Below are 71,516 nucleotides of genomic sequence, written 5' to 3' on the forward strand. Positions count from 1 at the left end.
TTCACAGTTATGAATCTTCTGGTTGAAGTCATACACTCCTAGGGAGTGTAGCTCCGTGACCCTAGGCTGAACTCTCCTCGCTGGAGGGTCCTTAAAGGGCTATAGTCACTTCATAGGGGTGACGAAGAAAGGAGGGATACCTTGCAGATTGCGGAGAGTGGCAACTCTCTGGTTTGATCCGAGGCTCAGTCTCCTATCCAACAATGAGGAAGAAGAGATGGCCATTATGGCCGCCAGGAAGCTGGGACAACTAAAGAAAGAAATGTGCTGGAGCGGTGTTTGAACAGTGGACTAGAGCTGGGTGAGATGATTTTTAACTTTTTAATTAGGGATTAAACCCCAAAGAAAAGAAACTCCGAAAAGACTAACCTCCAAACTGTTTAAAGCAGCTAAAAATCACATAGAGGAAAACTACAGACCTGGAAGAAAATGAAACCTAAGAGAGGATATCATTTCTAAAATACAGAATAACTGGATTTGAATATTATATTGGCAATATTTTGAAGAGACATTTTAAAATGTTGGAAATATTGGAGTGAATTTTTTTGGGGGGGGATCTATTTGAAGGAATTGGAACCCTGTTAAAATTAGATGCCACATTGAAATTGTAGGCAATGATGCCGTCTACTAGTGAAAGAAAGGAAATACATGTTCTGTCATAAGGCTAAAGGAGGCTTTGGAACAATCTCAAATTTTGAGTAGAGGTAAACACACCTGGAAGGCTCTGTTTTTTGTTGCACACTGTTGGATATCTATTTGTTTCACAACTAAGGAGGGAAAATCTCTGACGCTTTTGAAGATTAATAAGTAGAGTGGTTCTCAAACACTTGGAACTATTATTTAAATTAAAGAGCTGGATAGGTAGCTAAAGAAGAAAAAGGAAAATCTGGAAGGAGTAAACTGACTGGTGGAGAACTATAAAGAATTAAAAAATATTGTGTATCTCGAGTAACTCTGGAACTGAGTGGAAAGCTTTAAAGTTGGTTTTTTGATGCCACAAACAATTTAGAGTATGGATTTTTGAGGGATTTGTGAGTAATCTTTGGACCTATTAAAACAAGAAAAATGTTTCAACAGCAAATAACAAGCATATTTCAAAAAGAAACCGATGTTTCAAAGTATTTATGAAATTATAATAAAGAACCACAAGGAGATGGTGGAGTTGATGGATCATATAGATGTGAGACTAGAAAGTGTTCAGCAAATAATAATGAAAAATGAACAGGAAACCCAGAAAATAGAGGAGAGAATAGAAAACAGAAAGACCTTCTTGAAGTGAGGACAGAGACACTTATAGATATGGTGAAGACTTGGCAGTGAGGGGCCAAGATAGAAGAGAGACTACTTGGTCCAAGAAAAATTGACACAGGGAGACATAAGACTTCAAAGGAGGAATATGGAAAGCATGCTAAAAAATCAATAAGAATTGGTATACTAAAATGAATGAGAGATGATGGGTCTAGTCTATTCCTCTAGACTAGGAATAGACTACGCACCAATATAAAATATGTGTAATTAAAATTTAGAATAGAGGTAGGAATTAGAAAGAGGAAAAATATTGTTATGTATACTTCTATATGTTTTAAAATTAATATGTAAAGGGAAAGATCAGAAGCTGAAAAATGTATTGTATACCCTCAAATAATATTATTAAGGTTATTTTGGCTATTAGCATTGAGTAAGATAAAATAATATTGAATAACCAAATGATGAGGGATTATGCACAAGGTGGAGTAAATATTATAACGTCAACAACTTTAATTGTATACTTATAATGTCACAATGGCAGAAATTAGATAGGGGGAAATTTTACGATGAATGTTGTTATCTGCCATGTTAAAATCAGCAGGTACATAAAAGGAGAAGAAGTTGAAAGATGACTGTATTCTGTATAATATGATTAGAAAGATGGGAGTATGATTAATGTAGGTTATCACAATTGTTAATTTTATTATTATTGTTGGGTATCAGAACCAATACCCAGAAGCCATACTGCTCATGTATTTAATATCCATGCACATTTAAAAAAAAAAAAAAAAACCTTAATTAAAAAAGAGTTCACAATTACACCAATGATGGAAAAGCAACCAAGCCTCACATTTACGGCCTTTAAGGGTCGGTAAAGCAAAGGAAAGCTGAAGAACATAAACACAATAGTGGTTTCACTTGGAAACCACTTTGCTTAATGATTGACAATTCCAAGTGTGGCTGCCAAAGAAAGACTCTCGGTATAACTACATTGCTATTAAACCTCTGAGTCTAACTCAGTAAGTATAGTTTTAGTAGGTGCTCTTTATGTTGCTGTCTATGGGGTCTATAAACTCATCAAGCAAAATGTTTGAACTTTATCTTTATTTAGCAAATTTCTCTCTTGCTCAGAAGATTCACCCTGCACCATTATACTACAAGGGGAAAAGCTATCCAAATATTTTGACACCAAAGCAAAGCACCAAGTTGTATCTGTGATACAAGCCTCATATCCTAGGACCAAAGCTTTAGAAAATCTTACTGGAAGCCTTGAGTATCAGTTTTTGTCTTCTTCCAATCCCCCGTCTGCTTCCATCCGCTTTATTGTACTACAGGGTGGGGTGGCACTAGTTAAGATATAGGTTATTACCTCTATCCCTATTCAAGCACATTGAGGAATCAACATAAATCATCCTCTCGGAAAGTGTCATCCACAGAGATCCTCCACAGAGGATCTTTTAGACAACATAAGTGCATCCCAGAAGTGGTCTTGAATCTCTCTGCCTTTTGTAATTTAAATCTGGGAAAGCTGAGCTGAAAGAGAATAATAAGTCTGGCTCAGGGTGAAATCCTCCCGGTTCAGACCAGATCGCCTGATCCTGTAGCGATGGCAGGTGGTTCAGGGAACCGGTAACAAAAATCCCTGCCCTCCCTCCATTGCCCAGCTGAGCCGCGCAATCATCAGAGGCTTTTTTTTTTATTTTTAAAAGCATTTTTTCTACAACCTCTTCGGCCGAAAATAATGCTTTTAAAAGTTTTTTAAAAAGCCTCTGCTGATCACGTGGCTCAGCTGGGATCGTCAGAGGCTTTTAAAAGCATTTTTTCTACAACCTTTTCAGCCGAAGAGGTTGAAGAAAAAATGATTTTAAAAGTTAAAAAAAAAATTGGTCATGCCCACCCAGTCACATCCCCCCCACCAACCAAGCCATCCCCACAGAACCGGTAGTAACAAATTTTACATTTCACCACTGGTCTGGCTCCAATGGTTTATTTGTCCAAAGAAAAGGGGCAGGACTCCAGTTGAATTAGGAATAGAACAAAACAGCCCAGCACAGAACAACAGAACAGAATAGAATTTTTTATTGGCCAAGTGTGATTGGACACACAAGGAATTTGTCTCTGGTGCATAAGCTCTCATTGTACATACACACAAGAAGTGATAAATCATGATCATAATCATAAAATACGTTCATCATAAATCATAAGATACTTATGATTCTAAGTATCCTATACTTATAGGATACTAAATAAGCAATCAACACAAATCAAACTAGGATACTAAATAAAACAATGTAATTAATATAATTAATTTAAGATACAATATATGAGATAAAATAATGATAAAAAATTGTGGATGGCTGCTGCTATGGAACTCTTCAAAAACTCTGTGCCAGGCATAAGGCTGCAATCAGTTGCAGAAGCGGGTGGAGCAGTCGCCATAAGACACCTGTATGCGTAGATGGGATGTCCTGCTGTGACCCTTCAGTAAGTTTGTGCAAGGCGCATGGGGCGCATCATTCGGCCTCCTGCTGTTTTTGTGGCTGCAATCATCTGCAGAAGGAGCCACGCTTGCTGGAGGCAGCGGCCGGAGCAGCCTCACGGAGGTAGCTGTATGCATGGATGGGATGGCTTGCTGCGACCATTCGGTAAGCCGCTTCAGAGGATATGGGACAGATCACCCTCACCTCATACTGGTACATGGGGAAAAAAATTAAGACATGCCCTGAAAATAAGGCCTAGCACTTCTTTCGGAGCGCAAAAGAAAATATGACCGGGTTTTATTTTTGGGAAAACATGCTATGTTGTCTAGTATGAGGTGGTAGAATAGGAGGGCTTCTCTTAAAATTTAGTATCATTTCTACAAGTTTGAGTGTATTCGGTTCAAGATTGTTCGGGCTGCACCACAAGGCTAGTTGTTCAACTTCCCATCTGTATGCAGATTCATCAAAGAAAGGAAGTAAGAGTGAGATCAGTTCAACTGAGCTAGATTATATGCAGGATACTGCCTATCAATTGAAACCTCAAAAACTGTGCAAATGTACATTTTGTACACCTGTAAAATCATTGCAGGAGTCAAAATTTTCACCATGTAATTATGGACAAGGAAGCAATGAATCTTCTCTGCATTCCAATTGAGTCTCTTGGAGCATATACAGTACCAGGGATGGGCAACTCTGGCACCTTTAGGAACTGCAGACTTCAACTCCAAGAATACCTGAATCAGCCCTGCAGGCTCAGGAGTCAAAATCCACAGGTAGCAAAGGGATCATAGTTGCCCACAACTTAAATATACCCTCCCTAAAAGTATGAATGGCTTTGATTTTGAAAGTGGATGTTTACACAACTGTAAACCCTTCAAGGATACAGCTAATGAATGTGTTTAAAGCTTCCCATGTTGGAGATGGGATGATAGTAAAATAAAAAAAATAAAAAATAGCAATTTGCATGGAATCTATGTTTTCATCAGCTTAAGTGCCCTAACAATATGGAATATTTTAGTTATATGCAAACTTCTTCTGTTTTGAGATCACAGTGATTGTGCAACTACTATTACAGGTAGTTCTCAATTTACAACTGGTCATTTAGTAACCATTCAAATTCACAACAGACTTGAAAAAAAGTCACAGGTAGCAGCCTCCCCATGGTCATGGGATCAAAACTGAAGATGCTTGGCAACCAGCATGTATGTATGTATGACAGCATGCTACGGTGGGGGATTATTATTTATGACCTTCCCAGTTGGCTTTTTAAAAGTCAATGTGGGAAACCAGATTCATTTAAGGACCACATGAGTCACTGAACAACCAGAACAATTCACTTAACAACAATGGCAAAAAAGGCCATAAATAAGGCACAATTACCTTAAGTGCCTCGCTTAGCAATGGATCTTCTGGTCCAAATTGCAGTCGTAAGTCAAGAACTACCTGTATTGTATCAATTACATGTTTTAATTTTAGTAGCTGTTTTTCTTCACAGTCATTATGAAATCACTATTACAGGTAGTTCTCAACTTACAACTGGTTATTTAACCATTCAAAGTTACAACAGACTTTTAAAAAATGGTCATGGGATTGCTTCTCCTGAAACCTCTGTTGCCAACCATTTTCAGATTTTCTTCCTTGTGTTCTTGTTTTACTGAGATTTGGTAACCATGTTATCGTAAGTCGGTGGTGAAGGAGGATGATTTGGTTCATCTGTGACTTCTTCACCTCCGATGACTTGGTAAGGCACAAGAAGCACCGTTGGCTGTAACAGAAAAGAATAATTAATACAAAAAAATACGCAGGGACACATCTGTTACTCTAGGTGGGAGGAATAGATTCTCCAGTTGTGTGTTTTTAACTGTGATGCTGGCAGTCTCACCAACAGGCTGAAATCCTTGATAGCTCAAAGTCCTGATAGAAAATTCTTTAAAACTATAAATTAACAGGCAAATGGTGGGCATTTAAGTAACTTTGGCTGATCAAATCTGCCAGCTTTATGCCAACATTCAGAGAATGTCTGCTCAGGATCTCCCACCTACCAATCAACAGGTCTGACAGGAAAACAAACCCCTCCACCCCACCCCAGTGAGTGTTCTCTGTATGGAATAGATGACCTTCTGAAATAAAGATGGTACCAACTGAGATGGTCCTCTGGAAAATGGTGAGTGGTAAGAGAAGTCAACTGGCTTCTTCTGAGGACCTCTGAGGACTGGTTTTATTTTGTACTTTAGTTTTTATTGCAGTTTTATATTGCTTATATTTTATGTTTCTGTATTCATATTGTTGCAAATCTAGGGTCTAGTTTAATTGAGGACCAAATAAATAAATAAACAAACAAACTTACGATTTATTCACAAATGCTCTCCGATTATTAACTTATTTTAACAATTTCAAGGCCCGAAGAAGATGCATTTCCCTCCAGAGGAGGTTATTTTTTTTGGTTTCTATAATGGATTCAATCGGCAGTGCTATGAACTGATACAGGTAACGATAAAGAAAAATTTTTGGAGCTCAGGGCTGAAATAAGGGGACCTTGATTGAAATAAGGGGATCCTGAGCTTGGTTGTTTTTTCGCAGATGTTTTATTACCCAACTAATAAAACTGGTGATGTTACCTAGTTTGAGTAATGAAACATCTGCGAGAAAAGAACCAAGCTAGAGAGCACCATGGACCCCAAGACAGGCATCTCTGTATGCTGGTTTAGCTGCTTGCAATATTTTTAGAGTTCTTCTGTTTTGTCAGGTCCAATCATATTTACCCCCTTCAGTCTTTGTTCTGTCCCATTTTCTCCCTCTCAAATTAATCGAAAGCCGTGATGATGAACCTGTGGCATGCATGCCAGAGGTGGCGCACAGAGCCCTGGTGAGCGGCCAGCTAGTCTTTGCGAGTGCTGGAGCACCGGAAACCCAAAGACCAGTTGGTTGGTGCACATGCATGCGTCAGCCACCTGGTCTTTGGGTTTCCGACACGCACATGAGTGCTGGCCAGCTGGTCTTCATGCGTGCCGGAGCCAGCTGGTCTTCAGGGCTCTGGAACTGTGGCGCACACGCGTGCCTGCACGCACACACAAGCACATTCTGGTTTGGGCACTCAGCGCAGAAAAGGTTTGCCATCCCTGATCTAAAGCATTTCTGAAAGGTTGAGAGTATGTTTCTCATTGGTACAAAAGGAAGCCAATTGTCATTTCTGCCGAACAAGGGACGGGCATGGCTTTCCCATCCATCACCGAACTTGCCAATTCAGAATGTAGGTACGTGGTTGGTAATTCAATTGTTTCCAACTGATTTTTTTTCAAAGGCCTTTATAATAGTGCTGTTAGAATCTCTTTATTATCACATCTATATTTGGAGACCTAAGGCAGCATATGGTAGTCATGTATTCAGCTGTTGTCTGAGGTTTAAAAATAATGTTATTTTTTAAAAAATGGTAGCATTGTGGGAAAATGTGATCAAGTGACAGATACTTTAAATTAATGTAGTTACACACTAAAGTAACAATATTTAGAATTGAGTTCTCGAAAATGGAGACATCAACTTCTGCATCACTGAATTATAAAGAGACCACACAAACTGTGTTATATTCATGACATTCACTCTCTAGCAAAACAGAAGCTGGGAAAAATTTCCATCTTATTAATTAATTATTTATTTATTTATTTATTTATTTATTTATTTATTTATTTATTTGTTAAATTTATTTATTAAATTTATTTATTTATTTATTTATTTATTTATTTATTTATTTATTTATTTATTTATTTATTTATTTATTTATTTATTTATTGGTTTGATTTATATGCTGCCCTTTTCCGGAGACTCAAGGCGGCTTACAATGCATTAAGCAATAGCCTTCATACTTTTGTATATACCTGCTTAGTAGGGCTTTCGCCCCCCCACCGCCCCAAGCGGTGTTCTTTTTTACACAAAGTCAGCTTATTGCCCCCACAAACCGGGTCCTCATTTTACCTACCTCGAAAGGATGGAAGGCTGAGTCAACCTTGAGCCTGGTGAGATTTGAACTTGCAGTAATTGCAGACAGTGCATTAGTCTGCTGTGCCACCAAGGCTCTTATTATTCATATGCAGAAGCAAATCACAGGGTGTTGGATCAGAATTCAAACCTCTCCTAGTTATAAAGCTTATTGGGTACCCTGAGTAGCCAATCTCACCTACTGTTCAGGGTAATAGCAAAGAAACAAGCAAAAGGTCAGGTTAGGTGAAGTGCAAATATAAAGAAGAAAAGTGGACAATCTTCTTTACATTCTTTAACAATGAGAACTGCTAAAGCTATTATCAAAGTATCAAATAGTTACCTGGTCATCCCTACAGCAAGTTGCCTGGCAGCCGAAATGAGCCAGTGAAACAGCGATGCAAAATTCCAGCAGGCTGAACAAGAGCAATACACTGGAGAGGCCATAACCGACACTCTGTAGACATGTGGAAAGATAGCTTTAATCTGCTGGGAAATTAATGTAATGGTATGTATTTTATTTTATTTTATTGAATGTGCTAAACCATTAAAAGGGACTCTCAGCTGCTTCCTTGAGAAACACTGGGAGGAACAATTGTATTGGGAAAAACAAAGACACTGTACAGGTAATCCTCGATCTAGAACTACAATTGGGACCAGATTTTCCACTGCTAAAGAAAGTGATTGTTAACTGAGTCATGAGTAATTCTACCTTTTCTGCCACTGTTGATAAGCAAATCGGTGCAGTTAAGAGACTCATACGGTTGTTAAGTGAATCCACCTTCCCCACCCCGGCTGCCTTTGCTGATCAGAAGCTGGCTGGGAAAATCGCAAAGGGGATGCTGCAACTGTCCTAAATAAATTGCTAGTAGCCAACTCCCCCAATTTTGATCATGTGACTCTGGGGATGCTGCAATGGTCGTAAATGCAAGGAGCGGTCATAATTTTTTTTGAGTGCCATTAAAACATTGGTCAGTAAATATATAATTGTAAATTGAATAATTGTAAATTAATTGTAAAGACTACCTGTACAGCCTTTGTGATCTGAGAAAAATGCATCAGGGAACATTAGCATCTCTTATGTTTTGCAATATTCTAAAGGGAAGTATTCTCACTGTTGAAATAAATAGATGTAATTTGCTTGCCGTCCATTTCCCAATAGGAAACATAGAGGGCCTGTTTTCCTGCTGCCTGGAGAGAAGTAATGGAGGAGAGAGTCTAGGGAGATTCTCAGTCATCCAGGTCATGGGTGTCCCAAAGGTGCTTTTCAAGAGACAACTGGACTTTCTTGTTTTCCTGTTGAGACATTTCGCTTCTCATCTAAGATGTGGAGAAGTTTCACCTCTTTTCCAAGAAGCTTCTTCAGCTCTGACTGGATGGTGGGGAATGGAAGGATTTATACTCCTTGCAGACAGCTGGTCATTTGAATCCTTTTAGACGGTTGTTGAGGCCACCATCTAGTCAGAGCACTCTCCTTTGTTTTTCACTACCTAAGCCCTATTGTAAAACAACCAATTTTTTACACTGTACAGAGACATTGTCAAATGATATGTATAAAACACATTTGACATATTTTTTTAAAAAAAAAACCCTCCTCACCAAATAAATAAACTGGAAAAGAAAGAAGAAATCTACAAAGTCCTACTCACTTTGTACCTCAATGACCAGAAGATTGATTCCCCTGATTGAACAAATATATTTTAAAAAGCATTCAAATGAAATAGCACTCGTGTTTTTGTGACTTAGACCTATTGAAGAAAAGATTTTCAAACAAAGCTCAAAGGATTTGGGGTATATTTCCTGTATATATATTCTCCTTTAGAATTCTGCACATGAAGCCAAAATTTAAGACCAGATTGTTTTACTTACAAGTAAACTATCATTGTCATATCGACGGTAATTTCTCATAACAGCACGATTGAAGATCAGCTCACATAGGTACAGGATGATACCAGTTAATGCCATTACAGCACTTGTGATGTTCAGTCCTACACTAGATTTCACCTGAAACAGCAATACACCAGAAAGAGAGAAATTACAGTTACAGTGTCACTATGTTACAGCATAGGTTTATGCAAAGCATTAAAACAATTAGCTCAAACTATGGTAAAAACAGTGACAAAATTTAATCTATGTGGGTGCTTAATGCCACATAACCAGTGGTGGGATTCTGCCGGTTCTAGGGGGTTCGGCCGAACCCTTTGTTAAATTGCTGGCTCGCCCCGCCCCTTGCCCCGCCCCTCTGCACTACTATTTATTGCCAGCAATTTAACAAACAGTTCGGTGTTTTTTTGCAATTTATTGGCCCCGCAGCACACCGGACCGTTTTTTAAATTGCTGGCTCGCCCACCCCTCACCCCGCCCCACCACTATTTATTGGCCAGGCAGCACACCGAACCGTTTCTTAAATTGCTGGCCCGCCCGGCGCCCACCCCTCACCCCGCTCCACCACTATTTATTAGCCTCCCTCGCTGTGTTGCAAAGCTTGCCTTTGTGACACACCGAGGCATAGCTTTTTTTCGTCTTTGGCTCCTCTCAACCACATGGCCCAGCCTGCTTTCCTACCTTTGCCCGCGGCGGCCTCTCACTCTGTTCCCGAACACCCACCTCGGACTGCCCTGACCGCTCCAGCAGCAGAACAGGCAAGTACAGCCGAGTGCTGCCCTCAGGGAAGTGGGGCTGGGAAAGGTGGTTGACCTGCGGCCGCCCGGCTACCGGCCACAGCCTACCCTTTTTAAAAATGTAAGAGCAGAATCTTGGTGAACTGGACAGGATAATAAAATTATATTTTGGCTTTTTTTTGATTCGTGATCTCCATGGTGGGGGTAACCAGCGAGGCGCTTGGGTGGAGGTAGCCCCACCCAAGCCTCGTTGGCCAGGCCGGCTACCCCCACCGTCTACCCAAGCGCGTCGCCGGCTACCCCCACCCAAGTGCCTCGCCGTTTACCTCCAAGCAAGCGCCTCGCTGTTTACCTCCACCCAAGCGCCTCGCCGGCTTCCTCCACCCAAGCGCCTCGCCGGCTACCCCCACCCAAGCACCTCACCGTTTACCTCCAAGCAAGTGCCTCGCTGTTTACCTTCACCCAAGTGCCGTGCCGCCTACCCCCACCCAAGCACCTTGCCGTTTACCTCCAAGCAAGAGCCTCGCCAGCTACCCCCACCCAAGCACCTTGCCATTTACCTCCAAGCAAGCGCCTCGCCGTTTACCTTCACCCAAGCACCTCGCCAGCTACGTCCACTCAAGCGCCTCACCGTTTACCTCCACCCAAGCGTGTCACTGGCTACCCCCATCCAAGCGCCTCGCTGTTTAGCTCCAAGCAAGAGCCTCGCCGGCTACCCCCACCCAAGCACCTTGCCGTTTACCTCCAAGCAAGCGCCTCGCCGTTTACCTTCACCCAAGCACCTCGCCAGCTACGTCCACTCAAGCGCCTCACCGTTTACCTCCACCCAAGCGCCTCGCTGGCTACGTCTACCCAAGCACCTCGCCGTTTACCTCCACCCAAGCGCCGTGCTGTTTACCTCCACCCAAGCGTGTTGCCGCCTACCCCCACCCAAGCACCTTGCCGTTTACCTCCAAGCAAGAGCCTCGCCGGCTACCCCCACCCAAGCGCCTTGCCGTTTACCTCCAAGCAAGCGCCTCGCCGTTTACCTTCACCCAAGCACCTCGCCAGCTACGTCCACTCAAGTGCCTCACCGTTTACCTCCACCCAAGCGTGTCGCCGGCTACCCCCATCCAAGCACCTCGCTGTTTAGCTCCAAGCAAGCGCCTCGCTGGCTACCCCCACCCAAGTGCCTCGCCGTTTACCTCCAAGCAAGCGCCTCGCCGTTTACCTCCACCCAAGCGCCTCGCTGGCTACGTCCACCCAAGGGCCTCACTGTTTACCTCCACCCAAGGTAAACGGGTGGACGGTGGGGGTAGCTGGCGAGGCGTTTGGGTGGACAGTGGGGGTAGCCGGCGAGGTGCTTGGTTGGAGGAAGCCGGCAAGGCGCTTGGGTGGGGGTAGCCAGTGAGGTGCTTGGGTGGGGGTAGCCGGTGAGGCGCTTGGGTGGAGGAAGCCGGCGAGGCACTTGGGTGGACGGTGGGGGTAGCTGGCAAGGCGCTTGGGTGGGGGTAGCCGGCGAGGTGCTTGGGTGGACGGTGGGTGTAGCCGGCGAGGCGCTTGGGTGGACGGTGGAGGAAGCCTGCGAGGCGTTTGGTTGGAGGCTTCCTCCACCCAAGTGCCTCGCTGGCTTCCTCCACCCAAGCCTCATTGGCCATGCGGCCGCTGGCTACCCTACCCCATCCAGTCGTGGAGGGGCCGATCGAACGCTTCTCCTGGGTCTTCTCAGCAAATTCTAATGCCGCCGAGAGCAGCTCCCGAAAAAACTTACTGGCCGGTCCTGATTGGACGGCACGTGACGTTGAGGCTAAGCTCCGGGTATGGGTCAAAGTGAAGTCGTGCAGGTGCGTGTCTTGCTGTGGTCGTGGGGAGGTTGCCAGTGCCAAGCACCAAACTCCCGGACCCCCTCGGGAAAGGAAGGGTCGTCGGCAGAAGCAGAGACTTGGCAAGGCAGAACGGGCGGTGGTGGCAACTTGTTGCACGCTCTTAACACTGTTATGGTAATGTTGGCATTATATAGTTGTATATTGAGAACTGATCATAGCTAGATTGAAGAAAAAAAGACATAACACTATTCCCTGTTTTGTCAGACACTAAAAGGCGTTTTCTACCTGTTGCCCATTTTGTTACCTAAAATATTGCCAGATACGTTCTAAAGAAGCTATTTGTAAGCTCCAGAGTTTTCTGTGAAAGCAAGGTTACCATGTTACCTATTCTTCTGAACAAATATTTTTCAAGGATAAACTTGGTAGGAATACATTCCACAGACAATATGCTTTTAAAAGCAAGACTGAGCTTGCGATGAATGTGTGGTTGATTTCCATTGCTTTAAATTATTCTAATTTTAGAGTATGTGGCAGTATTCTAAAAAATGGTGGATCTACCCCTTTTTTTCTGCAGTTTATTTAAACCAAATTTACTGTCATCATAAGAGCTGCACTGTAGAACAGCTTCAATGCATTCCAGAACCTCTGGTTGCAGAGCTGTTCCATTGGAACAGCTGAATAGGGCAGATATACTGTATGGATTAAGTTAAAAGGCGGGATGAGTTTTTTGTTACTTTGAAAAGGGGCTACCAGATGTCTACTGTTAAAAAGGACATTTTGAACAATAAGTAACTATTTACAAATTGTTTTTAACTTTACTCACATAAGAACTTGAAGCATTTTGCAAATCCTCACAGATACTCTATAGAGATGGTGCTTCAGGCACAAACAACACAAGAGCTTATTTTCTTTCAATACAGAATACACCATAAAAGTAAGCAAGGAAAGGTGAATATACAGGCAATCCTTGATTTACAACCAGCATTGGGACCATAATGTCTATGACTAAGCATTGTGGTTGTTAAGTTTGTTGCACCTGATTTTATGACTTTTTTTGCAGAAGTTGTTAATGACCATGGTCATTAAGCAAATCTGGCTTCTCCTATTGACTTTGCTTGCCAGAGGTCTCCTGGGAAGGTTGTAAGTGAATTCACTTACATTGCATTCTGCAATATGCCATCATAACTTTAAATGGTCATTAAATGAATGGTCATAAGTTGAGTACTTGAATAAGGTGCATAAGAAAACTGCATGGGGCAGCCATGTAAAAATGTATCTGCCTAATGTGGACATCATAATTATCCAAACTTCATTTTGTGAAAAAACCCTTTAGATCTTCAATAATGGACTGTAATAAAAAGATAATTTTTCATTGGCCTTGGGGGAAAATATGGAAAATCGGAGATAAAAATCAGCTACAGTAAAACTGGTTTTTTTGGAGTAGGAATTAGCTTACTGCTATGATATCAGAAAATCTAATGTAAAAGTCACAGAGCTGACAATAGCTACATTTCCTCTTAAACAGTTTTCCATTACTATTCTGCTATTGCTGAGTAAGTAGCGGCTTGCTGGAACAAGGCCTTATCTGCCAGGGACAACATTTATGCTTCACACCCTGCCCTTTGAGCCATTCCTGTTGCAATGACAACTATGTTCAAACTCGTGACTAGAATAGATACTGTTTGGGCCAATTTTCCCTCTAGGTTGAGTGTTTAAAGTTGCAGACCCCTGACCTACCCCACCCCATTGCTTCACCTTGCAGCCAGCCCTGCAGGCCTGCACCCACCTCCCACCTGGGCAGCAACAGCCTACCTATCCTGGTTATATCACCTTGTCCTGCAGCCGGCCCAAACGCCCACCTCGGACTGCCTCCAACTGCTCCAGCAGCAGAAAAGGTAAACACAGCCAGGTGCCCCCTTGTTTAATTTTAAATTTATTTATTTATTTTATAAAACTTGTGTAGCTATGTATAGTTTTTATTCATATTGTAAAACTTGTATAGTTTTGAATAAATAGTTTTTATTCATATTGTAAAACTTGTATGGTTTGTATAGTTTTTCATTCATATTGTAAAACTCGTAACAAAATCTAGTTCTGTGTACTTCTTATTCTTAAGTATTAAATACTTATGAATAAACAACCTTTTGGTATATCTTTTTTATATTTAAAACAGTAATTGGGGAAAAGAAATGATGTCGAGTTGGCCACGCCCACCCAGTCACATGGTCACTTAGCCACACCCACCCAGTCACATGGTCACTTAGCCACGCCCACTTAGCCACGCCCACAGAACCTGTTGTTAAATTATTTGAATCCTACCACTGCACATAACCAGTCTGTGGTGAAACCAGACAACATCCACAGAGATCATAGGAATCAAACAGCAGCAATAACAGGGTTTTCCACAATGGAAAGGCAACTGCCACAATTCATTTGAGGGCTTTTCTGTCAAATCCCTTCTTTCTCTTTCTCTTTCTAGATGTCAGCCTCCATCGAAGGCCAGGTGGGTAACAGTGACAGGAAAACTGGTAAGGATTATTCATCCTTAACATTTTGGTTAAAGAAATCCCACAGTTTATTCCAGGACATGACAAACTCTAAGCATTAAATGTTAACCTATGCAACATTACAGAGAGGCAACAAGAGAGGTGGGAATAGAGAAACCCTTGGAGCCAGTAGTGAGTGTACTAAAAATTAAAAAATTCCTCTCTTTTCAGTTCATTCCTTTCAGGAATGTAGTGTTTTTCCATTAAGATGGATGTTTTTCTTCTCTTGAATTCACAGAGTGTTCCTTTACAAGACAAAAACATTTCTATGTTGCTATGAATACACTTTAAACCAAAGAGAGACAGAGGAAAAGAATGCAATGCAGGAGGGCTACCATCAGCTCTCTCTTTGATTCCCAGAGGGATTCCCACACATGTTCCATACTTTTACTCCTAATACACTGGCTTCTTTCTAATGTTGCTTTCAGGTAGGAACAATTCCGAAACTGGAACTTCTGTCAAGATGGAGGAGGAGGAGGAGGAGGAGAAGGAGGTGGCGGCATGTGGGAGGTTTGGTTCAAGACTAGAGAACTCAAGAAGACACTTTTGCTCAGGACTAGCACCATTACTATTATTTATATTACTACTAATTACTATTACTAGTAGTAACTAGGAAAGCTCTGGCAGAACAAACACCCACATCATGGTTATTGACTCTCTCTGGCTTCTCTCGTTTTTGCAATGGTACTAATAGGACCTGCAGTGTTGCAGGTTGCACATCAGGAAGGGAACTTGGCAAGAAGCCCATCACAAAATGGGGACCAGGGGAGGCTCTAATTCTGGATGGTTCAACATTCTCTACTGTTGGGGTAGGCAAAGCTTGGAAGCAAAAGTTGATCAAAGAAGGAAGTAGGTGGGGCTTTTGAGTTTGCTTCTATTCTCAAATGTTGATTTAAGACTGAGCAGTATCTGAAGACAATAGAAAATATAAAGAGTGCTAATGAGTGATTATGAAGAAACAGCATAAAAGAAATTAAAATGCTATACAGCTTTCTCACCAAAGCACGATTTGGACGGTTCGTAGCTGATACACACAGTGATCCAGAAGAAATGAACTATGAAAAAAGAAACAGAAAAATATTTTTGTCTACTGGAAATATCAACGAAAAAAAATATCAGAAAAATCTGGCACCCATGAGAAGCCAGGAAGACTCCCATGCAAACAGGACTTTTATATGTATGCCGTAATCATTAATACCATGGTGCATGGCTGAATAGGAATTTGCATATACTTACAACTATTCCTCCCCAAAAGGGGTAACCTACAAATCCAGAAAAGGCAATATACTTAGCAGAAAGGAGACAAAATGAGATAGCCCCAAAGCCAATGTGGATCAGCCCAATCATGATCTGAATGGCCTAAGGAAGGAAAACACACAAAATAAGATGAATTGATTATCTTAATTTGAGCAAGAGAAACATTCTAATTTGTTAGCACCCCAGGAAAAGCATCACTTTCTATCCATCTTTGAAAGGTCCTTCAAAGGAGTTGGGAGTTTCTAAGCTTGCAGTGCAGGTGTTGACCCAAGGCCTGGTTTCCTATGGTGACAAATCCAAATGGGGAGAAGGGAAAGATTGAGACACTATTGTCACTATGGACTGGACATTTACTCCAGATTATGATCTAGTTTGACCCTCAGTGGGACTGCTTTTGTCAGGAAGGAGGTATGTAAGAATATCATGATGGGCCTTTAAGAGAAAACTGACCCTCTTACTACAGACTCCTCTGCAGGAGGAAGTTGATCACAGTCATAAGCACAAAGTGACTTCAACAAGCTTGGGCTGGAGCCAATCCGTGACCAGGTTCTTCTGGAGAAATGCCCAACAGTTGCACTTCTCAGAGGGAAGGGAGAAAAAGAGATCTGGCTGAAACCATCTGGCTGAGCTCCACTTTCTCAGTTAAAGAGCAAAGCAAAAGAATGCATATATTTTGTAGAAACACAAATGAATCTACCAGGAAGAACAGAGGTTTCTGGAGTATATTCCAGAACCAAACAAACAAGCAAAGTTCCAGGACTTCAACATGGGGCTCTCAGGTCTCTACATAGCTCTAAAACCTTAATGGATTCAAACAGGCACATAGGAATGCATGCGTACCCCAAGCACTTTGGGCTCAGCCTTGAGGAATCTCTCCAAAGGACCCTTTTGTGGGACTTGTTGAGGAGCACTGGTGGGAATTCCAAGTTGCTGAGTTCCATACTGAGGATATGGAATTGCTCCAGATGCCTGAGGAGCAATACTGGGCAATCCAGGGGTTGTTTGGATCATGTTTGCTCCATTAGAGGGGATTAAAAGTGTGGTTTCACTGGCCATTCTTGCTGGAAGTGTTGCCACAACTAAATTACCTAAAAACAAACAAGTGAGGAAAAGTTAATGTCTTAACATCAAGGAGGAAAATTCTGGTCCTTAATCTCACTTTGTGAGATAACATTTGCCTGCTGTAAAACTGAAGAAGATTGCCAGAAGGCCTCAGGGAGCACAGTAGTAAAAACATACAACTTTCTCAGGGATAGAAATCCTTCCTTTCCCCACCATTCAGCCACAACCAAAGAATCTTCTTGGTTGAGAAGCAAAACATTTTCAAGGAAAAACCCCCAAATACTCCAGTTGCCTTTTGGGACAACCATTATCCTAGAGCAGGGGTAGGCAACTCTGGCCCTTTTACCACCTGTGGACTTCAACTCCCAGAATTGCCCACCCCTGCCCTAGGCCTAGAGGCTTGAGAATCTCCATAGATATCAGCGAGAAAAGGTTAATCAGAACATGGAGAACATGCTTATATTAGCTTTTTCAACGCAAAAGGTCTCTTTCTCATCTTAGTATCACCTCAGATCCACCAAGCCAAATGTCATTTCTCATTTGGGCATGGTGTTATTGTACTTGCTGGATGATCATGCTGATTGACACCTTCCAGCAAGTACATTCTGATTTGGAGATAAGTTACTGGGAAGGACACAAGAGTAGGGATCTGTATCCCACCTTTGCTTCATTGATGTGGGGAGGTTTCTTATCAGAACACAACTGGACCACCAGCCTGAGTTTTCTAACAAAATTCCCGACAACATCAGAAAGCAGTGAAGCGATTCAGTAAAGTCCTAACTGCCATCGACCTCTAATAGCCCTCCGGATTTTTAAAACTCTGACCAAAGGGCCCGAATCAATCCCACCAGTTAGGGTTTATTCAGATGTTAAAGGGGAGCTACTTCCTTCTTGAACTGTATTAATTGGAAGTCAACGTTAAGCGAAAACTGACCCATCCACCCTCCTCTTTAAACGGTGAACTTCAAATATTGAATCATTGTAAGTTTACACGGCGCCTTTGCGCGTATTGGGCACTTCCATCACGGCAAGATTGACGGCAAACTTTCCTGTCCGCTAATTCTCCCCTGAGATCCTCCCGTCTAGAAGACTTGCGGTGGCTGAGAAGACCGCGATGGATGGCTGCAGGGGACAACCGGCAGGCACGGGATGGTCCACATATTAATTCCATATTAATTTTTAAAAAATTAACGAGAAACTACTCACGACAACCGCTCAAGACGAAGTACACGGAAGCCTCAGGAAAAACGAAAGTAAGATAACAGGGAAAAGTGGTGGGCGGAGTTCCGCTGTCTACTAAAAGGAGGGATTTACTCAGAGCTTAATCGAGGACTCGAGGAAAAAAAACTTCTTTCTTACCCTTTTAATTGTTGCAATAAATAACAGTTTGGGGCCAGAAACTTTCTGCTTGTTCAGAGATGAGAGGAAAACTGTCCAAGTTTATAAAGTCCTGTTATTCCCAGGCTAAAACGAATGACTGAACTCAACCTCATCCCTCGGCGTCTCTTTCGCTTCCCTCTTTCTCCCAAAGTACGCAAGTCCCGCGCTTGGAGGGGCTCATTTTCAACCCCTCGGAGGCTTCCACAATCTTTGCAGGAATCGCCAGAAATAAAAAGAAGGGGACGCGCATTGCGATCACAGCCTCCCCATCCCCCCCACCCCACCCCCAGCTCTTTAAGTAGCCCTCGTCCAGCGGAGGATTCTTTTCCCCTCCTTTCCCTCCACCGGCGCTCTCTGTAGCTTTCGGGTTGCTCTTTTTAGCGCTTGAAGAGGCAAAGCCGCAGCGGCCTGAAGGGGAGTTTGGAGGGACTCGATCCCAGCCTCCGATTGCGCTCCTTGCGAAACTCTCCCTGGAAACCACAGAGGCCGCAGAAACATCTGGACCGCATCGTTTAGCCAATAAATAGATGCCAAATCAAATCCTCTCTGTGTAGTGGCAAAGTTAGGATGGGTAAATCTATTCTGTTTCCTTTTGCACTTATTTAAACTGAACATTTGCTTTTTGGGGTTGACGCCTCCCTACTATACATTTCTGCTCTATTGGAGAGTCCCCCCACTTCTTTCACTATGTATGTTACACGGGAGCGCCCTCTGGAGGCTTGAGCCTCCTATTGCTATTTTGTATTGGCCTGTTCTACGTACGTCTAGAGGGGTATGGAGGGCAGGTCGCTTCAATACTTTAATAAGTGTTTTAGAGGGGGAGACAGCTTGTGACCTCCCTTCCCCTCCATGAGCTACGCTATTCCCAGATGTCATCTTTTTAAAAAGCAGCTTGCCGTTATCTGCCGTTAAATTAGACAGGTGTTTCAATCTATGGGATAATAATCAGCTGCAAATGTGGCAGGTCCAGTTAGCTGACACACTATAGCAATAGCACTTAGACTTATATACCGCTTTACAGTGCTTTCCAGCTCTCTCTAAGCGGTTTACAGAGTCAGCATATTGCCCCCAACAATCTGGGTCCTCATTTTACCCACCCCAGAAGGATGGAAGGCGGAGTCAACCTTGAGCCTGGTGAGATTTGAACTGCCAAATTGCAGGCAGCTGGCAGTCAGCATAAGTAGTTTGCAGTACTGGTCACCAACCAGTACTGGCACACCCAGGTGAAGGAGCTGCTCCGGGATGACCAATGGGCCACTCCTGTGACTAGAGCTCTGAAATATGGGACCGGCCAGGCAGCTCATGGTGGGTCTGGAAATCTCCACCATAGAGGGAGGAATGTGCAACTTGCAACTTTGTAGGAGGTGCAATGTGCAAGGATTAGCGCAGCCCCTGCTGGCCATAACAAGGTAATGGTGCTGTTGCAGCAAGGGGGAGTTTGCAGCGCAGGTGGACCAAAGCATCCAGTGTCGGCAATCCAAAGCTCTTTTGTCCCCCTGCTGTGGCTTCCTGTCAGCTGAACCAACCACTTGCTAGTCCCACGCCTCACCCTCCCCTCCCACTCACTCCTCACCTGCTCTGAGAAGGGAAGGGCGGGGAATGGAGATTTGCTCCATATTCCAGAGTGGGAGTGAAGCTTCATCTCTTATTGGATCTTGCGGGTGTTTCTTCCAGCCCTTGTTGGTGCTGCACAACTGGGAGATGCACGACTTTCTCTCCACTCCAAGACACTGGTTGGCCCGTGAGATGAGAGAGAGAGAGAAAGAGAGAGAGAGAGAGAGAGAGAGGAGAAAGAGAGATTCAGAGAGATATGAGAGTTATAGAGAGAGAGTTACAGAGAGAGGAGAGAGGAGAGAGAGGAGAGAATGAGAGATGAGAGAAAGAGGAGAGAGAGAGGAGAGAGTGATACAGATGGATACAGAGAGATGAGAGATACTGAGAGAGAGATGTCTCTCCTCTCTGTAACTTTTTCTCTTTCTCATCTCTCTTTCTCTCTCTCTCATCTCTCTCAGTATCTCTCTCTCTTTCCCTCTCATCTCTTTCTCCTCCCTCTCTCACCTCTCTTTCTCTCTCTTTCTCTTTCTCTCTCTCATCTCACGGGCCAGCCAGTGTCTTGGGGCAGAGAGGAAGTTGCACGTCTCCCAGTCGCGCAGCACCAACAAGCGTCAGAAGAAACGCCTGCGAGATCCAGCAAGAGATGAAGCTTCACTCCCGCTCTGGAATATGGCGCGAATCTCCATCCCCCACCCTTCCCTTATCAGGCCAGGTGAGGAGTGAGTGGGAGGGGAGGGCAATTGGCGGGACTAGCCAGTGGTGGGTTCAGCCAACAGGAAGCCACAGCAGGTGGATGAAAGAGCCAAAAATTGCTGACACCCATTGCTTTGGCCCGCCTGCACCGCAGCACCTCCTGTAAAGTTGCAAGTTGCACGGTGGAGTTGCACTCCCTCTACGGTGGAGTTTTCCAGCTCCACCATGAGCTGCCTGGCTGGTCCCATATTTCAGAACTCTAGTCACAGGACTGGCCCATTGGTCATCCTGGAAGAGCTCCTTCACCTGGGTGTGCCACGGATCACCAAAATTTCCTTGCAGACCACCAGTTGGTGACCTCTGTTCCGGAGCTCTAGTCATAGGACTGGCTATTGATCATGCCAGAGCAGCTCGGATGTGCTGCAGACCACCAAAATTTTCTTGTGGACCACTGGTTGGTGATCTCTGTCTTAGAAGAATCATTAGAATCAGGCCCGAGACTCATAGAGAAATTAGAGGAATATGGAGAGGTTGCTGGATTAAAAATAAATAAGGAAAAACCAAAATGATAGTTAAAAATCTTCCAAACAGAGGGATGAATTAATAAAGAAAATAAAAATCCAGATAGTGAAAAAAGTGAAATAGGAATATATCTAACAGCAAGATGTACAACAATTAAAGAGGACAGTTATACAAAATTAATGCATCAAATTAAGCTGGATATGGAGAGATGGAAAAGCTTGCAACTTTCTATGATGGGTAAAATAGCCACAATAAAGATGAACATACTGCCGAAGATACTTTTTTTATTCCAAATAATAGCAACAAAACTAGAGAAAAAAATATTTTGATGAGTTAAATAAAATAATGTTGAAATTCATTTAGGAAGGAAAAAACCGAGAATAAAACTGAAACTACTGCAAGACTGGGAATTGTATTACCAAGGAGCTGCACTCACGTGGGTGAAAGAGTGGATAACTTTGAGGCACAGAAGACTATTATTATTGGAGGGTCATGACCTTCAACTAGGGTGGCATGTGTTTCTCTGGTATGGGAGAAATACGGCACATTGATATTTCTAAAGACGTTATGTAAGAAATACACTGTTATCAGTGTGGGACAAAATTAAACAACAAAACTATAGGGAAATACCAGTATGGGTCTTTACCTTAGAAGCAAATCTTATAAATATGAAAAAAAATGTTTCTTATAAAGATATATTAAATGAGAATGGTGAATTGAAAACCAGATTAGAACTAAAAAACCAAGGGGTGGAATTAGAGTGCTGGTCGTACCTGCAGATACAATCGTGTTATGTGAAAGATGTGAAAACATGGGGTTTTTATAGAGAATTAACAACATCGGACAAGATATTAGTGGGAACTGATGACGAATTGGTCAGGATATTAGACAATTATCTATTAAATTATAAAATGGAAGAAGAACAAGTTAAAGAAACGATGATAGTATGGGCCAAAAACTTTGGATATAATATAGATTTGGATAAAAGGCAGAAGCTTTGGGATAGAAACCGGAAACTGACATTGGCTACATCATATAAGGAAAACCTCTATAAAATGTCCTATAGGTGGCATCTGCCCCTGGCAAGATTGGCTAAAATCTTTAACAATATGTCCCCAAACTGTTGGAAATGTAAACAAATACCTGGCACATATTACCACGTGATGGACTTGCATAAAGGCAAGGAAATTTTGGACACAAATCCATACATGGCTAGAAAAAATGATCAGACAACGTATAGATTTTAAGCCAGAATTGTTTCTGTTAGGCATTATATCAGATGGTTATGACAAAGGGACAATATATCTAATATTACATCTCTTGACCGCAGCAAGAATTGTATATGTGCAGCAGTGGAAGAACGAAAACACCCCTTCAGAGGATGAGACGATAAGGAAGATATTACACTGTGTGGAAATGGATAGACTAACACTAAAAATAAAAGATAAAGGAGATACAGAATACTATTCAACATGGAATAGATTCTATTAATGGTTAGAAACACGAGGTAAAAGTTGGAATGCGAAAGTATCAGGTTAGGTGGACATGGAAAGAGATATTATTTTTAATATCGATATAGGAATGTATTAGAATGATAGATAAGTTGACATACTAGAATATGATGGTCAGAAACTATTGTACAACACTAGCACTGTTGTTCTGTTTTTTACTTTTGTTTTATGGTAAGTGAAATGCCAGAACAATTACACTGTAGTCAATATATTCATATGTAAATAATAAAAATATATCTAAAAAAAAAAAAGAATTGGCTAGTCTAGAGAAATGAAGATGAAATTCAAATATTTTGGCCACCTAATGAAAAGGACGGACTCACTGGAGAAGAGCCTAATGCTGGGAACGATTGAGGGCAAAAGAAGGGGACGGCAGAGAATGAGGTGGCTGGATGGAGTCACTGAAGCAGTCGGCATGAGCTTAAATGGACTCAGGGCGGATGGTAGAGGACAGGAAGGCCTGGAGGAGCGTTGTCCATGGGGTTGCGATGGGCTGGACATGACTTCATGATTAAAAACAAGTTTAGAGAAAAGAAGGACTAGGGTGACATAATAGCAGAATTCCAGTATTTGAGAGGTTGCCCCAAAAAGGATGGGGTCAATTTATTTTCCAAAGCACCAAAAGGGAAGGCAAGAAACAATGGGTGGAGAGAAGCAACCTGGAATTAAGGAGAAACTTCCTAGCAGTGAGGGCGATTAACCAGTGGAAAAGCTTGCCTTCAGAAGTTGTAAGTGTATGTTAAGATTTACCATTGATTTCTCTCTGCCTCTGCTTTATTTGCATTGTTATCCTGACATGGCACTGTCTTCTCAAATACACTGCTCAAAAAAATAAAGGGAACACTTAAACAACACAATGTAACTCCAAGTCAATCACACTTCTGTGAAATCAAACTGTCCATTAGGTAGCAATGCTGATTGACAATCAATTTCACATGCTGTTGTGCAAATGTAATAGGTGGAAAGCGTAGGCAGTTAGCAAGACATCCCCAATAAAGGAGTGGTTTTGCAGGCGGTGACCACAGACCACTTCTCAGTTCCTATGCTTTCTGGCTGATGGTTTGGTCACTTTTGAATGCTGGCGGTGCTGTCACTCTAGTGGTAGCATGAGACGGACTCTACCAACCCACACAAGTGGCTCAGGTAGTGCAGCTCATCCAGGATGGCACATCAATGCGAGCTGTGGCAAGAAGGTTTGCTGTGTCTGTCAGCGTAGTGTCCAGAGCATGGAGGCGCTACCAGGAGACATGGTGGAGGCCGTAGGAGGGCAACAACCCAGCATCAGGACCGCTACCTCCACCTTTGTGCAAGGAGGGACAGGAGGAGCACTGCCAGAGCCCTGCAAAATGACCTCCAGCGGGCCACAAATGTGCATGTGGCTGCTCAAACGGTCAGAAACAGACTCCATGAGGGTGGTATGAGGGCCCGACGTCCACAGGTGGGGGTTGTGCTTACAGTCCAACACCGTGCAGGACGCTTGGCATTTGCCAGAGAACACCAAGATTGGCAACTTTGCCACTGGCGCCCTGTGCTCTTCACAGATGAAAGCAGGTTCGCACTGAGCACATGTGACAGAAGTGACAGGGTCTGGAGACGCCGTGGAGAACGTTCTGCTGCCTGCAACATCCTCCAGCATGACTGGTTTGGCAATGGGTCAGTAATGGTGTGGGGTGGCATTTCTTTGGGGGGCTGCACAGCCCTCCATGTGCTTGCCAGAGATAGCCTGACTGCCATTAGGTACCGAGATGAGATCCTCAGACCCCTTGTGAGACCATATGCTGGTGCGGTTGGCCCTGGGTTCCTCCTAATGCACGACAATGCTAGACCTCATGTGGCTGGAGTGTGACAGCAGTTCCTGCAAGATGAAGGCATTGATGCTATGGACTGGCCCACCCGTTCCCCAGACCTGAATCCAATTGGGCACATCTGGGACATCATGTCTCACTCCATCCACCAACGCCACATTGCACCACAGACTGTCCAGGAGTTGGGGGATGCTTTAGTCCAGGTGTGAGGAGATCCCTCAGGAGACCATCCACCACCTCATCAGGAGCATGCCCAGGCGTTGTAGGGAGGTCATACAGGCACGTGGAGGCCACACACACTACTGAGCCTCATTTTGACTTGTTTTAAGGACATTACATCAAAGTTGGATCAGCCTGTAGTGTTTTTTTCCATTTTAATTTTGAGTGTAACTCCAAATCCAGACCTCCATGGGTTGATAAATTTGATTTCCATTGATAATTGTTGTGTGATTTTGTTGTCAGCACATCCAACTATGTAATGAACAAAGTATTTACTATGAATATTTCATTCATTCAGATCTAGGATGTCTTATTTTTGTGTTCCCTTTATTTTTTTGAGCAGTGTATAAAAATACAAAAAAAAGAAGAAGTTGTAGGTGCTTCGTCAGTGGAGATTTTAAAGAAAAAAACTGGAACTTGTCTGACATGGTATAGGGTCTCCTGTTTGAGCAGGGGGTTGGACTAGAAGACCTCCAAGGTCCCTTCCAGTTCTATTCTAATTAAAGAGAAGCAGCTTCCTCTTAAGGGATGTAAAAATCCCAATTATGTTCTTAATTTGGGCTATTGGATCAAGGTTTAAAAATCCGGAGGGCCGCTAGATGTCCATAGCATTTGGGACTTTGCTGTATCACTTCTTTCTGGGGTTCTCCATATTTATTTATTTTTTAAGCCAGGCTGATGCTCTAGTTGTGTTCTGATAAGAAACCTCACCGCATCCGAGAAACAAAGCTGGAATACAGATCCCTGCTCTCATGTCCTTCACAATAACTGGTTCTGTCCAAATCAGTATGAGCTAGCTGGAAGATGGCAAGCAACATGATCTTCCATGCCTGCTGCCTTTAGATCCAACTGCCACTAACAGGACAGGAGGGACATTATAATAAAACTTTGTCCACGTGGAGAGATTCCATTTAGCTGGGTGGATCTGAGATGGCGCTAGGATTTAAAAGAGCCATTTTGCATGGGAATGGAAGCAAAAAGACAGCCCTTCTCCTTCTTCATGGTTAACTTTTTCTTCCTGAGAAACCTCAGGATCCCTTCTTGATCCCTTGTGGCAATCTTCCGCTGTTGGAAGGGAATGTTCTCTCACACAGCGGGATGAAGGGAACAGCGGTTCGCCGCCTGCCGGATCCAAGGGTTCCGGGATGCCAGGAAGGCGGAGAGATCGCTCAGAAATTTGAGAGGAAGGGGCGGTAGAGAGGGTGAAAAGTTTAAAAGGGGAGGATTTGACGGGAAAAGAGGAAGGAAGGAAAAGGAGGGAGAGAACTGAGGGGAAGGAGAGAAGCGAAAGTGAAACAGGGGGAAAAAAAAGGAGATACGGGAGCGGCCACGGAGAAGAATAGGGGCGCAGGAAGAGCTGCCGGGACGATCAGAGAAAGAGAAAGGCAAGCGGGGAAATAGTAGCTGAAACAAAACCGGGATAGAGCGGGGGGGGGGAGGGGGGAGAGGCCGGGAAAGCATAGGACCGGGATAGGAGAAGAGAGAGAATAGCGAGAGGGGGAGAAGGGCTTATCTGCTTGTACTATCACCGATCTCACCGCGTGGCCCATGCTTTGGTGGGGCTGCGTGAGAGCTCAGCGAGGCAAGTGAGGGGGAGACAGTGGAGCCAAGAGAGCCGGAGCAATGTAGGCCAGCTAAACTGGGCCAGAAAGCGATCAGCTGAGTGGCGGCCACGAAAGAGCTGAGGCTGGAGTGGGAAAATGGGCGACCGGGAGCTTGGTTGCTGAGCGAGGAGGACGACTTGGTGGGAGGAGAGAGGCCAGTACAATAGGCCGGCATCCGACGGGGCTAAGACAGTGGGAGAGCCCGAGTGCCTGGAGAAAGGGCCAGAGGGGACTTTTCGGGAATGGAGCTACATATTAACTTTTCCTTCCTGAGAAAGTTGTGTGTACTTAACTATTCTCCTTCCTGAACCCTTCTGGCAATCTTCTGCAATTGGAATGTTATCTCATAAAGTGAGATTAAAGAGAAGGACCAGATTTTTGCCTCCTTTATGTTAAGTCATGAGCATTTCCTCACTTGTTTGTTTGCAGGCAATTTAGCTGTGGTAATACTTCCAGTAAGAATGGCCAGTGGAAATGTAATTCCCTCTAATGGAGCAGGCATAATCCAGACATCCCAGGGGTTCCCCGGTGTTGCTGTTCAGGTATCTGGAGCAATACCAAATCTTCAGTACAGAGCTCAGCAACTTGGAACTTTCACCAGTGCTCCTCAACAAGGTCCCCAGAAAGGCCCTTTGGAGAGATTCCTCAATGCTGAGATGAAAGTACTTGGGGTAAGCATGTTCACAATGTACCTCTTTGAAGTCCATTAAGGTTTTACTGCTATGTAGAGACCTGAGAGCCCCACTGTTGGATCAGGAATCTAATAATTTAAATGAAAGTCTTGAGGGAACCTATGTGCACAGTTAGCTCAGCAGGTCTTCAGGGTCCTGCAAAGTCCCCCAGGAGACACCCAACATCCCTGAGGGAGCACCCAATGTCCTTGGAATGGAAAACCAAGGGAGGTGGCTGACTGTTTCTGTACTTCTTTGTCTTATCTATAGAGTGCCACTTTTCTGGGTGATGAAGTAAACAATGTAGTAAGCATATAAATATGAGTGTCACAGTGTGTTCAGGGTACCCTCCTCAAATGAGAAGGGGGGGCATCTTTATTAAGCTGAATAAACATGTAAAGCTTATGGAGGCAAATACTGGGACTCTTGTCTTTATTATACCGAGCCTCACCTGAAAACCGGCAAAACACCATGCTGTGAACTTCTTGGCTTGGCTATTGTTCTTCCTGGTAGTTTCTTTTGCGTTTGCAGAAAAAATCTGATTCAGATATGCATTTCTTTGCTTGGGAAAGTGGAGCTCAGCCATTATTTCAGCCAGATATCTTTTTCTCCCTTCCCTCTGAGAAATACAGCTGTTGGGCATTTCTCCAGAAGAACCTCATCATGGATTGGCTATAGCTAAAGCCAGGTGAAGTCACTTAGTGCTTATGACTATGCTTAACTTCTTCCTGCAGGGGAGTCTGTAGTGAGAGAAGTGATATTCCTCTCTCAAAGGCCCATCTTGACCTTCTTCCTGACAAGAGCAGTCCCACTATAGGTCAAACAAGATCATCATCTGGAGTAAATGTCCGGCACATAGTGACAATGGTGTCTCAAACTGTCCCTTCTCCCCATTTGGATTTTTCACCATAGGAAACCAGGCCTTGGGTCAACATCTGCACTGGAAGCTTAAAAGCCCCAACACTTTGAAGGACCTTAGGTTGATAGAAAGCGATGCCTTTCCTGGGATGCTAACAAATTAGAATGTTTGTCTCTCCTGGATTCAGAGAGTTAACTTGTCTTATTTTGTGTGTTTTCCTTCCATAGACCGTCCAAATCATGATTGGGTTGATGCACATTGGCTTTGCGGCTGTCGCAATTTGTCTTGCTCTCGCAGGCTACATTGCCTGGTCTGCAGGTTACTCCATTTGGGGAGGGATCTTAGTAAGTATGTGTGAATTCCTGTTCAGTCATTCACTATGGAATTAATGGCCAAGAGCACCTATCAAAGTCCTGTCTGCCCTGCAGTATCCTGATTTCCTCATGTTTGTGAGTCCCTCCTTGTGAAGTGGGGTCATGGGGCACAGATGGGCTTGCTGGTTACGTACCTGGCTCCCTGCCACGTGGCGGTGGCCCTGCCCGAGCTGCTCAACGTTATAGCTGCGGTGGCGGTTGATACCCCTAGGCTTATGGTCATGGGGGATTTTAACCTGCCATCCGTTGGTGAGGCATCTGAGATGGCTCGGGAGTTCATGGCTTCCATGATGGCCATGGACCTGACCCAGTTAGTTCATGGCCCTACTCACATGGGGGGGAACACGCTGGACCTGGTTTTTGTCTCTGGTCAGTGGTTGAGTGATCTTGAGATAGGGGATATAGTGATCGAGCCCTTGTCATGGTCAGATCACTCCCTCCTTCACTTTGACCTTCGAACCACCACACCCCACTGCAGGGAGGCGGAACCGATGAGGTGGTTCTGGCCCAGGCGCCTGATGGATCTGGATAGGTTCCAGACGGAGCTTGGGCCATTTCCTGAGGCTCTGGCTCATGGCTCGACTGAAGACCTAGTGGCCGCCTGGGATAGGGCGGCCGCTGGAGCTTTGGACCGGGTCGTGCCTTTGCGGCCTCTGACCCAGCACCAGTCTCACCTGGCTCCTTGGTTTACCGAGGAGCTGAGGGAGATGAAGTGCCGGAAAAGATGTCTGGAGGGCCAGCTGTTCTGAATCCGACTGAACACTGGTAAGGTCTTATATTAAGACCTACCTGGTGGCGATAAAAGCGGCAAAATGTAATCATTTTTCTGCTCTTATTGCATCATCAGATAATTGCCCAGCCGCCCTGTTTAGGGTGACCCGCTCCCTGCTCCACCAGGAAGTGCGGGGGGACCCCTTGGAGGGTAGAGCCGAGGACTTTGTACAGTATCTGTATGACAAAATCGCTCAGATTTGGGAATACCTGGACTCTGATTGGGTAGATTCAGGAGGGATGATGGAGGCAGGTCTTGAAAATATTACCTGGGAAGAGTTTGATTATGTGACTCTCAAAGACATGGACAGGTTACTGGGTAGACTGAGTGCGGCCACATGTTTATTGGACCTGTGTCCCTCCTGGTTGGTGCTGGCTACCCGGGAGGTAATGGGAGGCTGACTCCAGGGGATTATTAATGCTTCCTTGAGTGAGGGTGTCTTCCCTGCCGCCTTGAAGGAGGCGGTGGTGAGGCCTTTCCTCAAGAAGCCTTCCCTGGACCCAGCAGTGTTGGCTAATTATCGCCCAATCTCCAACCTTCTCTTTCTTGCGAAGGTTGTTGAGAGTGTGGTAGCATGACTGCTTCCTAAGTACCTGGATGAAACGGCTTACCTAGATCCGTTCCAGTCGGGCTTTTTTTTATTGGGGGCAAGTCGTTGGCCCCCACGGAGAGGGCTTGCAACTTGGGTATCCTCCTGGACTCACGGCTGTTTTTAGAAGAGCATTTGATGGCTGTGGCCGGGAGGACTTTTTATCAGGTTCGCCTGATCTGCCAGTTGCGTCCCTTTCTGGATCGGGACTCATTACGCATGGTCACTCATGCCCTCGTCACTTCCCGCCTGGACTACTGTAATGCTCTCTACATGGGGCTCCCCTTGAGGAACACCCGGAGGCTCCAACTGGTCCAGAATGCGGCCGCACGGGTAGTTACGGGAGCGACGTGGTGCTCCCATGTGACTTCCCTCCTGCGCGAGCTGCACTGGCTCCCGGGGGTCTTTCGGGTGCGCTTCAAGGTTCTGGTTACCATCTTTAGAGCGCTCCATGGCTTAGAACTGGGGTACCTACAAGACCGCTTTCTGCCACCAATAGCCTCTCACCAACCAGTACGCTCCCATAGAGAGGGTCTTCTCAGAGTGCTGTTGGTCAAACAATGTGAGAGCCTTCTCTGTGGGGGCACCTGCCATCTGGAACGAGCTCCCCCTGGAGATACGGAGGATCCCGGATTTGCGCACTTTCCACCACGCCCTCAAAACATTCCTACTCCAGCAGGCTGGTCTGGCCTAACCTCCCTTTTTAATTGCTTTTAAATTGGTTTTATAATTGGGCTGTTTTAAATCTGGCCAAAGTATTTAATGTATTTTAAATTGTTTTTAACGTTTGTATTATGTATATTTTATTTTTTTGGCTGTTCACCGCCCTGAGTCCTTCGGGAGTAGAGCGGTATATAAATTTAATTATAAATAAATAAATAAATATAAATGTTTCATTTATATCCCGAGGGAGAGCATTATGAGAGATGGACTCCAAGGAGACTTTTTTTAAAAAGCCACCTGATTAACAGATGAGAACTCATTACTGTCCCACATTAGAAGAATATAATAGGCTCCAATATGTCACTTAAATAAATTAGGAAAGCATATTAACAAATCTGAAGAAAGAAATAGAAATGAAAAGCCCTCTTTTGTAGAGGAAGAGGAAGGGAAATAAAAAAGCTATATTTTGGAAAAGTAGCGATTAGATTTACTTTAAAAAAGAAGCTGCAGAAATGTTGAGGTCTCTTATCTCAATGGAAGCTGAAACTATTTTTTTGTATGGAATCCTAACAACCAGCTCCAAAAATTTCCTCACTTCATTCCAGCCTTCCACAAAGGATTCATTGTGCTCACCTCCATTGGACTGTTTTGGAGTTTTGTCTCCCCCCCACTTTTCTCCTTGACATAGTTCCTGGAGTATTTGGGCTCCCTGCCCAACCTGTTGAGAGTGGCTGGTGCATTTAAGACAAAGAGTGCCATTTGCTATGGGTTTGCTACAAGTTCCTGACATCCAAGCTCTTTTCCCTATAAGTCTTAAACTCTTGATGCAGGTCTGTTTTTGCAGGGGTTGGGGGGGATATTTATTAATATTCTAGGCTGCCCAATCCAAAACAATTCAGGCTGACTTCAGAAAATTAAAATGATAATCATATTTAAAATAATATATTGTTGTAAAAAGACTATTTATTTATTTATTGGTTTGATTTATATGCCGCCCTTCTCCGGAGACTCAGGGCAGCTTACAATGTGTTAAGCAATAGCCGTCATACTTTTGTATATACCTGCTTAGTAGGGCTTTCGGGCCCCCTAAGCGGTGTTCTTTTTTATACAAAGTCAGCTTATTGCCCCCACAATCCGGGTCCTCATTTTACCTACCTCGGAAGGACGGAAGGCTGAGTCAACCTTGAGCCTGGTGAGATTTGAACTCGCAGTAATTGCAGGCAGCTGGCAGCTAAGTGCTACTTAACAGCACTTTTAGTCCGCTGCGCCACCAAGGCTCTTTCCCATGGATCCCAGATTTTTCTGATGTTTTTTCCTTTGATATTTCCAGTGGACTATAATCATTTTTTTTTCTTTTTCCAGTTCATTTCTTCTGGATCACTATGTATATCAGCTGCGAAGAATGAAAACCGTAGTTTGGTGAGAAAGCTATAAGGCTTTTTAATGTTTTTTATGCTATTTCTTTGTAAGCACTCGTGTCGCTTTATATTGTGTATGGTCTTCAAATACTACTTAGTCTTAAACCAACACTTGGGAAAGAAAAGCAAATACAAAAATTATACCACTTTCCTTCTTTGATCAACTTTCACTTCCAGACCTTGCTTCCTGAAAGTTCTATGTCAGCAATAGAAAATTTTCAACCATCCAGAATTAGAAGCTCCCCGGTTCCCCTTTTTGCAATGGGCTTCTTCCCAAATTCCCTTCCTGATGTGCAATCTGTCAGTAGCATGACAGAAATGAGAGAAGCCTGAAAGTGCCAATGACCATGAAGTCACTTCTTGTTTTACCAGAGCTTCCTTAGTTGCTACCAGAAATAATGCTAGTCCTGAGGAACTGCATGTTGTCTGGTTTCACTACTGATGGATAATGCACCATTAAACACATACATAGATAGATTTTATTACTGGTTTTACCATAGTTGGTTGTAAATTTCTTTATGGTTTGTATTTAATAAGACCTGTGCTTTCGTTTCCATTTTACTTCCCACTGGTATATTGCTCTATATTGCTCTTTTCTTTCAGATGAAATGCTGTGTAGGAATGAACATTACAAGTGCCATAATTGCATTAATTGGTATTCTGCAGTATATATTTGAGATGGCCACGATTAATAGTTTTTCTTTAAATTCCAATTCAGAGGATTGGGCAAAAGTAAGTAAACCAATCTGCTCTAGAATTTTGGCTTCGTATGTAGAATACAGAAGGATATTTATGTACACAATAGATATATCACAGGGTTAGGCAGGGATTATGTGTGGTTTGGGGCAAATAAAGAACTGGAGTCCAGATTTGCAGGCATGAGGTTTCTTATGGAACTTTCCACAATTCCAAAGGCCTGCTAAGGCCTGAACTTTCCTTCTATCATTTCTATCTAAGAATCTTTTGACTGTTTATCAGAATCTGGAATCAACACCAGGCCCATTGAATTTGGTTTGAAATTTTTCCTAAAATACATCTCAGTCCCAAAGACACAAGCGCTACAGGTAGTCCTCAACTTACAACAGTTTGTTTAGTGACCAAACGTACAATAGCAGGGAGAAAAAAGTGACTTATGACCGTTTTTTACCGTTGCAGCATCCCAAGCATCACGTGATCAAAACTCAGTTGCTTGTCAACTGACTCATATTTATGACAGTTGCAGTGTCCCAAGGTCATGTGATCACCTTTTGCAGCCTGACAAGCAAAGTTTTGGGGAAACCAGCTTCACTTAATAACCGGGTTACTAACTTAACAACTGCAGTGATTCACTTGATAACTGCAAGAAAGGTCATAAAATGGGGCAAAATTCACTTAACAAATGTCTCAATTACCAATGGAAATGTTGGCCTCAATTGTGGTCATAAGTCAAGGACTACCTGAATTTCATTTGAAGGCTGATTTTTATAATAATGATTATTAAAACTCAACAATCCAAAAAAATTAATACAAAGTAAGAAAAATATAAAAAGAAAAAAATGAACAGCGCAAAGGAAAAATGAAAAAAAGAAAAATTCATAAATGACTTCTCCTTCAAGTCAAGTACAATTTCAATAACCTATTAATAACATTATATTCACTGAAATTTCAACCAAGTTCTCTTCTTTCCCAATTTATCTCTTATTTACGAACAAATTATAAAGCCTCATCCTTCAATATTAATCAGCAAAAGTCCAGTGAAGAGTTACCAGAAATAATACGGTATCTATTTTAACCTTAAACAACCTTCATTGTTGTTTATTTTCTTTATGAAGTAACATAATTTTCTCCAAAAGCAAGCAAACAAACTTTTCCCCATCTTATTTATAAGTAAATCTTTAAAACCTTACCATTCAAAATTTAATTAAGAGCTATCAGAAGCAACAACATACAAAATTTTTGATCTTTAATCCCTTCAGATAACATCCCACAAGTTAATTTTTCATCATTTTTTTCTTCTCTTAGAAACTCTAATTTTTGTAAAATTAACATGTGGAAAAAATAAGCACAGTGTAATGTCTTTCAATTTTAACATAATTTTTCCTTTTCTCTAAAAAAACAAACAAAAGGAGCTGGCAGCGCACCCTTGTTAGCGGGTATGCTCCCAGCTCCTTTTAAAGAGGTACTGGTAAAATCCCTCCTCAAGAAGTCATCGCTGGACTCCACGGTTCTGGGCAATTTTCGTTCAGTCTAGAGAAGGTAATGGCTTTGCAATCCAGATGATCCTGGAGGAAACAGATTATCTGGACTCTTCAATCAAATATTAGGCCTGGAATTAGGACTGAAACAATATTGTTTCCACTAAAGAATGATCTCTGATGGGACCAGGATGGAGGTGGTGCATCCATCCTTGCTCTTCCTGACTCTCAATATAGTATATTTCGATACTATTGGCCGTGGTATCCTTTTGGGCTGTCATATGGAGTTGGGGGTGGGCAGCACAGTCCTTTGCTGGTCCACCTCCTTCCTTCAAGGTCAGTCCTAGTCAGTCCCAATTGATGTTAATAGGAAGCAAGGGATCCACAGATACTGCTTGGTGGGATGGCACAACACTCAGTGCTTTTTCTGCTCCTTTTTAACACCTACATGAAACTGCTGAGTAAGCAGTTTCGTCCATCACCATGTGATGAGGTATCACAAGTATGCTGATGATACCCAGTTATACATCTCTGGCCTAGGTGAACTGAGGAATGCTGTGGACATTCTTTTATGGTGCCTGGAGGCTGTGTGGCCTTCCAGGATTTCAACAGTTCAACACTGGTAAGATTTTCTCCTTAAAATCTGGATCCTAAATTCCCAATGCACTCAGCCAAACTTGTAAAGCTGAATTTGATTTGTCCCTTCTTTATTCTGATGGATCCCACATATTTAATAGTTACATGGCAGGCAGAATTATCCTGGGTTTTGGCATGTTAGATGGAGTTACTGACATTGGGAAAACCAAATGGGTAAGTTAAATTTGGTTTGCTTGTTTTCACATATTTCCTAGGAATGAAAAAAACAACAACAACCTTAGATCTTTGTTTATACACCAGTGGCTTCCCCTATCAGTTTTGGGTTAAGTTGTTGTTTACTTATTATTGTTTGTCTGTGTTGGCAGTTTTTGAATTAGCTTTGAATTTTTGCATCTATAAAACTAATGAGTTAGAATTGGATTGTTGGATTGTTCTCCTCCGCTTTGTCCCACATGAACAACTTTTTATGGTGCATAACAGAGTAAAAAGGTTCAGGTGAAGTGTGTGCCCTTGTGCAAATATTTGATTTTATACATGGATCTGAAATATTACTGATCCCTGTTTGATTCTCTGGGGTATATTTGAGATATTCCAAAACATAATAATACTACAATATTCCCTGATCTGGTTTTCTCATAATATCAGAGATTGCATACTGTCCCTGTTTTTCTTGATACAATGGTTCCTCCCAGTATTTTCAAGGAAGCAGCTGGGAGTCCCTTTTAATGGTGTAACACATAGATGGATTTATTTCTCAGCAAATCACAATCTTTCCATATGTGTCCTCCCTACTCTACAGAATGTTGGCATTTGCCTCTCCAGCGTGCTGTTCTTGTTCAGATTGCTGGAATTTGTCATCACTGTTTCACTTGCACATTTTGGATGCCAGGCAACTTGCTGTGGTAATGACCCGGTAAGTATTTGATCCTTTGATAATAACTTTAGCTATTATGTCTGGACCAGATGGGTAGATTTGATCAGAGAAAGGTGATTAAGTATGTCAGAGTGTTTACAGCGTGACTATTTTGAGGCAACCCAGGAGCAAAATACAGGACACAGAGGTTTTTGCCTTTACAAACAGTGGCTTATATACAAGTTATATGCAGTATATATACATAGATGTGGTAAGCACATACCAGGCAATCAGTCAGTCTTCAACTCTACACTGAGAACTACAATGCAGGTACACAAGGAAAGAGAGATACAAGGGTGGGGGGGGGAGAGAGGCACCCTCTAATGGCCTCCCTTATATAGACAGCTTCTTAAAGGGCAATAACCCTGCTGACTCATCCTCATTCTTTTTTTTTGTAATTGAAAAGTTTTAAAATGTTTACAAACAAATTCCCCCCCTTCCCCCCTTCCCCTCTCCCTCCCCCCACCCCCGACTTCCCAGAGCAAAATACAGGGTATTGCATTTAACAAACATAATCTAACAAAAGCAAACTAACTATAAACTCTTAACTTCCCCTTACTCTTTAACTCCGCCATAGGTACTAAGATATCAAAGTAGAAAAAAAAATCATCTAAATATTTCATTCATAAGCTATTTGCAACTTTTTAGTCCCGTATTTGTTTTGTATATAGTCAATCCATCTTCTCCATTCCAGTACATATCTTTCATTCGAACGGTCCTTCAAATATGCAGAAATTTTAGCCATCTCTGTCAAATTGGCTACTTTTAATGTCCATTCTTCAATAGAAGGTATTTCTTCCTTCTTCCAGTATTACGCCACCAAAAGTCTGGCTGTCGTTATTAAATTCAAAATCAAATTAGTCTCTATAACTGTACATCCTTCAATTATACCCAGTAAAAACAACTGTGAAGTAAATTTTATCTTCCTTTTAAGAATATTTTGTATAATCCACCATATTTTAATCCAAAATGCCTTAATTTTCTTACATGTCCACCATACATGAAAATATGTTGCATCATCACATTTACATCTCCAACATGTAGGTTGTAAATTCGGGTACATACAGGCTAACTTTTGGGGATCTAAGTGCCATCTATAAAACATTTTATAAAAATTTTCTCTTAAATTTTGGGCTTGAGTAAACTTCACATTTCTAACCCATATTTTCTCCCATACATCCATAGATATTGATTCCCCTAAGAATGAGATATCATCCTCATTCTTAAAGGGCTGGTCAGCTTTAAATCCTCATTACCCTGACATGCCTCCCATTGAAAGTTGAACAGCTGAATGCCTTAATATATTCATGATGCTCTCTATTTCCATTATGTCTCCAGCTTCAGTTCCTACCCTCATTGCTACAAACGCTACTAGTACCATTGCTACTATTGCTGCTGGAACTATTTCTAAATCCATTATCTACTGACTCTGTACACTCTGTCTCATTAATCTCCATTACATCCTATTTACCATCTCTTGGCTGGATACCTTTACTTTCTCTTTTCACTAGCTCAATTTCCTCAGTTTGGTTTATCTGCCTGCCTATCATTCTCTTTATCTTCGGCTTCCTCCATTCATCTCATTGTTCCTTAGGCACTAACCATGATCCTATCTCTTAGTATTTACAAGGTTCATTTACAAGGTTCACCTATTCTAACCCCACCAGCTTTGAACCTCTCAGGAAGTAAACCTTTATTATACCCTCCATGTCTCCTAGGTATACCTCTGTTTGTTTGACTTGGGTTTTTCTTACTCACAGGATACACCCTGTATTTTTCCTCCTTACAAACAGCGCAATCTAAATACACATTGCATTTCTTTATCTCAAGCCCCTCAGCTAGGTCTGGCATCTTCTTCAGTACGTTGAAACTTACATGTCCCTGTCGCCTATGCAACAAATATACGCAATTGTCATGTGTGGGAGCATTCATAAGTGCATGTGCACAACTATTCTCCTGCCTTCCTAGAACATACAGGCTTCTTAACCCCTCGTGCACATATCCTTCCACCTTTCCCGGTGGAGTACTGCCCTCATGCAAACAGTATTTCATAACCCTGCCTGTCTAACCTGGATACATTTAACAGATTACGCCAGTTGCATCTCTTTCTAGATCGGGACTCTACGCACAGTCACTCAGGCACTAGTCACTTCCCGCCTGGACTACTGCAATGCTCTCTACATGGGGCTCCCCCTGGGGTGCATCCGGAGTCTCCAGCTGGTCCAGAACGCGGCCGCGCGGGGGATTATGGGGGCGACGAGGTGCTTCCATGTGACACCTCTCCTGCGCGAGCTGCACTGGCTCCTGGTGGTCTTCCGGGTGCGCTTCAAGGTGTTGGTGACCACCTTTAAAGCGCTCCATGGCTTAGGGCCGGGGTACTTACGAGACCGCCTTCTGCCACCAATAGCCTCCCACCGGCCAGTACGCTCGCACAGAGTGGGCCTCCTCAGGGTGCCGTCCGCCAGGCAATGTCGGCTGGCGACCCCCAGGGGGAGACCCTTCTCTGTGACGGCGCCCACCCTCTGGAACAACCTTCCCCCAGAGTTACGTACAATAACAGACCTCCGGATTTTTCGTCGGGCCCTGAAAACCTATTTATTTCAACTAGCTGGGCTGGCTTGAGTTTAATTTTAAATTGATTTTAAATTGGGTTGTTTTAATTTACGGCCAAAATATTTAATTATTTTAATACTGTTTTTAAATTTTGTATGCTCTGTTTTTACTTTGGCTGTGCACCGCCCTGAGTCCTTTTTGGAGAAGGGCGGTATAGAAATTTAATAAATAAATAAATAAATAAATAAATAAATAATAATATGGTCTAATGTAGGTACATATAGGACATTGTACAATGTTTCTCTTATCTCAGGAACATACACATTACCTTCCCCTTTTACAGCAGCTCTTTGGCCATTAGCCAGACTAATCCATGTTTGCATAGTTGATCTCAAACCAGAAAACGCTTGTGGATTATTAGCAATATGCTGGCTCGCCCCACTGTCCAACACCCAAGTGTTCCTGGTGTTTTGAAATGCTGTCGCTGCTAGGAAAAGCGACGCTGGAGGACCGTTCCTCATATGTTGAGTAGTCCTGCACCTTTGTCTCTCACTGATCCTCTTTCTCCTCTCAGGGCAGCATCTCTGGAGATGTTGTGTAGAACCACACATGTAGCATCTCTTCACTGTGTAAACTGTCTCAGCTGCTCTGCCCACATCCTGGACTGTTGCAGATGCTGGTCTGTGCTGAGCGTTCTCTCCCCCCTTTCATGGTCGCCTCTCCAGTCGTTTCTGCTCCTCCTCCAACAATCGACCAATCAAATATGCCGTGGTTAAATCCTGCTCTTGCATGGACTCTAGACTAGTCACAAGAATGTCCCATGAACTGTCCAAGGAACTGAGCACCACATACACCTTATGCACTTCAGTAAACATCATTCCTCTGTCCTCTAACTCAAGGAATGTCTTTCTCATAGCCTGCAGATGTGTGGACATGCTCTCCTCCAGCTTCAGTTGTGCTTTATACAGTCTCCTGGCCAGCAACACTTTACTGCCCACAGTCTCTCTAACATACACACTGCGCAATGCCTCCCAGCACTCTTTTGCAGACTGGAGACCCCTCATGTGTATCAGCTGACTGTCCTCTAAAGCCAGAATTATGCTGGCTAAGGCCTTTTCATTTCTTCTCTGGTCCCCATCATCCAGGACTGCTGGTGGATTAGTAACTATCATGCACAACTCCTCCCTCTGCAGGTAAATCTCCATCTTCACATTCCAGGAGAGATAGTTTGTCTCATTCAGCCGAGACACCAAGAAACCTCTTCCCATTATGCTGATGGAGGCCATGCTGCCTGCTTTCTTTCACAAGCCACTAACCACTATCAAACCACGTTGCACAACCCCTCTGGCTCTGGTGCAAGCTCACACTGGGTTTTTCTTCTCTCTGGTCTCTCTAGTCACTCTGGCCTTCTCTCTGGACTGGGCCCATAACCTGTCAGAATGTTTACAGCATGACTACTATTTTGAGACAACCCAGGAGCAAAATACAGGACACAGAGGTTTTGTCTTTACAAACAGTGGTTTATATACAAGTTATATACAGTATATATACATACACATGGTAAACACATGCCAGGCAAGCAATCAGTCTTCAACTCTACACGGAGAACTACAATGCAGGTACATAAGGAGAGAGAGAGATGTCCTCTAATGGCCTCCCTTATATAGACAGCTTCTTAAAGGGCAAAAACCCTGCTGACTTATCCTCATTCTTAAAGGGCCAGCCAGCTTTAAATCATCATTACCCTAACAAAATGGCCAGGCATAAGTCATTTGGATGTTAATTTCTGCCTTTAAAGACTTCTCTATCAGCTTATAACTCTTGAAGGTTTCAGAGGATGAGGCCCCAGGTTATTCTAGGCAAGCACAGTGCTAGAAGTAAAAATACACAACTGGAGAAGCTATTCCCCCTACCTGGAGAAAGATGTCCCCAAGACACAGTCAGTATTTTTATATATAACTATTATTTTCTGTTGCAGGCAGCCATGGGGTTTATACCTTATCAAGTAGTCAGCGGAGATGCACTACTCGCAACTGAACCAAATTCTTTCTCTCCACCAACCTATAATGATGTGGTTGCCAAGCCAGAGTAAGAAAAAGCAACAAGCCCAGGAAGGAATTGTGAGAAGTGGTCATAGAGGTCCACCAGAGGTCATAGAAGAAGCAATTCATATTATATTGTGTTGCTGTTGTTTTATTCTCTAGCTTATTTTTTCAATTACAGCCTTTAAGCATCACATTAAATAGTGGAAAGTTTTAAAAGTTTTTAAAGTTTTTAAAAATAATAGTTATAAGAAAGAAGCAAGAATTTTTGATGATGCGCACATTTTATTAGTCCTTTGTTAATATTCTGGATTGCATTTCCTTTTTCTGATGACTGTTGTATTATGAAGGAGGCCTGATGTTACAGAAACGAAACAAAAAAAAAAAATCACCAAGCAAAATTGAAACACAAGTAATTGGTAAACAAGTCATTGGCAATAGCAATGTTAATATCAGTTACATACAGTAATTACTCTGTACAGTAATTACTCTGATCCCAAAGAGATTAGTTTGCATACATTTAAAGTCAAGTCTGTAGAGTGTTTGATACTGTTGTTTCCTATATATATATACAATAAAGCTGAATTAGTACTGCTAATGGAGTGTCTGCATGAAATTGCCTGCTTACTAATTCCAATAATGCCCCAACTGCAGGTTCAACTCTCCTTCTTCCAAAGAAAACCTGTTAGCTGTAAATGTTGGCAAGTCCTTTAGCCTGGTGAGTCTTGCCAAAACAGAGTTGGGGCCAGAAAGGCAGATTAAAATAGCTCTTTTTGTGTCCATAAGTAGAGAGGGCGTCTCACTGATTCCTTCAGCCAAAAGAGGAGCAGCTTAAAAAGCTGGGCAATTGCTTTATATATAGTTTAAACTTATTGGCTTTGGAGTGAGTTCTTTTATTGGTTATTGTCATTTTGACACATGTCTGTCTAGTAGCTTTAGCATGTAACTCTCAAACTCCCATATTTTCCTAGTATGATTTTGTTGATGCTCATCTAAATATTCAGGACATGTGGTTTGCATATTATGAGTTTCAAAGTCACTCGTGTCCTTGGCAGCTTTGAACCTGTTCTTATCTGGCTATACATTCTTCATTCATAGCTTGCTTTGTTGCTTCAAGAACTAAAAACATTAACTACCTAGTCCCAAAGGTGCTTTTTCAGGAGGCAACTGGACTTTCTTGTTTTTCTTTGAAGACCAAGAAGCCTTGACTGGATGATGGGGAGTGGAAGGATTTATATTCCTTGCAGACAGCTGGTCTTTTGCATTCTTTTAGAGAGTCATTGAGGCCACTTGGAGATTTATCTGTGTCCTGGGGTCACCTGAATAGTGCAAATGGGTGTGGAGCCTTCTTGACTGCAGGATGTTTTCTGCCCTATGTCCCTTCACTGTTGAAGGCAGGCACAGGCTGTTGGGGATGAGTCTGTTCTCTGCATCCAGCTGTTTGCAAAGAGTATAAATCCTTTCATTCTCCACCATCCAGTCAGAGCTAAAGAAACTTCACTGATGACAAGCAAAATGTCTTCAAAGAAAAAGAAAAAACCCAAGAAAGTCCAGTTGCCTGCTGAAAAAGTACCTTTGGGACAACCATGACCAATGATTGAGAATCATCCACAGTCATCAACAAAAACACCCAAATAGATCAAGTTATGTTAAGCACACAATAGATCTTCATTATTAACTTGCCCCCATCAGGTGCCTTACTGTTACCCTTAAGTCAAGGTGATTTGTGTGTAAAAAACACTGATCCCAAAATATACTGCTCAAAAAAATAAAGGGAACACAAGCAGAAGACATCTGAGATCTGAATGAATGAAATAGCCTTATTAAATACTTTGTTCTTTACATACAGTAGCTTATACACTGCTCAAACAACTAAGGGGAACACAAAACTACTGTATGTAACGAACAAAGTATTTTATAAGGCTATTTCATTCATTCAGATCTCAGATGTCTTCTGCTTGTGTTCCCTTTATTTTTTTGAGCAGTGTATATTCTTGATGGATCCTGACAATCTAACATATAACATAAGGACTGCAACAACCACTATGTAGGACAAACAGGCAGAAGACTGGCAGAATGCATCCATGAACACCAACTGGCATTCAGAAGACCTGATGAAAATTCTTTAATTTTGCAACAAACAGACAGATTTAACTATAGTTTCAATTGGGGAAATGTGACAATCCTAGACCAGGCCAAGTCCAAAGATGCCAGGGAATTTCTAGAAGCCTGGCACTCTGACAAATCAGCCATCAATAGAGACACATAGGCATTAACAACCACTATAGACTATGCAAAGGAGACAATCAACCAGCCCCAAAGAGAACGAAAAGACTCCAGCACCTCTCCATCAGTAATCAGCATCCTGATCAGCATAGATTAACTGCAAGGTCACCTTCAGACCAACAATCAAATAAACAATAACCCAATCAAGAAACTGCCAAAGAGTGGACTTCCGCTGGCTCCGCTGACGACGAGGACGGTCTCCATAGACCGCCAGCCACCCGATCTGTTAAAACCGCCCTGACAGCGCTAAACTGCTGTCCGGCGGTTTGAAAAAACTCTACTTCGGGCAAAGAAGGAGAGGAGAGTCGGAGGGGGTGGGTAGAGCTCCCCGAAAGTCACTGGATTAATTCCAGGGACTCGGAGGGTGAGAGCTCCCCAGTTCACCCCTCCCATTGCTCCGGATCGCTGGTGCCTCTGTTAATCAGAGCAAGACGTCTGCATCCAATTCTGCCGGCAAACAGTGAGTTCTAATGATTTCTAACAAGGCAGACAGAGCGGAAGCAAGAGTGCAAGCTTTTTAAAAGAAACAGAACTTAACTCCGTGAATACATTGTTGCAAACGGAGCTCTCTTGAGCTGGAGGCTGGAGAGGAAGCCTTTGTTATGGGTGGAAGGGAAAGTGAAAGTTAAAGGGAAACTGCTTGTTAAGAGCCCTCTGCCTGAAGAGAAAACTGCTGGGGATTGAGTATAGCTTGAAGAGAGGATTGTTTATTTTGAAAAAACTTTGAAACATACTTTGTAAGACTGTTTATAAGACTTTGTGGCTGCAAAAGGAAAAAACTCTTTTTAAAATAAAATGGCTGCTAAACAACTAAAGCCACCAACTTCTAAAGGGGGAGGAGGTTCCCCTGTAGTGACTCAAAAACAACAACTTCTGGCTGATACACAGTCACAAGACCTTAAAGAATTTATAATGGGTGCCCTGAACAATCAGACAGAAATGATGAAAGAATTTTCAGAGGAGTTAAAGAAAATTAAAAGTGTGGTGGAGGAAAAACATGATGAAATAAGAGATGATATTGTTTTTGCAGTTTCAGGACTGGCTATTCATATGTTAAAGATTGAGGAGAGAGTACGGGAAATTGATGATGCTAACTTGGAGCTTGCAACTAAAGTAGGAGAGGTTATGATACAAACAGAGAAAGTGGATGATGAAATGGTTATGTTACAATACAGATCAATGGAATTTGCCCTGAGGTTGAGAGGTTTGAAAGAAAAGACTGGTGAAAACTTAAAAGATGTTTGTTCCAATGCTTTAGCAGAGCTGATTTCAGAAAGGCCAGAAGACGTGGCAATTCAAATGGATAAAATTTACAGGGTTAATTCCTGGCTGGCAAAACAAAAGCAGCTACCAAGAGATGTGGTGATTTATTTCACAACAAGGAGAATTAGAAATGACATTCTGCAAGCTTCTTATAGAAACAAGATTAAAGTGGATGGACAAGAGCTGGTGGTCCTGAAAGAGCTTCCTCCTAAAATGTTAAGAGATAGAAAGCAGTTTGGTTTTTTGGTGAATGAACTAAGAAACCAGCAGCTCCAGTACAGATGGGATGTCCCCTTTGGGATAATAGTGACAAAGACATCGCTTAAACACAGTTGGAAAGGCAAAAGATTTTTATGTCAATGTTTTAAAGGCTGGAAGGCCACCCTCACCAGGGGGTGCTAGAAAGCAATTGGAAACGACACAACAAGAGAAAGATGGAGTGCAACCACAAACTTACGCTCAAGCACTAGCTGGAGGAGCCAATTTGGAAGAAGATTTACTGTTGAGTGGGGGTCCACCACCAACCCTTGAGTCATTAACGATGATACAGCTGCCAAAAGATCAACGACTGACAAGAGCTACTTACAAACAACATCTGGCACGACAGCCTCAAGATTCAACCCAACAAGTCCAAAAAACAAAAGCAGTGAGAGGAGCTAGGCCGAAGTCTAAAATGGCGGAGGAGGTTCAGCTGATGCTCTCAAAGCTTGGAGCGCCCAGAGATGGCAAATAAATTCTTATCTTGGGATGTCAATGGTTTAAATTCTCCACAAAAAAGAAAGAAAATATTTCACTATTTGAAGCAATTTCAGAATGATGTTATTTGTTTGCAAGAAACGCATATTAAATCTTCAGATCAAAAGTATTTGATAAATTCGAAATTAGGTACACATTTTGTGGCATCAGCACCAGAGAAGAAAAATGGCCTAGTTATATACGTTAAAAGAGGCTTAGTGGCCAATTTAATTGAGGCTGATACTCAAGGTAGATATATTGCAATTGAATTAACAACACAGAATGGGAAGCTGCTTGTAATTGGAGTATACGCACCTAATCAACAACAAGATAAATTTTATAAACTTTTACATACTAAAATATTACAATGGGATTATAGATCTTTACTTCTAATGGGTGATTGGAATGGGGTAATAAATACCCAGAAAGATAAAAAAAGTCTTTCCAAGATATCCATGCGTGCTAAGTTGCCTAAATCTTTTTTTGATATTCTGGAGGATATGGAGCTCAGAGATATTTGGAGAGAAAGGAACGTATCGGAAAGTGATTTTACTTTTTTTTCAGATAGGCATCAATCCTTTTCTAGGATTGATTTTATATTAACTACAAATGATCTTTTTTCTAGGGTGAAGAATACGAAGATATGTCCAAGATCTTTAACTGATCATAGCCCGGTTTGGGTGGAATTAGAGCAGGAAAGAGGGGAAAGGAGGTCTTGGAGGTTAAATGAGAATTTATTTAGATATGAAGATAACTTGTGTGAGCTTAAAAAACAAATGAAAGAATTTTTTGTTAACAATATGAATAAAGGAACCTCGATGGAGATGGTATGGGATGCGAGTAAGGCATATATGAGAGGAACATTAATTTTTTTGAACAATAAATATAGACTAAAACAACAAAATAGACGGAAAGAGATAGAGGAGGAAATTAAAAAGAAAGAACAATTGCTTATAACTAACCCGGGAGATAAAAAGGCAAAAGATATGATTAATATTTTAAGAGAACAATTTAATATGTTAATGGCTGGGCAAGTAGCAACCAGCATACAATATGCCAGACATAATACATTTTGTAATGCTAATAAACCTGGGAGATGGTTGGCTTACACGATGAGGAAAAAACAAAAATCACGTGTTATAGACAAGATAGAATTTAGAGGTAAAGAGATTTATCAACAGAATTTAATAAAAAAGGCTTTTTTGGAGTTCTATACAAAGTTATATGCTAAAGATCTAATTCAAGATGTTGATATTGATAGATATTTAAAGATGGAGATTCCTGAATTAATGCTGGAACAGAGAGAGAGATTGAATCAGCCAATAACTTCCGAGGAAATTGTTGGGGCAATATTTTTTTTTTAAATTTGATTTATATGCCGCCCTTCTCCGGAGACTCAGGGCGGCTTACAATGCGTTAAGCAATAGCCTTCATTCTTTTGTATATTTTATACAAAGTCAGCTTATTGCCCCCACAAACTGGGTCCTCATTTCACCTACCTTAGAAAGGATGGAAGGCTGAGTCAACCTTGAGCCTTGGAGAGATTCGAACCAGCAGAAATTGCAGGCAGCTGTGTTAATGACAGGGTGGACTAAACCACTGTACTATCAAGGCTCAATTAAACAATTAAAAATAGGTAAGGCTCCGGGAACAGATGGACTAACAGCTGTCTATTATAAACATCTACAATCTGAAATGTTAGAACCACTCAAAATTTTATTTAATAAAATACAAGTAGGAGGAGGAGTACCACCTTCCTGGAAAACAGCTTTTGTCTCACTAATTCCAAAGGAGGACCAAAACTCCATTAAACCTGAGAATTTCAGGCCAATTTCACTTCTGAATACTGATTATAAGATTTTTGCTAAGATATTAGCTAATAGATTAATGCCAGTTATGCAACAAATAATTCATAATGATCAATCAGGGTTTATAAAAGGGAGACAAATGAGATATAATGTTAGACAAATTGTAAACTTACTGGAATATTTAGAAAAAAATAATCAAGTCCCTGCAGCGTTTATATTTTTGGATGCAGAGAAGGCATTTGATCGTTTGAACTGGCAATTTTTGTTTAAAATAATAGAGAAAATGCACTTTGGGGAATATTTTACACAATCAATTAGAGCGATATATCAGCAGCAAACAGCACAAATGATAGTTAATGGAGGTTTAACAGAGGCTTTTAAAATTGAGAAAGGAACAAGGCAGGGGTGTCCTCTGTCCCCATTACTATTTATTCTGACTTTGGAGGTACTATTGAACAAGATACGTGACTCAGAAAAATTGAAGGGTATTGTAATTAGACAACAAGATTATAGATTAAGAGCATTTGCAGATGATTTGGTTATTACCTTATCCCAACCTATAGAGTCGGCTCCATATATATTGGATATAATTGATCAATACAGGAAAGTATCAGGATTTAAAGTTAACTCACATAAGACAAAGATGATAGTTAAAAATATGACTATACTGGAAAGAGATAAACTAGCAAGATTAACAGATTTTGAAATAGTTAAAAAGGTTAAATATCTAGGGGTATACATAGCAGCTTCGAATACAAAATTATACAAAAACAATTATGAGGTTCTTTAGCAGAAGGTACAGAAGGATATGGAAAATTGGAAAAAATTACAGTTGTCTTTATTGGGAAGAATTGCAGCAATCAAAATGAATGTCTTACCTAGATTTTTATTTTTGTTCCAAATGATACCTGTGCTTAAGAAAGATGAGAACTTGAGAGAATGGCAGAAAGGTGTTAATACTTTTATTTGGGCTGGGAAAAAACCCAGAATAAAAATGAAAATTATACAAGATACACGTGAAAGAGGGGGTCTCAAAATGCCTAATTTAAGATTATATTATGAAGCAGCGGTTTTATCACAAATTAGTGATTGGTTTAATTTAACTGAGGGGAGAATTTTGAATTTAGAAGGTTATGATTTGTTATATGGATGGCATGCCTATTTGTTATATGACAAAAAAGTGGATAAAGTATTTAAGGCTCATATATTAAGAAATGCTTTGTTGAGGGTTTGGAAAAAATATCAATATAAGTTAAATTATAAGATACCTGTATGGGCAAATCCTAGACATGCAATAGAAAATATAAGTATAGAACAAAAACAGGAGGTGATTACCTATAAAGAGCTTCTTATTATGGAAAGGGGGGTAATGTATTTGAAATCTTTAGATATACTGAGAGAAGAAGGTATAATTTATACATGGTTTCAGTACGGTCAACTTCAAGCTAGATGGAAGGAAGATCAAAAAACTGGCTTTGTGCAAAATGAGGAGAATTTGGTAAAACAAATTAGAGATCAAAAACAAATGCATATTAAAAGGTTGTATAATGCTTTATTGGAAATAGATTCTGAGACGGAATTGGTTAAAGACTGTATGATTAAATGGGCAAAAAATTTTCAAGAGCCAGTAATGATGGAGACTTGGGAAAAGATTTGGATTAGAAATGTGAAATTTACACAAGCACAAAATTTAAGAGAAAATTTTTATAAAATGTTCTATAGATGGCACTTAGACCCCAAAAAATTATCATGTATGTATCCTAATGTGCAAGCTAAATGTTGGAGATGTGACTGTGATGATGCAACTTATTATCATATATGGTGGACTTGTAGAAAAATCAAAGCATTTTGGATAAAGATTTGGTGGGTGATGCAGAATATTCTTAAAAAGAGACTGAAATTTACTCCACAGTTGTTTTTACTCGGTATAACTACGGACTGTACAGTTGCAGAGACTAAATTAATTTTGAACTTGATAACAGCAGCAAGATTGTTGGTAGCACAACACTGGAAGAAGGACTTTTTGCCTACTATTGATGATTGGATATTGAAAGTAACTAATTTAGCTGAAATGGCTAAAATTTCAGCATATCTGAAGGATCACACACAAGAAAGGTATATACAGGACTGGAGAAGATGGATTTATTATATACAAAATAAGTATCAGACCAAAAAATATCAAATAACTTATGAATGATTTCTTTTATTTGTATAAGCGCTATATAAGTGATATTAGAAGTATTATGTTTAAGAAATAGGATTTTATATATGGGGGGTTAAGAATTTTTTTTTAGGGGGTGTTAGTTTGATGATTGGTTATGCAATTTAGTTTATTGTTAAAGGTCAATAGAAATACCTTGTGTTCTGCTCTGGGAAGTCGGGGAGGGGGAGGGGGGGTTGGGAGGGAGGGTTGTGGGGAAATTGTGTTTGTTTTAAAACTTTTTCAATAAAAAAAAGAAAAAAAAGAAACTGCCAAAGAGCCATCAGTAAACAGCCCAACCAAAGAATCTCTAAGATCACCCACATCAGAATATAAACTGACAGCAAACAACACTCCTTACTAGCACTGATGTTATCTAGTTAGGGTAATGAAACATCTACAAGAAAACAAGCAAGTTCAGAGAGCACCAAGGATATCCCTTCAGATCAAGTTAAGATAAACACACAATAGATCTTCATGATTAACTTGATCCCACAAGGTGAGAAGATGACATTTTCTCTCAGACTCGGTGCAAGACACACACACACCCATGGCAAGTCACATTCATGAGTAGTAAGTCAAGTATTGAACATGACCTAGTACAACACTAAGTTTTTAAGAAGACCATTTGTCTTAAATGATACAGGGTTTCCTGCCTGAGCAGCGGGTTGGATTAGAAGACCTCCAATGCTGTCATTCTGTATTAACAAAGCACAGAACATCTCTATAAACATTTCAAAGGTTTGTCTTCAATTGATGGCCCATCAAAAGTTGAATTGTGTGTTTATTTTGATATTGAATAAATTCAACCCCCACTTCAAGCAAGTATCCTGTGCTCCTTTACCCAGCCATGGAATGGACCAGAAATTTATTTAACCCAATCATAGGCATATTAACAACATAGATTAATGTATCAGAATACTAATCCATCCACCCCCCAATTTTCAAGAGAAAATCCATTTTAAAATTAAATCTCAACTATAGCTTTAGTATCTGTTGATTGGGCAGATTTTATGAATCAAGTCAGCAGCAATAGGACTGTTGGAAGAAACATCCTTCTAGGTTCTGCTCCAAGTGGGGAAAAAGACACTGGAAACATGGAGAGTGCTTGGAAAGATGGTTTAATGGTGGACAGGATCACATGGCTTGAGTTCCTGAACAGAAAAGGGAGGAATACAGCAAGTCCACGGGTTTTTATGCTCTTTCTGGCTTTGCATTTCTTGGGGCCCCGAAAGAGTATCCTGATTGGTTGTCAGACTCCCAGGGGGTGGGGGTCTTAGCTAGCTGGTCACATGTGCTTCCCAGGTCACATGTGGTGAGTTTCTGCTGATATTGTGTAGAGAGCTAATCCTATCTTTGTTGGATCTTTGGCAATTCCTACTATGGCTCTGCCTGAAGGAGGTAGATCTTTGTTATGTAGAATAGACTGGCCCAAGCCTTAATGGCCCATTGACAAAGGGTGGGGGCAGGAAGATGGGAGCTGCTTCAAAATATGCTTATCCCAGGGAAATATAATATTCTGCCTTTTTCATATTTCCTAAAATATTTCACTCTTCCAGGAAAGGGGTGGGTGCTAACTTCCTACAGGACAAAGTAGATTTTGGTATGCCAGTGACACAAGGTACACACCGGAACATTCATAGAGTTGATTGTCAAGAGAGCAAGTGCATTTTTGAGATAAGGGATTCCCTTATTTTTAATGATAAAGATTTATTGACAAATCTTGCTTGAACAAATAATTAAATCATTCAGGTTAAGTGTAACAAAATTGATTTGCATATTAAAATGATGAAACAAAACATTTAATTTAGGAAATTTAATTTTATACTCCTTCCTTCTCAAATGGAAGTGTTCCATTGTACTTTTTAAAGAATTATTCCTATAAACTACATTTTAAAAGTAATTAAATATTAAAATATTGAACTATTATTCTTTGGACTGACCTAATGACATACATTCCAGATGCTTATTAAGATAATCTGGTGCTCAAATTGTGTTGAATGGGAATCAATGAGACAATTGCTTTTTGACAAGCTTCCCTTTGTTCTTTTGCTAAATATGATGAATTTGCTAAATACAATGAATGGCAGGGGTGGATGAGGTGCAGATTTAAATCCCATGTAACAAGACAAATAGCTCCATATAATCTATTGTAGGAAGAAATATCCTTCTGGGTTCTGCTCCAAGTGGGGAAAAAGACACTGGAAACATGGAGACTGCTTGGAAAGTTGGTTTAATGGTGGACAGGATCACATGGCTTGAGTTCCTGAACAGAAAAGGGCAGATACAGGGAGTCTCTGGGTTTTTATGCTCTCTCTGGCTTTGAACTTCCTGGGGCCCAGAAAGAGTATCCTCATTGGTTGTCAGACTCCCAGGGGGTGGGGGGTTTTAGCTAGCCTTGCTGGCTGATGTAAACTTCCCAGGTCACATGTGGTGAGTTTCTGTCTAGATGGGTCCCATTGTGTTAGTTTCTGTTGCTGTTGTGTTGCAGATGTCCTTTAACAAAGGATTGGGTTTCTGCCTCTGGCCCATTAACAAAAGGGTGGGGGCAGGAAGGTGGGAGCTGCTTTATCTTTAAAACATGCTTCTCCATTTCTCATCCAGGGAAACATAATATTCTGTCTTTTTAATATTTCCCAAAATATTTCATTCTTCTAGGAAAGGGGTGGGTCTATACAAACAGCACCACTAATGCAGGTAGTCCTCAACCTACGACCACAATTGAGCCCAAAGATTCTGTTGCTAAGTGAGACAGTTCAGTGAACTTTGCCCTATTTTATGATCTTTCTTGTCACAGTTGTTAAGCGAATCAGACAGTGTAGCTGTTAAGTTAGTAACCCAGTTGTTAAGTGAATCTGGCTTCCCCATCAATTTTGCTTGTCAACTGTTTGCAAAAGGGGATCACATGACCCCAGGATCCTGCAATCATGAAGATGAATCGGTTGCCACTTTTGATCATGTGACCACGAAGATGCAAGTGTGAAAAATGGCACTTTTTCCAGTGCCTTTCTAATTTTGAATGATCACTAGTTGAACTATTGTAAGTCGAGGTCTACCTATAGTAGTCCTGGTGGGCCTGGACTACTACCTGGCCTGGTGGCTCAGCAGACTGATAGCATTGTGATTAACACCAGCTGCCTGCAATTACTGCAAGTTAGAATCTCCCCAGGCTCAAGGTTGTCTCAGCCTTCCATCCTTTCTAAGGTAGGTAAATTGAAGACCCGGTTTGTGGGGGCAATAAGCTGACTTTGTATAAATATACAAAAGTATGAAGGCTATTGCTTAATGCATTGTAAGCCGTCCTGAGTCTCCGGAGAAGGGCGGCATATAAATCAAATTTTTTTTTTAAAAAAAGTAACAGCTCAGCACTCTTAGAGGAAGCCAGGGATCTATAAGAGTCTGACAGGTTTGTGTGCATTTTGGGCTCATTGCCTTTTTAAAATGCATTGTTGCTCTTGAGAGTAAACTTTATTGCATAAAAAGCACACACATGCACACACACACACGCACGCACACACACAAAATTTTTTTGGAACAGATCCAGAGAATCCAAACTCAACAGGATGGTCATTTGGGCTACCAGGTTTCCTTTACGTTTCTCTATATTTTAAAACAACGTAGCTTTTTAAAAGCAATATGGCAATGTAAAATCCACCAGAACTTTCCTGGCCCATTTAAAGCAGCAATTTTTTTTTCTCCAAACTGTTTCAACTTTTTTAGAAGCAGCCCTTGCCATCTTTTCTCCACAGTTTAATGAAACAAACTGGCTGTGCATTCACTCTCCAGCAGGAACAAGTGGATGCAGTTTTCAAAGCAACTAAGTAAATCTAGAAAAAAAAATGCTTTAACAGTTCAGAATGGCAATTAAAAGGTTAAAATACAAAGGTTGAAATACATGTTATAGTGCACTTTTCAGATTAAATAGCATGGAGGCGTGGTGACAAGATTATCAGTTCCTTCCTCCCCCTCAGGCATATAAATCAATCTCACAGGAAATGAAATCAATATTTTTTTTTAGTTACCATCAACACTCTTTTTCATTGTTAAGAATTAAAATGCAGATATCCAGTATGGATGAAGTTGATTATAGAAAAGCCCAGTTCACAGGTTTATAGTCCCTTGTAAATTTGTTCATGCATATTCTAGACAAAGAAAGAGCCTTCTGCCCAAAATCTCCCAAAAGAAATTGGCGAGATTTTATGATTTTGAATAGTACAAGACTGAGTTTCAAATAAAACCATGAACAAATGATGAATATATTATTTCTATGTAGTATAAACTTTTGTTGAAATTTGAGACAGACGAACAATAGCAATATTACTTTGGCTTGTATACCGCTCCACAGTGCTTTACAGCCCTAAATTGTTTTACAAAGTCAGCATATTGTCCCCAACAATCTGAGTCCAACAAGTGAAGGAATGTATGATAATTTTTTAAATTGCAATATACAAAAGGCTAAGTGAGAAAATATAAGGTGGAAGGAACTGAAATTCATATTATGGTACAGTAGTTAAGAGAGTTTTGATAAAATAAATGGATTGTTGGCATTTCTTACCAGACAAATTGTCTCTAGAAGCTATAAAGATACTTCAAATGTATGCCGGAAAGATAAAGCTCATGAAGGGACATTTTACCATATATGGTGAAAATGGCAACATTTTTTAGGTAAAGGTAAAAGTTCCCCTCCCACATATGTGCTAGTCATTCCCGACTCTAGGGGGCAGTGCTCATCTCCGTTTCAAAGCTGAAGAGCCAGCACTGTCCGAAGATGTCTCCGTGGTCATGTGGCTGGCATGACTAAATGCCAAAGGCACACGGAACACAGTTACCTTCCCACCAAAGGTGATCCCTATTTTTCTACTTACATTTTTTACGTGCTTTCAAACTGCTAGGTTGGCCGAAGTTGGGACAAGTAACGGGAGCTCACCCTGTTACGTGGCACTAGGGATTTGAACCACTGAACTGCCAACCTTTCGATGGACAAGTTCAGGGTCTTAGGCACTGAGCCACCATGTCCCCTAATAACATTTTTTAGATATCTATAAATACACAAATTCAAAAGATTCGTAAAATTAAGATACAATGAAAACCGGAGCTTTTCCTTCGGGATTAATGGACCAAAAGCTAGAAAAAAAGGAGGAAAGAAAAGGAGGAAAGAAACATCAAACCCCAAAAAAGGTTTTACTCTTCTTTTGTTGCATTTAAAGGGTCAGCTGGGCCACCTGCAGCTCCCCGAGAATGAAAATCAATTACTTGATTCCCACCACTGGCCACCAAGTAATTTAACAACCGGTTTTCTGCCCTAATGATTTCTTCCAACAACCAGTTTGCCAAACTGCTCAGAAAGTTAACCTAAAGTTAGGTTCTCCCGAAGTGGTGCGAACTGGCTGAATCCCACTGGAAGTGGCTGCACTGAAACTCTGCCTCCGACCTCCCTGAACCAATGGGCTAATTTTTGGGAAGCGGGTTCTACACTTTTCGACTTGAGGATACTTTTAGAAGTCTCTTCACACGTTCTGCTCGAGGTGAGGAGAGCTTTGCAAGGAGAGCAATTGAAGTGGGGATCTACCTGCAAGCCGAAAGCTAAAGAGAGGGCAAAGGGGAAAGAAAAAAAAAATCTCGCTGTTATGAGGTCTAGGTCAGGTCTAGATCAGTTGCTAATCTTGGCAACTTTAAGCCTGAGGGACTTAACTCCCAGCTTTGGTGGTTGGGGAATTCTGAGAGTTGAAGTCCCCCAGGGTTAAAGTTGCCAAGGTTGGCGACCTCTGGTCTAGATAAAGAGCTCAGGGGGAACGGGGGGGGGAGATGGGGACGGACGGACGGACGGACTTGGAGGATGTGATGGCAGGCTGTGTGTCCTCTCCTTTCTATTTCTGGTGGTTCCTGCAAAGATTGTAGAAGACTCCAAGGGCTTGAAAATGAGTCCCACCAAGTGCAGGACTTGCGTACTTTGGGAGAAACCGAAGAGATGTTGAGTGGTGCGTTTGATTTCAGTGTTTTGTTTTACCCTGGGAATAATAGGGCATTGTAAACTTGGAAAGTTTTCCTCTCATCTCTGAACAAACAGAAGGTTCCTGGCCCCGAACTGTTCTTTGCTGCACTAGTTGAAGGGGAAAAAGCAGATACTGTCTGATTAAAGTCCTCCTTTTTTATTAGGTGAGGCAGTCCCACCCATCTTTTGTTCCCGTACATTACTTTCATTTTCCCAGATGCTTCAGTGTGCCTCATTTTCGATGGTTGTGGTAAGCAGATTCTGATTACGTTTTTTTTAAAATAATAATATAGAATTAATTCTGTGATTGATTATCCAATGCTGTGATTGTTGGTTCTCCCCTGCAGCCATCCATCCGTGATCTTCCCAGTCAGGCAGGTCTTCTAGATGGGAGCCTTTTAGAGGAGAATCAGTGGACAGAAAAGAGTTTGCAGTCAGTCTTTGTGTGATGGAAGCACCCAATACACACACAGGCACTGGGTAAACCTATAAGGGTACAATATTTGAAGTCCACCATTCAGAGGTGGGTGGGTCGCTTTCCAATTAATTTTGTACAGCTCAAGAATGGGAAGCCGCTTCCTCTTAAGCCTTAAGGGATGTACAAATCCTAATTCAGGCTATTGGGTCTGGGTTTTAAACATCTGGAGGGCTGCTAGATGTTGAGAGCAGCTGGGACTTTACTGTATCACTTCACTAATTTCTGGGGTTGTTCACATTTTTTGTTAGGAAACCTAGGCTGATGCTCCAGTTGACTTCTGGTAAGAAACTCCTCCACATCCAAGAAGCAAAACTGGGATACGGATACTGTCATTCACAGTTACTTATTCTATCCAAATCTGTAAGAGCTTGCTGGAAGATGGTAATCAACATGATTATCCACAGCTGATGCTTTTAGATTCACCTGCTATTAAAAGCACAGGAAAGCAATCACAATAAAACTTTGCCAGTGTGAGAGATGCCATTTAGCTGGGTGGATCTGAGGTGGTGCTAGAATGAAACAGACACCTTTTGCGTTGAATGTTGGCATGTAAGCAAGAAGACAATCCTTCATCCTCATGATTAATTTTTCCTTCCTGAGACAGTTCTGTGCATTTACTTCCCTGCTTTCTGAAACCTTCTGCCAGTCTTCTGCAGTTTTACTGCAGGCAAATGTTAGCTCGTAAACTGAGATTAAGGCAAAGGACCAGACTTTGTTTCCTTTAATTTATCCTTGCTTGTTTGTTTGCAGGTAACTTAGTTGTGGCAATACTTCCAGCAAAAATGGCCAGTGGAAACACAGTTGTCATGCCCTCTAAAGGAGCAAACATCCAAACACCCTCTGGGTTGCCCAGTGTTGCTCTTCAGGCATCTGGAGCAACTCCATATCCTCAGCTTGGAACTCAACAACTTGGTGCTTCCACCAGTGTTCCTCAGCAAGTCCTCCAAAAGAATCCTTTGCAGGATTTCCTCAATGCTGAGACCAAAGTATTTGGGGTATGTATGCTTGTTATGTGCCTGTTTGAAATCCAATATAATATCAGTATTTTTCAAGCTGTGCTGAGACCTGTGAGCCCCATCCTCAAATTCTAGATCTTGGCTTGAGCATTGTATGATTCTAGAGTATAATCCAGAAACCTCTGTTCTTCCTGGTAGTTTCATTTGTGTTTCTACCAAAAATTCTAACTTAAATATGCATTTCTTTTCTTTGCTGTTTAATTAAGAACATGGAGCTCAGCCACAGTGTCAGCCAGATCTCTTTTTCTCCTTTCGCTCTTAGAAGTACAATTCTTGGGAAAGAATTCTTGGTCATAGACTGGTTCCAGCCCAAGCCAGTTGAAGTGGCTTTGTGCTTGCAACTGTGCTTAACTTCCTCCTGCATAGGAGTCTGTAGAGAAATGACTTGTAAGTGACATTCCTCTCTCAAAGGCCCATCTTAATATTCTTACAGGCCTTCTTCCTGACAAGAGCAGTCCCATTGTCAATCATAATCTGGAATCATTGTCCATCATATATTGTTGTGGGTGTCTCAAACTGCCCCTTCTCCCCAGCTGGATTTTTCACCATAGGAAACCAGTCAACACCTGCACTGCAAACTTAGAAGCTCCAACCTCTTTGAAGGACCTTTCAAAGATGGATAGAAAATGATGCCTTTCCTGGGTTGCTAACAGATTAGAATGATTGTCTTTCTCGGATTACGAGAACAAAATTGTCTTATTTTTTACTTTTTCCTTCCATAGGCTGTCCAAATTATGATTGGGTTGCTGCACATTGCTTTTGGGGCTGTCGTAATTAGTCTTCCTCCTCCCGGTCCTGGCGTGACTGCAATTGGAGGTTACCCTTTTTGGGGAGGGATATTTGTAAGTATGTGCAAATTCCTGTTCAGTCATGCACAATTTTTGTGTGGTATACATACATACATACATACATACATACATACATACATACATACATAATGTGAATATGTTAACTTTCTTAGTTAACTTATTGACATTAATGTCTGGAAGTTGAGTCGTAACTGAACTTTTGATTTGAAATGTTTTGCTGCTGATCCAAGTAGCTTCTTCAGTATGAATGATGTAATTTTTATTTTTATTTTAAAAAAAGTCCAGTTTCCATGATTCAACTTCCAGGCAACTCTACCTGAATGACTGAGAATCTTCATCGACATACTGACAGTAAACATTCTTTAAGAAAGTTTTGTTGTTTGGATGAAGTCACACACAAAGGTACCTACGATGCAGATTCATGTCTCAAGGACTTTTCCAATGTATTTATTTATTGAGGGTACCTATCAAAGTCCTGTCTGCACTGCAGCCTTCCTGACTTCCTCATGTTTCATTGAAATCCCAAGAGGGGGGCCATTATGAGAGATGGCCCAAGGGGATGAAAAAAAGACATCTGAGTAACCGATGAGAACTCATTACTATCCCACGAGAATATATTAGGCTCTCAAATGTTGCCTAAAGAAATTAGGAAAATATTTTAATGAATCTGAAGACTGAAATAATATTTGGAAGCCATATTTTGGAACCATAAAGGTAAAGATTCCCCTAGCACATATGTGCAAGTCATTCCCAACTCTAGGGGGTGGTGCTAATCTCCGTTACAAAGCCGAAGAGCCAGCGCTGTCCGAAGACGTCTCTGTGGTCATGTGGCCAGCATGACTAAATGCCAAAGGCGCATGGAATGCTGTTACCTTCCCACCAAAGGTGGTCCCTATTTTTCTACTTGCATTTTTTACGTGCTTTCAAACTGCTAACAACCTTTCAATCGACAAGCTCAGTGTCTTAGCCACTGAGCCACGGTGTCCCTTCTTTGGAAACATAGTGATCTGATTTACTTAAAAAAAAAAAAGATGCAGAAATATTGAGGTCTCTTCTAGTGTCTCAGGGGCTGCATCCAAGTTCTCAGTTGGCATATGTGAGTGGAAGCTGAAGGACTTTCTCTAATATGGAATCCTAGCAACCAGCTCCAGAATTTTCCTCACTTTGCTTCATTCCAGCGTTCCCTAAGGATTGATTATGTTCACTTTCATCAGACTGTTTTGGAGTTTTCTCTCCTCCCTCTTTTCCCCTTGGCATAGTTCCTCCAGTATTCGGGTTCCCTGCCCGTTGAGAGTGGCTGGTGCATTTAAGACAAAGAGTGCCATTTTGCTACGGGTTTTCTACAAGTTCCTGACATCCAAGTTCTTTTTCCTATGAGTCTTAAACTCTTTTAAGGATGATACAGGTCTGTTTTTGCAGGGGTTGGAGGAAATATTTATTAATATTCTAGGCTGCCCAATCCAAAACAATTCAGGCTGACTTCACAAAGTTAAAAAAATAACCATATATAAAATAATATATTGCCTTGGGTCCCAGATTTTTCTGATATTTTTCCCTTTATATTTGCAATGGATTACAATAATTATTTTTCTTTTTCTTTTTCCATAGTTCATTTCTTCTGGATCATTATGTATAACAGCTGCAAATAGTCAAAATCGTGTTTTGGTGAGAAAGTATATGGCGTCTGAATTTCTTTTATGTTGTTTTTTCAAAAGCATTCAAGACCCTCATACTGTTAGAATTAGAACCTGCCTTTTTGCAATGGGCTTCTACCTAAGTTCCCTTCCTGATGTGCAACCTGCAGTACTGCAGGGCCTGTCAGTAGTGCAGACATGTCAAACTCAAGGCCTATGGGCCAGATCCAGCTTGCGGTGTGTTTAGATCTGCGGCAGTGGTGGGTTCCTCCTGGTTTGGCCCGGTTCCGCTGAGCTGGTAGTGGTGATGATATGATGTCACTGAACCGGTTCTGCCCCCCGCCCCCCACCTCCCCCATGTTATTCTTACCTTTTATTTGGCCCCACCCCCAATCTATTGCTGCCTCCTGAGTCCCAGCTGATCGGCTAGAGGGGGAAAAACTGTTTAAACTCTTGCGGCGGGGCTTCAAAGGGCCGCCCTACAGCTGATCAGTGTTAAAAGAAAACAAATGAGTAGACCAGTGCCTGCAAAAATAAATGGGTAGATGGGTACAGCTCTGCAAGCAGTTAAAAGCCTGGTAGACCAGTACCTCTGCTAAATCCTAAAGAATTGTCACATGACCATCAAGCCACGCCCACAAAATAAGCCACGCCCATAGAACCGGTAGTAAAATAATTTAGAACCCACCCCTGGCCTACGGGGCTGCCTTGGAGACACCAAGGCGGCAGCCGCCACCACCTTAGCCCAATCTCATTCCGTCCCATCCCAGCCGGGCACTGGTGGTGGGCACAGTGCTGCTGCTGGGGCAAGACGGTGCTTATCAAAGGTCAGCTGCATGCCAGCCATGCAGTGGGTGTGCCACCAGTGCCTTCACCGCCTCCATGGCCCACTGCCCCCGAAGTTCGGTGGTTCGAATCCCTAGTATAGGTCTCCTGCGTGAGCAGGGGGTTGGACTAGATGACCTCCAAGGTCCCTTTCAATCCTGTTACTGTTACTGTTACAACCTGTAAGCACTTCCCTTTCACCAGGATAGCCCCTGACCCAACCTCCCATCCCACCCCTGTGTGGGAAAGCTACATCCACTGGCAGCACTACCACCTTCTCCCCCTCTCCTCGTCATTTCCTGGGTGTGGAGGGAGGGAGGGAGGGAGGAAGGATGGAAGGATTATCATTTTCTCTAAAAACAGAGAAACAAAATTCTATTCTTTCATATTGTATTTATTAACAAATCCTTAAAACCTCATCATTCAGTCCTGTTGTAATAAAAAGAAAAACCAATAAGATTTAATGGGGGAAACTTCCTATATCTTTTAACCTTGCTTGAATAAGCGTTGATGGAATGTATTGGGCCTGATTTCGAGGTGGGAGGAGTTGCATTCCAGAGGAATAAGAAACTTTGTCTGAACATTACATGTGAGAGAAAGAGGATGAAGACAACCCCTCCCTAAGAGTACCAAATTTATATGCTTCATATAGGTAGTTTCATATAGGTAGGTCAGCTGCGTGCCAGCCAGCCTGGGCACCTCACCAGTGCTTCCACTGCCTCTTGGCCTGCTGCCTCTGCGGCCTGTGAGCACTTCCCTTTCACCAGGATGGCCCCCGACCCACTCCTGCATGGGAAAGCTATGTCCACCAGCAGGGCTGCCATCTTCTCCCCCTCCTCTCGTCCCTTCCTGGGTGCAGAGGGAGGGAGGGAGGGAGAGAGGAAGGAGAAACTATGATAAAGCCTTTGCCTCTTGTTCTTTTGAATCCATTTCAAAACAAAGATGAAAACGCCAGAAAGGCAACAAACTCTGGATGCATGGATTTTACAGAGAGGTTGAGATTTCCCAAGGATGAGATTCTCTAGAATAGAATTGGCTGCAAAGTGGTCTGATAAGTGAAAATGTGTGGATATTAGACATAGTCCTTCTATTAAGCGTAATTCTTTATATTCACAGGCTACAAAAATCTCTTATTTCCTCAAGATTGAGATACAAAAGATGGCTATGAATTCTGATTATTTAATGAGAAGGGAAAAGCTGCATACCAGTGCTGAAATGCACCGCAGAGTTGCTGGGCATGAGAGGACCAGCCCTCTCGTATTGATCATAGGGATGGTTCACAATCCTGCTCACTCCAAGGTTCAAATCCCTGCTCCCTCATAAAGCTTACTTATTGACCTGGTTCCTTTAATTGTTTTTAGCCTTTAGCCAATGGTAGGGAAACTACATTGGACTTTGGAAAAAGGATTAGGTGTTGGGCAATGAATCAAAATTGATAGAGAGATTTAAATGCTGGTGAAGCCTTGATCTACCCACTTTTCAAAAACGCATTAATGAGTTGCACTCCAGAACTAGGCAATGGCTCCATCTTAAACAACACTCAATACTAAAGATCCTTTCCTTTCCTTAAGCCTCATTGTACATCTCTATTCTTACTGAAAAATGAATTACGATACATATCCCAGGTCTAAATCTTGCACTGGTTGTAAAGCTTCAACAACTCTGGATAAAGAGCTATGGGAGTGCTACACTCCCAATAAAAGTGTAGCCTAGAGATAAAGGGGGGCTGACATCTTTATTGTAGTGTTTAAGGTGCTGGATTCCTGGACTCACAGGAGACTGTGAGTTCTAGTTCTCTCAGAGGCATGTACTTCTCCTCTCAGCCCAACCCACCTACCAAGGTTGCTGCTGTGGGAAAACAGAAGTAGAGGCCTGATGCATACCAACGCGTGCTGTATAAAAAACAAGGCAAAATATATGTCTAATAATAGTTGGCTGTGGTGAATTTTGCCACAGCAAGTTGGCTGCCTTGGGTTGGCCACAGCAAGTTGTCCCATGCTATTCTGAGGTACTGTAGCTGTGTAACATCATCAACTCTGATTCTCTCTCTCTTTCTCTTCCCTCTTCCTTGCTACGAAGTGTGTGAAGTAGTTCTCTGAGAAAATCAGACACTTTCATACTAATTCTTACTCGGAATGCCTCCTTTCAGCTCAGAAATTATAGAGCAGGGAGTTTTATTCCCAGAAATCAGTGGGAAATCACTTTTTGGTGAGGTAGCAGAGTTAGAGGGGAAGGAAGGAAGGAAGGAAGGAAGGAAGGAAGGAAGGAAGGAAGGAAGGAAGGAAGGAGGGAAGGAGATGGGAATGAGAAGTAGGGACACAGGGAAGAGGGGAGGGAAAGAGGGAGGAGGGAGGGAGGGAGGGAGGGAGAGTCTAAGAGAAGTTGTCTGGTTTCACCACTGATGTATTAGGCACCATTAAGCACATACATAGATAGATTTTACCATAGTTGGGTGTAATAATCTTTATGGCTTGAATTTAATAATATCTAGGTTGACACTAATTTCTCTCCTTTTGATTTATTGTTGTTTCAGGTGAAATCCAGTATAGGAATGAACATCACAAGTGCTATCATGGCATTAACTGGTATCCTGATATGTATAACTGACCTGGCTATAACTCCTTATGTAGATCAGAGTTCATATGAAGTTTACAGGTTAAAAGTAAGTAAACCAATCTGCTCCAAAATTTTGGCTTCATGTGCATCATGCAAATGTTTATATATGCAGGAGAAGTATATGGGACTTCTTGTGTGTTGCTTGAAATCTTCCATTGAATAGGTTTCAGTTCTAAGGACATGAGAGCTATTTCATTTGGATGTTTTTTTATAATAACTTTATTAAAAAATTAAAATATAAAAATAATACCAATTAAGAAAAATATAAAATGAAAAAGTAAAACTACAAGGAAAGAAAAAAATATTAAGAAAAAAAATCACTTAAGACAAGTACATTCAAAAAGTTATTAATAACTATATTCTGTAACATTTTGAAGAAAGACCTCTTCTTCCCATATTTTATCTTTTAATCTATGACAATTTATAAATCCTCATCGTTCAATCTTAATTAGCAAAAATCCATGAAGAATTTACAAGGAATAAGATCAGTGGTGGGATTCAAATAATTTAACAACCGGTTCTCTGCCCTAATGACTGGCTGGGTAGGCATGGCTGGGTGGTCATGTGACTGGGTGGGTGTGACCAACTCAATGTCACTCATGTCGAGGGGCACCTTGCCTTGCCTGGCCTCTCCTCTTCTCACCATGCCCAGCCCAGCCCCGCCTCCCCCCTCCCCTCCCCTCCCCTCCCAGCCACTCCTCCTTGTCATGCCTGCCTCGCTTTGCCTGACCTCTCCTCGACTTTCAACCACAATTGAGCCCAAAATTTATGTTGCTAAGTGAGAAATTTATTAAGTGAATTTTGCCCCATTTTACGACTTTTCTTGCCACATTTGTTAAGTGAGTCACTGCACTTTTTAAGTTAGTAACACAGCTGTTAAGTGAATCTGGCCTCCCCATTCACTTTGCTTATTAGAAGGTTGCAAAAGGGATCACACCCTGGGAGATGACAACCATCATAAATGTGTGACAGTTAGATGGTGGACAGATCAGTCTACCATCTGAATTTTGATCATATGACTGTGGGGATGCTGCAATGGTCGTGTGAAAAACAATCATCAATCACTCTTTTAGTGCCATTGTAACTTTGAATGGTCACTGATGAACTGTTATAAGTCAAGGATTACCTGTACAAAAATACAAAAAGCTTCTTTGCTTGCAAAAAGCTGCCCTAAATACCAATCATTAGGTTATAAATGGGGGAATACACATTGAAGATCAATGACAGTCACAGCCAACATGGAAACCTAAACCATTCTGTTTGAATACCTTCTTTTTCATCAGCAATACCTGCAATTTGTAATGCCTGATTTGTAATACTTGGAGTTACAAATCAGACAGGCTGCCAGAGCACCTTGAGGTATTAAAATAGTTAAAATGCAACGATAACTATCAGCAGCCAACTCTTGCTCACAAAGTGAAAGTCTTTAGCACAGAGGTCATTTAAACTTTCCAGAAAGTGGGTGGGCATATTTGGGCTACAAAATGCTGAGCTAAAGAGACCAATTAACAAAGTATATAGGGAACCAGGTTCAAGTCTCTGCCCTCCCAAGCTTGTCAGTATCACAATAAAATTAGAACATGTCACAGATATCTAAATAAACTTCAAGCCTAGTGCCTTGTTTCTAAGCCTTATTATCATGAGAGAAAACTAAAATGAATTGGAGGGAGGATCCATATCCCTACCTCCTATATTTTTAAAATCTTACTATCAGTGAGCAATCATGTGCCTTGGCCACTCCAAAGCAATGCAAGAGACTCCTGTCCCAAAGGTGCTTTTTCAAGAGGCAACTGGACTTTCTCAAAACCAAGAAAGTCCAGTTGCCTCTTGAAAAAGCAACTTTGGGATAACCATGACCTGGATGACTGAAGAATCCCCATAGAGAAGAGACTCCTGTGCTCAGTGAACTGACAAAGCACCCTTTCCCACCCAGGAGAAGCAGTCTTTAGATCCATTTGCACAACTTAAAGATACCAGCTGGTCTCATTCACTTCACATGATATCCTGAGGAAATCATCCAGATTTAAGGAAAGATCACATGCCCCCAGAAAGGCAGTAAAAAAATCAGAGTGCCAAGCTTGCATCCTGCCTCTCAGCCATTGCTTAATTTGATCAGGCAAGCAATGGGGGTCTGAAAATATTAACTCATCGCTTTCCCATCAGTGGAGGGAGGGGAGAAGACCTCCAGAAGCCCTTGTTTTGGGTAACAAACAGACAAAGAAGCCAAAGACTAGCCAGATCACTTCATTTAGAGAAGATTACTGATCCAGGGAAGAAAGAGGCCCCGATCTCCCTCTCCCACCCTTAATAGGGGACAGAGGAGGCAAGGAGTGGCTGGGAGGGGATTCAGCCATGTTGGAAATACACCCCAAAAGAACAGTGCCAGGAACCACTAAAGCAGTGTAAAAAACTTAAAACAATCTTTTACCTTTAAAAAAGTCAAGCCCTGGAATAAAAGTATCAGCAAGGGAAAAAAAATTCCAGAGATGCCACTCAGGCTATAGAAAGTCTGGGTGTACTGCCAATAACCACTAATGGCTGTTACAATGTAACAAGGTTTAACCGCAGAGGCAGTTTTGGAAAACACTTAAGCAGGGCAATAAAGATAAGCAGATTAGGCTAGAAACAACACACACAGACACAACAGAATGCCTCCTTCCTGCCTTCCTGACAGGATTAACTCCGTGAGGTGGGAAAAACAAAAGGCTGTTGGAAGAAGATTTCTTCCAACAGGTGGTTCGCCAAACTGCTCAGAAAGTTAGCTACCGGTTCTCCTGAACTGGTGTGAACCGGCTGAATCCCACCACTGAATAAAATATATTTTAACATTAAACAAATCAACTTCATCTTCCTTTACTTTCTTTACCAGTAACTTATAACTTTCTTTAAACATACAACAAAATTTTTTCTCATATATTATCTCTTAGCTATAAATTTTTAAAGTCTCATTTTTCAAACTTAGTCATCATTCAAAATTCCATTAAGAACTATGAGAAGCAATTACATACTAAAACCATTATTTTTAATCCTTTCAAATAGTATCTCAAAGAATTAATTTCTAATCATTTTCTGTTTGCTTCCTGTCAAACTCCTTTATAAGTTTAATATATATTAAAAATAGCATCAATCTTGTAACCTTAATGGGGGCCAAGTTTAAAAACTTTCTTTGAATTTTAACATCATAGATTATCATTTTCTCTAAAAACAGAGAAACAAAATTCTCTTCTTTCCTATTGTATCTATTAACAAATCCTTAAAACCTCATCATTCAGTCCTGTTGTAATAAAAAGAAAAACCAATAAGATTTAATGAGGGAAAATTCCTATATCTTTTAACCTTGCTTGAATAAGCGTTGATGGAATGTACTGGGCCTGACTTCGAGGTGGGAGGAGTTGCATTCCAGAGGAATAAGAAACTTACATGTGAGAGAAAGAGGATGAAGACAACCCCTCCTTAAGAGTACCAAATTTATATGCTTCATATAGGTAGTTTGCAGTTTGGCAAGATTCTCCCTATAAAATAATACATCTGCTTAGAAAAATCACTACATGTCATCTGTATATGTAGTGATTCTTCCAAGCCAGACATGTCAAACTCAAGGCCGGTGGGTCACATCTGGCCCATGATGTGGTTAGATCCTATTTACCTTCCCTACCAGTTCGGAAGTGCGTGCATGCATCATGTGCAATTTTGGACTTTTGGGTAAAAAATAGGTTACTTCATGGTTAAAACTAGGAAGTAATGACATCCAGGTGGGTGGGCAGAGCCTTGCGCTGCCATCGCTACTGATTCTCTGAACCACCTGCCGCTACCAGTTCGCCTGAACTGGTGTGAACTGGTAGCATTTCACCCCTGGTTAGATCTGGCCTGCAGGGCCTCCCTGGAGACACCAAGGAGGCAGCTGCCACCACCTCGGCCCTGACCCTGGCCCATCCCATCCCAGCCAGGTGCTGGTGGTGGGAACAGTGCTGCTGCTGGGGCAAGACAGTGCTCAACAAAGGTCAGCTGCGTGCCAGCCAGCCTGGGCACCTCACCAGTGCTTCCACTGCCTCTATGGCCTGCTGCCTCTGCAGCCTGTGAGCACTTCCCTTTCACCAGGATGGCCCCTGACCCACTCCTGCATGGGAAAGCTATGTCCACCGGCAGGGCTGCCATCTTCTCCCCCTCCTCTCGTCCCTTCCTGGGCGCAGAGGGAAGGAGGGAGAGAGGAAGGAGAAACTATGATAAAGCCGTTGCCTCTTGTTCTTTTGAATCCATTTCAAAACAAAGATGAAAACGCCAGAAAGGCAACAAACTCTGGATGCATGGATTTTACAGAGAGGTTGAGATTTCCCAAGGATGAGATTCTCTAGAATAGAATTGGCTGCAAAGTGATCTGATAAGTGAAAATGTGTGGATATTAGACATAGTCCTTCTATTAAGCGTAATTCTTTATATTCACAGGCTACAAAAATCCCTTATTTCCTCAAGATTGAGATACAAAAGATGGCTATGAATTCTGATTATTTAATGAGAAGGGAAAAGCTGCATACCAGTGCTGAAATGCACCGCAGAGTTGCTGGGCATGAGAAAGCCAGCCCTCTCTTATTGATCATAGGGATGGTTCATAGTCCTGCTCACTCCAAGGTTCAAATCCCTGCTCCCTCATAAAGCTTACTTATTGACCTGGTCCCATTTATTGTTTTTAGCTTTTAGCCAATGGTAGGGAAACTACATTGGGCTTTGGAAAAAGGATTAGGTGTTGGGCAATGAATCAAAATAGATAGAGAGATTTAAATGTTGATGAAGCCTTGACCTACCCACTTTTCAAAAACTCATTAATGAGCTGCACTCCAGAACTAGGCAATGGCTCCATCTTAAACTAAACTCAATACTAAAGATCCTTTCCTTTTTTCTTAAGCCTCATTGTACATCTCTATTCTTACTGAAAAATGAATTACGATACATATCCCAGGTCTAAATCTTGCACTGGTTGTAAAGCTTCAACAACTCTGGATAAAGAGCTATGGGAGTGCTACACTCCCAATAAAAGTGTAGCCTAGAGATAAAGCGCGGCTGACATCTTTATTGTAGTGTTTAAGGTGCTGAACTAGAAGCCAGGAGGCTGTGAGTTCTAGTTCTCCCAGAGGCATGTACTTCTCCTCTCAGCCCAACCCACCTACCAAGGTTGCTGCTATGGGAAAACAGAAGTAAGGGCCTGATGCATACCAACGCATGCTGTATAAAAAACAAGGCAAAATATACGTCTAATAATAACTTGCAAACACCAAACTAGCACATATGCTCATTAGTCTAACTGCCCTTTTAACATTTCCCCATAATGCAAGGCTTTTGACAGGAGTGTTCAGGAACTGTGTAACAATTCACACAGGATAATTCACTATGGGACTACTTCCTTTTATTATTCATCATCAAAGCATTACAAAAGCTGATAGTTATGATTTTCTTTGATAACAAGAAATCAAATAATTTTGATGAAAACATGGTCAATGAAAATAAAAGGATTTACACAAATCTTGCAGCAAATTGTCCCATGGTGAGTTAGCTATGGCCACAGCAAGTTGGCCATGGTGAATTTGGTCACTGCAATTTGGCCACAGCAAGTTGTCTCCCCCGAGTTGGCCACAGCAAGTTGTCCCGTGCTGTTCTGAGGTACTATAGCTGTTTAACATCACCCAGAATTTTTCCTATCCGTGCTATCTAGGGAAATCTGGGAGTTGAACTCCAATGACTTAAACAGGCCAAAGTTGCAAAATCCTGAGCTAACTCATAGAAGTTAAGATTGTAGCAATAAATGAAGCACAACCTTATTGAGATGATATTAAAAGTCTAAGTTTATTTGAGTTCAATTGAATTGGGTCCCTCGTATTTAATAATTACACGGCAGGCAAAATTATCCTGGTTTTTGGCATGTTAGATAGAGCTACTGACATTGGGAAGACCAAATGGGCGATTTAAGTCTGGTTTGCTTGTTTTTATAAAAACTTGCCAAAATTCATATATTTCTATGAGTAGAAAGAATTTTATATCCCTAAATTTCAAATGAGGGAGTCCCATCTGATCACCTCTGAATGAGGATCATGGTTTTCTGATTGTCTTAAACATCTGTCATCGAGGAAGCTCCTTGATTCTATGCATATCTGGGCAAATGACTTTGGGCAGCTGTGAATTTCTGCATCTATAGAACTAACAATTTAAGAATTACTGTTCTTCTCCACTTTATCCCACATGAACAGATTTTTGTGGTGTGTGTAGGCTCAAAAGGTGTGCTCTTGTGCAAATATTTATAAGCAGCTAATTCACATTTGATTCTCAGCGACATCTGTAATTTTCCTTTGGGATACCGTAAAACATAAAGATGCTAGTATTCCCTGATCCACTGTATATTGTCCCGATTTTTCCTAGTACAGTTCTTCCTCCCAGTGAGTCCAAGAAAGCAGCTGGAAGATTCTTTTAAGTGTGCAACTGTAACGCATACATGGACTAATTTCTCAGCAAATAACAACTGTATCTTTGCACATGTCTCTATACTCCACAGAATGCCATTGATTCTGGCCTCTCTGCTGTACTGCTCTTGTTCAGCCTGCTGGAATTTTGTATCACTGTTTCATTCGCACACTTTGGGTGCCAGACAAATTGCTGTGCTAATAACCAGGTAAATATTTGATCCTTGGATAATAGTTTTAGCAGTTCTTATTATGTCTGGACCAGGTGGGCAGATTTGATCAGACAAAGGTGCTTAAATGGCCAGAAGCTATATCTTTTGGATATTAATTCATAGTTTTAAGAAATTCTCTATCAGGGTTTTGAGCTCTCAAAGGTTTCAATCTATAGTTGTGTTGTGGCCCGTCAGTGGCCTGTGCAGTCAGTAGCTGATTACAATAGCGAGGAGGCTGGTGTGGTGCTGCGCCAGCAGCCTGTGCAGCTGGCGCTCGAGTCAGACAATGAGGAGGCTGGAGAAGATGTGGTGCCAGAGGCATAGATTGAGCCAGGGCCTTCAGAACCTCCAGAAGCTGCCATAAGTGAAGAGGAAGAAGAGGAGGAGCCTCTTCTCGATGCACGAGTGCGCAGAGCTGTTAAAAGGCAAGAGTGGCTCCTTAGGAGGAGGTTTCCTCAAGAGTAAGGCTTGGGGCTAATTGGCCACTCCCCTAGCCTATTTAAGGAAGGACAACGACTGATGCAATTTGTAGGAAACAACTTCGTTCATATTCCTTCGCGTCTTGATTCCAGAAACGTTTGATTTGGCTCTTGTTTCTCTCTTGTTAGTTTTCCTGCAAATTGCTTCTGGGCATTCTGCCAACCACAGTAAGATTACGGTTATCTGAAATACTGTGCCTCAGAATTGAGTTATTATTCTTTGGATTCTTGTCGGCTGTTATTGAAGTTAAATTAACAGCCCTTGTTCAGAAAAGACTGATTTAAACTTTACTTGTGTTCAAACAACTACTAAGAAAGCTCATTAGTAGTCCTTAATTAATAAACTAAGGTTTGTACGGACTTTGTGTGTGCTGCGTTCTTTGGGGTCCATAGCTGGGGCAGAACAAGTTGTGGCCCCCAGCTTATTCCAGGCAAGCACAGTGCTCAAGTTAAAAATATACAACTGGGGGAACTATTCCTCCTCCCTGGAGTAAGATACCCACAAAGACACAATCCGTATTTTTGTGCATAAGTATTGTTTTCTGTTACAGCCAACCTTGGTTTTTGTGCCTTACCAAGTCAACAGAGATGCAACAGTCACATGTGAACCCAATCAACGTTTTCCACCAGCCTATAATAATGTGGTTACTGAGCCATAGCGAGGGGAAAAAAATCACACCAACACCAGGAAGAAATTGTGAGAAGTGTTGCACCAGATGTCTCACGAGAAGCAATGAATTTTATGTTGTTTTATTTTTGCCCTCCAGCTTGTTTGTTTTTCAATTAAAAGCCTTTAAGTACCAAGTTAAATGGTGGCAAGTTTTAAAAGTGATGCTTCTTGATAAGTTATAATGCTTACCAAGAAGCAAGAATTTGCACTGTAGATCATTGGCATCTTTCTGAGGAAGAATCTCTACAATGGTTGACGCAAGCAGCTTGTTAGTCCTTTGTTTATATTCTGAATGGCATTTAATTTTTAGGGGAAATATTGAATTGAGTAGGAGGCTGAGGCTACAGAAAAGAAAAGCAGTAAAATTAAAGCAGAAATTATTAATAAAATGTGCCATTGGCACAATAGTAGAGGTTACTTAATCACTCTGACCCCAAAGAAATTTGTAAAAGTTTGTATATAATTAAAACCAAAAGTATAGGTTTGTGATACTGTTATTTCCTGTACATGTACAATAAACCTGAATGACTAATGCTAATGAAATGTGTCTGTATGAAACTGGCTACCCACTAATTGAAAGAATGCCCCAATTCCATTTTCAAATATCCTTCGTCCCATAGAAGATGAATTTAGAAGACAAGTTATGGAGAAGGAGGATCAAAAACCATAACAAAGCTTTTATAACCTCCTTCCTGATGCCTCCACACCAGCCTTAATTGAAACATTAACTTTATTGGTAGAATCTGCAGTTCTGATCTGGCTATTCAGAAAAACAAAAGCTCCAAAAATCTAGGATACAAATACCTAGACAAATTCACAAGACTCAGGTACGATTAAAACTGGAGGCTTCAGGATGAATGGACAGAGAGCGAGGAAAAAAGTCATGGAACTTTGTTTTTTATATATGACTGTTGCAGGGAGATTACAAAATGCTCAAAAGTGGGAAGGCTTAACATAACCAAGAATAAAGGAATGGTTGGTGAAAATAATGGAACTTGCAGACAAGCCTAAATTGACTTCCTTGATTAGAGAAAAGACTGGACTGACTGGAAACCCCTTAGAGATTTTTTTGAATGAAACAGAAAAAAAATGTATTTGTAACTAGACTTTTTGATGATTAGAAAAATAATAATAATAATAAAAAAGATCATTTTTGTAATCACAGATAATTTTGGAATTATATTTGTATTCAAAGCTAAGGACATAGGAAACTTTTATTTTCTATTTTTGTCTTTTTTTTCTGCACCTTTGCCTTTATCTTTTTCTCTCTTTGTTTTCTTTACTCTGCATTAGTACTTCTGATATTCAGTTGTTTTCTCCAATAGAATAACATGTCCTTTATATAAATTAAATATTGATAATTTTTAATATACCCACATTATCTCCATTTTGTATTTTCAAATTTTCCTTTCACTTTGCAGCTTATACTATAACCATTTCCCTGGTTTATTCATGAATTGAAAATGTCTGTTTTGCATTTCCAGTTCTCTTATGGTTAACATGGATAAGTGTTACTATCAATCTTAATTTTTTGACAAATGTATGTTCCCTAGTGAATTCTTTAACTCATATTTGTATTTCGTCCAAAACATTTTGGGTTTCCTCTTGCCTTTTCTTAAATTCAGAATTATAGTGTGTCAGCTAACAGGACCTGCCCCACTCACAGCTGATTATCATCCCATTGATTGAAACACCTGTCTAATTTCCCCTTGAAATGAACTGGTATTGAACTAAAGACTGAAAAGCCAATATCATAATATAGGGAAATTATCTTGGCATCTAGAAGAGACCTAGAAAAGATAAAGGGAAGCTGCTTTATAAAAAGATGAATTCTGGGAATAGCGTAGCTCATCTAGAGGGGGAGGGGGGCAGAAGCCGTCTCCTCTTCTAAAACACTATTATAGCATTGAAGCGACCTGTTCTCCACACCCCCATAGACGTTCGAAGAAGCCCAGTGCAAAACAGCAATAGGAGGATCAGGGCTCTAGAGGGCGCTCTCGTGTAACATACATAGTGAAGAAGAACTCGCCAATAGAGCAGAAATTTATCTCACCAATGAAGGCAAATTCTCTTATAAATTATCTCCTAAAGAGAAAATTCTCTCTACTAGGGAGTAGTCAACCAAAAAGCAAAATAGCTGCAA

The 71,516-nt window shown here is 41.6% G+C and overlaps 3 protein-coding genes across 4 annotated transcripts in view; 2 read left to right on the plus strand and 1 right to left on the minus strand.

Moving 5' to 3' along the window:
- Positions 1 to 3,309: 3,309 nt before the first annotated feature.
- On the minus strand, positions 3,310 to 18,244 carry LOC139308214 (membrane-spanning 4-domains subfamily A member 8-like). 2 transcript variants are annotated; one of them, XR_011599714.1, is made up of 8 exons: positions 18,198 to 18,221; positions 16,770 to 17,017; positions 15,909 to 16,031; positions 15,671 to 15,727; positions 9,570 to 9,704; positions 8,044 to 8,157; positions 5,109 to 5,493; positions 3,310 to 4,176 (listed from the first exon to the last, which is right to left on the minus strand). XR_011599714.1 is itself a non-coding variant. In XM_070931701.1 (7 exons), the coding sequence occupies exons 2-7, from the start codon at positions 16,983 to 16,985 to the stop codon at positions 5,380 to 5,382; spliced, it is 759 nt and encodes a 252-aa protein (XP_070787802.1). In that variant the 5' UTR covers positions 16,986 to 17,017; positions 18,198 to 18,244; the 3' UTR covers positions 3,310 to 5,379. The 2 variants fall into 2 exon arrangements, 1 of the variants encoding a protein (XP_070787802.1); XM_070931701.1 differs by having other exon boundaries at positions 3,310 to 5,493; positions 18,198 to 18,244.
- Positions 18,245 to 25,927: 7,683 nt separating this feature from the next.
- LOC139327456 (membrane-spanning 4-domains subfamily A member 15-like) lies at positions 25,928 to 40,478 on the plus strand. The gene is made up of 7 exons (XM_070957291.1): positions 25,928 to 26,060; positions 26,709 to 26,950; positions 28,037 to 28,153; positions 31,570 to 31,626; positions 32,229 to 32,357; positions 35,196 to 35,309; positions 39,841 to 40,478. Exons 2-7 carry the CDS (start codon positions 26,741 to 26,743, stop codon positions 39,952 to 39,954), a joined length of 741 nt encoding a protein of 246 aa, XP_070813392.1. The 5' UTR covers positions 25,928 to 26,060; positions 26,709 to 26,740; the 3' UTR covers positions 39,955 to 40,478.
- A 14,970-nt stretch (positions 40,479 to 55,448) lies between these two features.
- Positions 55,449 to 71,516, plus strand: part of LOC139327457 (membrane-spanning 4-domains subfamily A member 15-like) — a 31,252-nt gene continuing 15,184 nt past the window's right edge. Inside the window, exons 1-5 of the mRNA XM_070957292.1 lie at positions 55,449 to 55,661; positions 56,405 to 56,524; positions 58,100 to 58,156; positions 61,484 to 61,547; positions 67,803 to 67,811. Coding sequence (XP_070813393.1) covers positions 55,449 to 55,661; positions 56,405 to 56,524; positions 58,100 to 58,156; positions 61,484 to 61,547; positions 67,803 to 67,811 — 463 coding nt within the window. The remainder of the gene's footprint in view (positions 55,662 to 56,404; positions 56,525 to 58,099; positions 58,157 to 61,483; positions 61,548 to 67,802; positions 67,812 to 71,516) is intronic.

This window comes from Pituophis catenifer, unplaced genomic scaffold (genome assembly GCF_029215685.1).
Source record: "Pituophis catenifer annectens isolate HBS135680 unplaced genomic scaffold, rPitCat1.0.hap2 SCAF_1, whole genome shotgun sequence".
NCBI classification, from domain to species: domain Eukaryota; kingdom Metazoa; phylum Chordata; class Lepidosauria; order Squamata; family Colubridae; genus Pituophis; species Pituophis catenifer.

Excerpts from the sequence above, each read along its gene's own strand:
- LOC139327456 (XM_070957291.1), top strand. The coding sequence starts at position 26,741 with ATGGCCAGTGGAAATGTAATTCCCTCTAATGGAGCAGGCATAATCCAG. Across the intron at positions 26,951-28,036 it reads CTGAGATGAAAGTACTTGGG|ACCGTCCAAATCATGATTGG; the intron begins GTAAGCATGTTC and ends TTCCTTCCATAG. Across the intron at positions 31,627-32,228 it reads AGAATGAAAACCGTAGTTTG|ATGAAATGCTGTGTAGGAAT; the intron begins GTGAGAAAGCTA and ends CTTTTCTTTCAG.
- LOC139308214 (XM_070931701.1), bottom strand. The coding sequence starts at position 16,985 with ATGGCCAGTGAAACCACACTTTTAATCCCCTCTAATGGAGCAAACATG. Across the intron at positions 15,728-15,908 it reads CCTTTTGGGGAGGAATAGTT|TTCATTTCTTCTGGATCACT; the intron begins GTAAGTATATGC and ends CTTTTTTCATAG. Across the intron at positions 8,158-9,569 it reads ATGACAATGATAGTTTACTT|AGTGTCGGTTATGGCCTCTC; the intron begins GTAAGTAAAACA and ends ACATGTCTACAG.